Source organism: Temnothorax nylanderi, unplaced genomic scaffold (assembly GCF_030848795.1).
Source record: "Temnothorax nylanderi isolate EJ_2023f unplaced genomic scaffold, tnyl_v1.0 TNYL_tig0138_pilon, whole genome shotgun sequence".
NCBI classification, from domain to species: domain Eukaryota; kingdom Metazoa; phylum Arthropoda; class Insecta; order Hymenoptera; family Formicidae; genus Temnothorax; species Temnothorax nylanderi.
The window spans coordinates 60,476-132,564 of NW_027249200.1; the positions used below are offsets into that span (position 1 = coordinate 60,476).

At 41.0% G+C, this 72,089-nt stretch overlaps 4 protein-coding genes and 1 long non-coding RNA gene across 6 annotated transcripts in view; 2 read left to right on the forward strand and 3 right to left on the reverse strand.

The window, feature by feature from the left end:
• Positions 1–10,663: 10,663 nt before the first annotated feature.
• LOC139777086 (uncharacterized) lies at positions 10,664–39,885 on the forward strand. Its single transcript, XM_071714287.1, has 11 exons — positions 10,664–11,446; positions 15,737–16,234; positions 27,585–27,893; positions 28,322–28,543; positions 29,568–29,876; positions 30,358–30,657; positions 31,699–32,004; positions 32,139–32,441; positions 38,022–38,178; positions 38,259–38,419; positions 38,573–39,885. Exons 2-11 carry the CDS (start codon positions 16,162–16,164, stop codon positions 38,896–38,898), a joined length of 2,466 nt encoding a protein of 821 aa, XP_071570388.1. The 5' UTR covers positions 10,664–11,446; positions 15,737–16,161; the 3' UTR covers positions 38,899–39,885.
• LOC139777092 (uncharacterized) lies at positions 38,399–40,800 on the reverse strand. Its single transcript, XR_011719258.1, has 2 exons — positions 40,704–40,800; positions 38,399–38,875 (listed from the first exon to the last, which is right to left on the reverse strand). It is a non-coding gene; the product is annotated as an uncharacterized lncRNA (long non-coding RNA).
• Positions 40,801–41,996: 1,196 nt separating this feature from the next.
• Vlet (COMM domain containing 10 protein valette) lies at positions 41,997–43,837 on the reverse strand. Its single transcript, XM_071714294.1, has 3 exons — positions 43,557–43,837; positions 42,922–43,285; positions 41,997–42,363 (listed from the first exon to the last, which is right to left on the reverse strand). Exons 1-3 carry the CDS (start codon positions 43,604–43,606, stop codon positions 42,163–42,165), a joined length of 615 nt encoding a protein of 204 aa, XP_071570395.1. The 5' UTR covers positions 43,607–43,837; the 3' UTR covers positions 41,997–42,162.
• A 1,209-nt stretch (positions 43,838–45,046) lies between these two features.
• Positions 45,047–49,402, reverse strand: LOC139777091 (uncharacterized). Of its 2 annotated transcripts, none has more exons than XM_071714295.1 (3): positions 49,179–49,402; positions 46,811–46,998; positions 45,047–46,714 (listed from the first exon to the last, which is right to left on the reverse strand). In XM_071714295.1, exons 1-3 carry the CDS (start codon positions 49,196–49,198, stop codon positions 46,554–46,556), a joined length of 369 nt encoding a protein of 122 aa, XP_071570396.1. In that variant the 5' UTR covers positions 49,199–49,402; the 3' UTR covers positions 45,047–46,553. The 2 variants fall into 2 exon arrangements, with proteins under 2 accessions (XP_071570396.1, XP_071570397.1); XM_071714296.1 differs by lacking the exon at positions 49,179–49,402 and adding an exon at positions 47,448–47,466.
• Positions 49,403–56,414: 7,012 nt separating this feature from the next.
• Positions 56,415–72,089, forward strand: part of Pka-c1 (Protein kinase, cAMP-dependent, catalytic subunit 1) — a 25,303-nt gene continuing 9,628 nt past the window's right edge. The window contains exon 1 of the mRNA XM_071714291.1: positions 56,415–72,089. This exon is cut by the window's right edge and continues 9,628 nt beyond it. Coding sequence (XP_071570392.1) covers positions 58,653–59,714 — 1,062 coding nt within the window. The 5' untranslated portion in view covers positions 56,415–58,652 and the 3' untranslated portion in view covers positions 59,715–72,089.

Here is a 72,089-nt window from a genome sequence, read left to right on the forward strand (position 1 = left end):
TTGATGTAATCTTTGATACTTATATATAAGCATCTCATTTAAATAATTAAATTTATTGCGAAAAATATTACCTCAGCCAGGGTTCGAACCTGGAACCTCCCTCATTCCGCGATGGGTGCGTCGTACCAATTCGACCACTGAGGTATGTGGTAATATTTATCGCAATAACCTGTATTAAACTAAACAATATTATTCCAACCATAGTGACTGCGCGCCGACAAATCGTCAGACTTGACACACAATTTTGGTTGGCGTAAGTAAATTATTTTCTATCTGCCGATCCGAAACTTCATTTTTTTGGCAATAACTAAACAGAGAAACAACTATTCGTCAAAATCTTTTAAGGAGATGTTTTGACCAAGCAATAATTACCATAAACAATGAGCAAAATTGTTAGTTATAAAAGAAAGTTAAAAAGTTTAGTGCATACATGGGTCCGTGCGAGATCTAACTTGCTCGGCAACGATATATTAATTTTTCGTAACGGCTCTGAGCCCTTAAGTCCCTTCTCTCACCTACTTTTTTTCAGAGAAGGGAGCCGCCAGCCAAGTAGCTGCTAATTTTACAGTTACAAGCAGATATTATTTTGGCTCGAACGCCATAGACCCACGTATGAATACGGAGGGTTAATTTGTAGTTTGGCATTATTCAGACACTCCATAGAATCGAATTGTGAAAGGCTTCATAAAAAACGACATTGACTTTGTTAAGAATACAATTGAGTAGATGAAATGGACAAATGTTGATGATAAAATGGGAGAAATTTTAAGCTACAGCAATCATATTTAAACACAAACAAAGCTGTAATATGTATTAATTAGAAAATTATAAACATTGTTAGGCGTCATCAAGTAGTTTTATAGAATAAAGAATGCAACAATGAAATAATTAGTTTTAAAATATTAACTTTAAATTCCAATATTACTTCAAATTCCACTGCTGGATTTAAAATTGTAGAAATAAAGTTTCCAGATATCAATAAAGAAATTAAATTTTCTGAAAAATTAGCGGAAAGTTTGAATACTGAATGCTTCTTACATATTTTTTGTTATATTTATTTTTTGTTACATTTACGAATATAATAACTTAAAATTTTACTCCTTTCACTTTACCTGATAAAGAAGTAAAAAGGCGATGAATAAAGGCACACTGAAAAGAGCGAAGTAAAGGCACGTGGTTCTTCTTCTTCTTAATTTATGACACCTGGTTTCCTGCGTGGATCCACTATAATCAGCCTCTTTTTTTTAACTGAATAGAGCCAGTAAGCGTCTTGTGTAAATTGTGAATGAACGTGGTATATGCAGAATAAATCTAACACAATGATCTAACTGATTTTAGTTCTCAAACACTGAGATTATAAGAACTCTGAGTTCAAGCTGCGCACTTGCCGACTGCATTCAAAAGAATGAACTCAATGAACCTATGGTGGAAGCACAGAAATATAAAAGTGAAGCAATGCGCATGTGGTATTATGGGGGCAGAGTGGGAGGCAGAGCACCAATCAGAACTGCCCCTCACATATTGAATTCAAATGTGAACTGGATTTGTGGATTTTATGTTTAAAGCACTTCTGATTGGTTGACTGCTCCCCTCTACTTTTGAACGACTGCGCATCCATCGGATTGCTTCATCTAGTATATACTTCCACCATGAATGACCCCATGGAATGAGCAGAGTATAGAGTGGGGCCGGTATTCAGGGTGCGGTCACATGGACTGATATTTTCCGAAAATGCGAAACGCTTCTAATTGGTTACGCGTTACGCGGAAAATACATGCCATGTGACTTCAGCCTTAGAGCTCAGACACAATGAAAGGAATAAGGAACAAGGAATTAAACATAGAGAGAATCCCGTGTCTTGAAAAAAGAGAGAAGCTACACAGTTTAACTATAACCAGTTACGACAGTAAAGTCGGAGCCTTTGTTTGATGTTCTTGTTACCCAGTCACGTGACCATCCGCCATGTTTTCGATAGTAAAAAAGCGCGTTATTCGAAGGTGTAAAATAAAAAAAGATGACTTAAAAATTTCTTATGTATATTCGTAGACTTCTAATTGATGAAATAGGTAAATAGGTAAAAAAAATCACGGGAAAAGGTAGGAAAAATTGAATTATAAAATGAGGTTAAATAATAATAATTGAACACACACATTTTATGTTCTCGTTGAAATGAGCACTACAAACTCGATAATTTTTATACAGTTCTTCTGTTGTTCTATTTATCGTACGATTGCAAGCTTTGAGCCATAATCTAGACCTATGCAAAAAAGTAAATTACACAATTTTAATATCATTACATAAAACTACTAAATCAATCTGCATCATTATTTACAACAAATTTTAACTTACATTTCTGGATCTTTTGGAAAACGAAAAAACTTTATTCCTGCATTTCGTCCAGATATGTTTTTACACATGACGCAGGAAAATCCACCTTTTTTGCTCATTTATTACTGACTAGAAAATAAATGATATTAAAGAAAACGCACTAAAAATGATCTTTACTACTTAATAATATTTCCAAATTGCTTAATATTACTGGAAAATTAATCACACAAAAATATAACCTCTTTACACGCAGTTATTCTGTTTCTGGGCGCCGCCATACTTTGGATAGTAAAATTGACGCATGCATCTTGAAATATTATGCGAAAAATTTCGGTGACTGTCGTAATTGGTTATAGTTAAACTGTGGAAGCTATGTCTTGAAACAAGATGCGACTACTATGTTTAATTGGTAATTATGCAGTAATAGGGATCACCCTCCGATGATCTTGACCTTGACATATGTTGTCAAGGTCAACCTCCTGAGTGACCTTCGGAAGGTTTTAGCCGTCGCTCGTTATTCGTTAAAAAGTTATTAACAAAAAAAATTTGGAAAATATGGCAGTTATTTTAAGTATTGAGAGGCATAAACGACCAATATTACGTCTTTTTTGCTTCCTCATAGAGGAAGCTTTGTTTTCGTAAAAAAATTTTTTTTTATTTGTTTTTCTGAATGTGTTCAGAATGTTCTAAAACGTCGAAAAATTGTAATTTTAAAAAATGTCTGTATGTATGTATGTGTGTGTGTATGTGTGTATGTGTGTATGTGCCAAATTTACCGAAATTTCTATAATTCCAGAACTAATCAACCAAATCTTAACGAATTGTATATGAAATAGGGGTAGAATTTTCCGGGGAGTGCTATAGAATGTATAGTTTTTCGTTATCTATTTTCTGGAAACCGATTTTTAAAATTTTTTTACCCGTAAGAATTAGAAAAATTAAAAAATCGGTTTCCAGAACATCGGTAACGAAAAAAATACACACTCTATAGCACTCGCCGGAAAATTCTACCCCTATTTTATATGGTTTTAATACAAATTCGGTCCAATAGAAATCTGCACATTGTTTACTTATAGTTCTTAAGTGTGCAAGTAGAAACCTGCACATTAATTTAGTTTTTAAGTGGGCAAGTAGAAACTTTCTTAAAATTTTTAAGTATGTAAATTATAAATTTGCACATTGTTTCATAGTTTTTAAGTGTGCAAGTAGAAACCTTCGCTCACAAAGCTTCCTCTATGAGGAAGCCAAAACAAATAAATAAATACTAATAATTATGCATCGAATAAAATAAAAGCTTAAGAACTATAAGTAAACAATGTGCAGATTTCTACTTGCACACTTAAGAACTATGAGAAAGCAATGTGCAAGTTTCTACTTGCACCATTTCTACTTGTTTTTTTAAGTAGAGAATATCTCGTTTTGCGTGAAAGTTGCTGCTTTACCAAAACACAACATTTAAAGCAGTAAATTGTTGATAAATTGAAGTCTTTTTGTTAAAGCAGAGAATACTTTATTTCGCGTGAAAATCGCTACTTTACCAAAACACAACATTTAAAGCAGTAAATTGTTGATAAATTGAAGTATTTTTGTTAAAGCAGAAAATACTTTATTTCGCGAGAAAGTCGCTGCTTTACCAAAACACAACATTTAAAGCAGTAAATTGTTGATAAATTGAAGTTTTTTTGTTAAAGCAGAGAATATTTTATTTCGCGAGAAAATCGCTACTTTACCAAAACACAACATTTAAAGCAGTAAATTGTTGATAAATAGAAGTCTTTTTATTAAAGCAGAAAATACTTTATTTCGCGAGAAGTCGCTGCTTTACCAAAACACAACATTTAAAGCAGTAAATTGTTGATAAATTGTATATTGAATATATGTGAGTATTGGAAGGCATAAATGACTAATATATATGTCGAAATAGTTCACGCACATACTTTCCACGAGAGACGAGTTGTCACATGGGCTCGTGGCGTGCTTTACGAGCTCGTTTAAGTAGAGGTGGTATTAAACAAGATAAGTTAGTCGATCATCTGTGTGAATATTTGTGGCGATATACAATAAACGAGCTTGTAAAGCGCGCCACGAATCCATGTGACAACTCGTCTCGCGTGGAAAGTATATGCGTGAACTATTTCGACATATGTATATTAGTCATTTATGCCTTCCAATACTCACATATACTCAATATACAATTTACTGCTTTAAATGTTGTGTTTTGGTAAAGCAGCGACTTTTTTGCGAAATAAAGTATTCTCTGCTTTAACAAAAAGACTTCAATTTATCAACAATTTACTGCTTTAAATGTTGTGTTTTGGTAAAGCAGCAACTTTCACGCAAGACGAGATATTCTCTACTTAAAAAAAAAGACGTAATATTGGTCGTTTATGCCTCTCAATACTTAAAATAACTGCTATATTTTCCAAACTTTTTTTGTTAATAACTTTTTAACGAATAACGACCGCCGGCTAAAAACTTCTAAAGGTCACTCAGGAGGGTGACCTTGACAACATATGTCAAGGTCAAGGTCATCGGAGGGTGGTCCGTATTACTAAATAATTACCATTTTTTTTGCAGCGAGAGCTATAATTTAGCAATAGTAGCAAAACCTTTTGTTAAAGTTTTTGCTGTAAAAAGCTAATCTTTTTTTTCCGTGCGGCATATAAATAAAGTATCATACGACGGTAGTGATACATGAAAGAAAAGCCAAATGTTGATTACTCCTTCGACATAATTATAAACGCAGCAACAGGTATTTTTAGAAATACATAGATTCCATTTTCTCTTTCCGGATGTGGTAGCGGGTCACACATTTGTGAGTTTTCTCGAGTTGATCTTCAGGCTCCGCGAACGCGAGTTTCTCTCTCGGTGATTAAACGTGATTCACACTGCTCGAAAGAGAGCGAGCACGGGCACGTACCGAGTACCGCGGCCGCGTATAATCAATAAAACGCGAATTCTTTCGTCCGGATCGATCTATCGGGCGGTACACACTTGACGAGCGCTACAGCGCGCTCGGCGACTCGCGCTAATGCCAGAGCCAGAGGCAGCCGAGCATAGAGCCGCTTTGAAAGTGAGATTAATCGTGCGAGACCTATCCTTACGTCTGACTCACAAGGATCTCGCAATTATAACGTCATAAGTCATAATTGAATTACAAGGAAGGCGCCCGCGAGGGCGCACCCGGCCGCGCGTACACGCATGTGTGTGTACGCCGAAAGCGCGATTTATCATTCGTTCCGGCTCTGGAGCCGGTTCCGGGGCGCTCCGCTCCTTTGTCAAATACAATTATATTGAAGAGATTAGATCAAACGTTTTTTTTTTCCAAGAAACGAACTCTTCCGATATCGACTTAGGTTTTCCTCGTCAAAGATTAGATTTGCAACTCGATAATCAAGACGTTGCAAATTAGGCAGTGGCTATAAATAATAAATGATGTGACTCATAAATAATAAATTATAATCCAATAAAGTATCGTTAATCTTAATTATACATAATTGATTGACAGAGGAATATTCTGTACATTAATTGTTACATATTACCGCGCATATACGTTACATATCGTGTTATACGATGAGCAACTTTTCGCAGTATATCATTGTCGATTTTAATTACAACATCCGTATCGTACATCAATAAATCGCGACCTCTTGTAAAAATATTGATCGAGGTAATTTTGCGCACGTGACTGGCGCCGTGGCGTCAGCGTTAGCTTCTAATTCGCGCGAATTGTCCGCATAAGTCGCTTCTCAGACGGAAGATGCGAGTCAAATTCTTAGGATCGTAAAGTGTTCCCGATGGCTGTATTATTATTTTTTTTTCTTAACGTTACGTTACGCAACCGCAATTAAACCGGAATTAAACGGAGACAACTCGCGCGCGGGTTATTACGGCGAGACGGATTTACCGTGCAGATTCTAACAGGCGAGATGACTGGCGGACGCCGCAAGATGCGGCGGCACCTCTGCAATTTACCAATTATGACGGAGCGAAAGGTGACATTAAAGATGACTTTAATTGAGCCTCGAATGTCGCGGTGCCGAGTGATTCCCCTGGCTCAACCCCGGAACGTCGCGCGGTTGCATATGCGAGTGAGCGCTTGCGCAACCAATGCCCGGAAATACTTAATTGGATGTTTAATTATTGGCATTGTTGCCGCCAGTGGTAACATAACGGTCGTGAAAATGTCGCGAAAAAGTTCTAAATCGATTTTCCGAGGTATAAGGTGTCCTGTTTCGCGTACGCTTGTAAAGTCGCGTCGTTACGATATACGGTTATCACGAGCAGAACGGTCCGGCAAAATAATATTTGTTCCCGCGACGACGTTAATCGCTTTTGTGCTGCGGGCAGCGGACAAAAACTCGCAATGTTCAAGACGAAGCCGCGTTCCAACTCATCGTTTAATAATGCGTCATTATCGCGCCGCGAAGAAATACAATCTTACGTGGAATCGACAGCTTTATAGACGCAAATATTCTGCCCCGGCGTCAATTCGCAGATAAGCGACGACGAATAATAATTATTACTCATCTCGGATTGCGATTCGAGTTTCTTTCCTATACCGATACTTGCGTTCCCCGCAATTGCATCTCGTCAATTCGATGAAGGAAGTGAATTAAACGCGTATATCGATATGTTGCCTCAAACTACATAATTATGAGCGTAACCATTGCGGCTTCTATACCGCGATAATATCTAGATATAGTCTATTTATCTGTATATACAATATTTTTTTAACTATTATTTCTGTATACGTTATATATATTTTACTAAATAGTTTCAAATATAGTTTTTATGTTCAGAGAGATTTTTCAAAAAACCGCGAGAAAATGGATTTATCAATTTAAAAACGAAACATACAGATGCGGAAATTTTACATTCTCCTGCTCAAATCATGATAAATTTTATGGCAGTTTATTATCTTGATTTTATATTGAATTGTATGCGCTTATTGTTCGCGAAAAACTTTTCGTATCTATGTGGTTGTATAAATCGGTAAGATCCACCACCGTCTCTTGCAGGTTGCTAAAAGAAACCTATCCTTTAAATTATGCATAGAATATATCACTCTCTTTTAAATAACAATTATTTTATTTTATAACTTAATTTATAACTTGATAAAATTACGGCAAGCGAAAATTCACGAACTCGCACGATAGACAGAGGCTGTTTGTCGAAAACCGCATTTTATTTAGCCTCAAAGAGACTAATCTGCGACAATTCGGTCTGTCAATGTTTATCGGTGTTTGCGGAATGTTAAACGGCGAATCGTTAAACAGTGGGTTAAAATGGTACACGGTGGTACCACCGCGAAGGGTTTGGCCCGCATAATTACCAGCGACGATCGATACTCCCTGTTACCTTATCACGGTCATTGTACACGATGCTCCACTGGTTGCAACGTACGCGCGCCGGCCCGCGGCCTTCCGTTCCGTTCGGAATAAATTATAAAACAATCCGAATAACAAGCGGCATCAAATAGTTGCGTTATTACTAATGCGACACACTAAACATACCGTGATTACGCCTGCCTTGTTTATACACGACGAACGATTACGTGGAATTAGAAATATTCATGTTCCGGGTCGCGTATCCGCTGGACGATTAACAAGACACAAAAGCTTATTTTTTTTTCCACTGCGGCGATTAGCTCTCAGCCTTCGATTTGCACAGACTCTGTTCCACTTGTCATCATTATCAACGTGTTTGTGTGAAACGTGTGCTAAGAATAAACACGCACAGCTGTACATTCTTTTTTAAACATTTGGAACAATATTTATACATTTATAAATAATTCGATAAAATATTTTTTACGCTTTTTCACGTAATGGAACATCTCAAACTCAGGTAAGTACTCGCAACTAGTCGCGTCGCGTAAAAGATCCACGGTGCGATCTCGCTTCGCGTATACTTGACACGAGACACTACCGTGTCTCTTGTTTCTTCTTTTCTTCATTCAAATTATTATCTCGTGCAATATAAATGTAAATTAATAGTGAACGTATTTTTTATCTGGCGAGCATTCGTGTTGCAAGAGCATCACGTTTGAAAAGAAATAATTATTTTTCAGTAACAATATCAATTATTTCGTTATTAAATTTTCTTGGCGGCAAGGTTCGACGTGCTCACTCATATAGATCGATTTCAATAGTCGGTCCAACTTCTCAAGGATCCCTCCATCACGGAAGGTATTTTCTACCTGCGATCATGACAGAAAATTTGGGCGCCGCCGTGATTCACAGTCACGCCCGATGACTAATTCCGTTATTTCCATTGAGTAATTCCGGCAACCGAGCCGGGAAGGAGGGGTGGGGGGGGGAGGGGAACGAAGGAATTCTCTCTTTCTCGTCGAGAAACGCAGCGGAGGAGGATGCGAGAGAATGCGTCGGCTCTCTCGGGCCGAGCGCTATTAGGCCGATTGATTATATAGCGTCGATCGAGTCCCTCGGGAATACTTTGATGGGCGGGTGCACTTATGTCAGATCTCGTCCGAACACGACCGACAATGAGAAAGCCGCCGCACTTGCGCGACCATAATATCACGGCATTTGCACACTCGGTGACCTTGAGGGTATCCGTGCCGCCCCGGCGAGCCTTGAACTTGTACGCCGAAGAATTTCGTGCGAACTTGACGACGGTCCAAGTCGAGCTACTTAGGCTTAGGAGTCTGCGTCCCCGACGCTGATTAGAGAGACACGCGTTTCTCTTTTTTTCTACAATTTTTATTGGAGACCGCACCTGGCGTGTCCCACGTTTGACGTTAAAAATGGACGCCTACCGTTTACGATCGATCAAACATTCGGCGCGTTTATCGTCTCGATTGCCTAATCGTATAAAAATTATTAATAACGTACAATTTGATCAAGAGCGCCATTTACAATTCTTCCTTGATATGATGGACTGTTCAAATTACAGTTTTTTACTGTATAAGTTTAACAGCGACATTTATTAATGATCTTTCTGATCATCTCGCTCGTAATGTCTTTCGTTTCCGGTATCGAGTCGCTATTTCTCATCACGATAAAGACTCATTGTATAGGTCATCTAAAAATACTATCCGCAAGCAATTTTTGATGAGCCGATAAAAATCAAACGATTAAGTGAACGATTCGAGCGCATCGCGCATTTTCTTTCGAGATTGCGTTATTATTCGATCAGCACTCGCGCAACGTCGTAATAAAAGTTCCGTTACTGCCTCGACGATTCCGTAATGGCGAATGCACATTATTGTTTATCGTGCCTCGCGGGGATGAACATTATCGTCTCGCGGTAAGCAATGCCATATCGACGCTGTCCATTTCGATCGAGAGATATACGTGTCCGGACTCCGGCGCATCCTGTTATGCGCGATAGTTTTTTTTTTTTCACAGCCTTTCGCATGGTCGAAGGCAAGATCCGATCTATGTGCACGTTACCCGTTTCCGGGTGCGTGCCTCGGACTATTAGAACAAGCTAAATATCTCTGTCTCTTGAAACTGGTTGAGAAAAATCGCCTCGCGTATCTCAATGTTTTAATTAATTCCGGAAATTTTCATCAACACTCGGACAAAAATCATGGTCGCTAGCGTACAATAAAATACCTAGATGCATTTGAATATAAAATCAAGTGTCAGTTTAGTAATATTGAAATCATTCGATCATATATTAGAAATAAGAACAGAAAAATCAAACTAACTTTTGAATAGCTTCTTACCAAAGTAAAATTGGAATATGGGATTTCAGCTATTTTCAGAAATGTAACTTCTTTATTGTAAATATAAAAAATATAAATTTAATGGGGGTCTTATTTTTTATTTTCTCATTTATCCTTCTTCAAATATTATTTGTACTCTAACATTTAGTAAATTCTTTCATATCATAATTATTCTAATTATATTTTTATCGAATATTCTATTAAATCTTAATCGATATGTATCTACTATGTAAAACATTTATCTGTCCTTTTACTCCAATTTAGGCATTATCTTCTCTGGCTGTACGACATTTTTTTTCGAAACACACAATGAGCAAGTCGTTAAAGCAATCTGTCTCGAATACTCGTGTCTCGTAAAAACCGTTTAATGGATTGAAGAGAGGAGCATCGTGAACGGACTCCGCTTTAGGAATTCCTCACCGGACGGATATGCACCTTATCGCGGCTCGTCTTTCACGAGGAGGTATACCCTTCGGCGGAGGTTATCTGTGGGGGCCGTCAGGTGGGAGGTGGAGTCACGGGTGACGAGTCTCGGTAGGGCCCCCGTCGACGCCGTCAGCAGATAGGTAGGGGCCCCCCCTCGGGATCCCACGGCACGCACGTACCACCGGTGTAACGTTGGACCCCCACTTGCGGCCGGCCGGAGTCGCGCTGGTTGCGCGCGGTCGGCGATGACCGTCGTCGAGCCGCCTATACAGTTGTAGTCGGTGCACCACTCCGCGAGTATACGCGACAACACTCCGCGCGCGCGGCGGACACCCCGCGAGAAATAGCACCGGTATACTCCGATACCAGCGGACGAGCCGCGAGTCGTCCGCGGAAATCCCGGTGCCCGGAAAAATTTCGACGCGAAGCGGAAAAGCGGGCGAAACGCTTCGTGATCGCGACCGGGGTACGGCACGCACCCCCCCCCCCCCGCGAATACTTGTAAGCGTGTAGTGAATCGGGTGTCTCCGAGTACTCGAGTCTCTCCCGGGTAGGAAAGGGGTACCGTGCGTGACAAGGGGTACCTGGCACGAGGTCTACGTTTTACACGCGATCGCAGTGCGGACACTTTGCGTGACAGACGCACCGCGTCCAGTACCTGTATTCGGTAGTAGGACACTCGAGTTTTGGCGGGAGACGGACGCGTTTTCTAAGTTTTCTTTCATCTATAAAATCTAAAAATTTTGAAGTCGCGCCTGATGTGCTCATTGATGAGTAATTCGGATATCGACGGGATCGAGAGATCCACAATTGCATCGTTTGAAATCCGCATTCTGGCTGTTTGAACCGCGGAAGTGCTACGGATATTCTGCGAATACTAATATTCATTACCTGACAAAACGAATATTTCAATCTGAAGATTGGCAAAAAATCTTCACTTTTTAATCGATCGAAATCGAGGAAAGAAGAGGTACTTTCCAGGATCAGAGAGAAATACAAGTGAGTAATGTTGGAAACATAAAAAATACAACATTATACTTGAATAATGTGATATTGATTTCCAGTCAAATTGATTTGACGATTAATTAACGATGTAAAGAAAAATGAAAATAAAGTGAAAAAAGTTGAGAATACGGAGAGATTTCATAAAATTTTTAGAAGCGATATTTCGTAGTAATAATGTTTTGAAGAAAGTAGTGAAATCATGAAACTGTCACGATTGTCAGTTTATGGCCCTCTCTCTTTTTCTTTTTTGAGAGAGAGAGAGAAATTAAATATGGAGAAAGACTATCATAGATCTTATTGTTAGAAAAGTTTATTTGTGAAATAAAAGACATTTTGTAGCAATTTTTATAGAAATATTTTGGAACGGTCTTTAGGAAAGTATTTAAATATTAGGATTAATATTTAAAAGGACGTCTCAATAATTAATTAATTAATAATTTTGGTGGATAGAAAATCACGATTAATCGATTAAGGAATTTGAGACGGGACGTGATGTACATATTGAAAAGTGTAGAACATCTCTAAGGGACGGTTGTGATTAAGACGTTACGTTGATCATATTGATGAATTAATGATACGGCGTGGTAATATCGTAAACATTGCGACTGACGTCCACGAATTGAAAATTACGCGCGTGTTTACGCAGGAGATACTTTTGCGTCAAGTAGACTGAGGAAAACGCACGAACGGATGGCGTTTAAGGTAGTCGACTCGCTACGTGCTAGTCATGTGACTGTTTGTAGGTTTTCACGTTCAGAAATATATTTCAGGCAATTTTTGCTAAGGGAAAAATAATTTTATGAATTATGGTGTAAAATTTCATACGTGACAAAGTATGTTACTTTTTCCAAATTCTGTGATTTTTCTCATTTGACTCCGTTTTGATCAGCTGATCATGCGAGTCGTCGAGAAAGGTTACAAGTGAGAAAAATACTTGGCAACGTCGCATTTTACGTCAATTACTGAGAAAGGGTTTCAAAACGTATGACAGGGGTGTCAATCACTATCCAATTCGGCTAAGAAAGACGAGCCCCATAACCTGCAACTACAGTGATTAGCCAGCGGCGTTGCCAAGTCTTCCCAACCTAACCTCGACCAAAAAATGTCTGCTCGATTACCGCATTTTCACTAAAATAAACTAAAAAATTAGCAGCGAAATCTCCGGTAAACTATATATTTTATGGTTGCATCGGATTCTTCGAAATCTAATGTACAAAAAGCAATGTTTTTTCTCACTTCATCTAACCGAAAAATGCGAAAATATGTGATTGAAACCGTGATAGAGCCTTCTTTTTCTGGCCGTCTGGTATGAAGTAATGCAAAATTTGTGATTTTCGAGATCGATTTTCTAGAGTAAATAGTCGGTAAGGAGCCACAGAAAAAATCGACTGCAAAGCTGATCATATAATTTGATATAAAATCCAAAATCGAAAACTTTATCTAATACATGCCCTGACGAGGCGACTACCTTAATGCACGGTATTCGTATACGCGCACGCGATAATGGTGACAGTATTACGTTAATAGAGATGCGTGAGCGATCAGATGTATGCGCGTATCTCAAACGATCGTCACTTGAATGCAGTAGGATGAGTGAGAAAATACGAACGTCTTGTTAGAGAACTTGACTTCACAAAGAAAAAAAAAACTCATAAGTATCTACTGATGCTTAATTTTCTTTTTAATTTTCTTACGAGAAATTAAATTGTTTCCTTAAAAAAAAAACGCAGGTTATTATAAAACATACCGTTTATTCCCTTCTAGTTTTTGTTTTTGTTAATTTTTGTTTCAGTTATTAATTTTTAGAAATATTTATATTGCAAAGAAGTACTAATAATAATAAATATTTGAACATAATTTAACTATTATTTTATTATATTATTATTCAACAGTAAATAATAGTTTACATCAATATTGCAAATACTATTTCCCGGCAATTTCTGTATAAAAATTTTATTTTTATCTAAAAATTCGGATGACACGTTTGAGTTATGATCATTTGAGATCTTCGCATAATTCTGAAAGAACAAGAAAAGTAGAAAGCATGCATAAATCGATCTGATCTGAACTGAAGTAACGGCCGGTTTTAAAGGAATTCCACGGATATTTATGCAAACTGATATTCCACCCTCGCTCGTGAACTATCCATAATCCGATGAATCAGCCTGGTTAATTGGCATTCCGTTAGCCATGGAAAGTTCAAGGAAATACACTCGCAAGTGCGGCTTTATTTAAAACTGTTATATTTAGACGATTGCTTGTTTACGATCGCTTTGCGTTCCATTATATGCTAATTAGAAGCGCAACCCAGTAATTAGCCATGTTACTTTACGCTCGAGTAGATCCGCCCGTATTAAGAACGCGATTACTGCCGATACCCGTCGCGATCCCATTTGTCTAGAGATTTATCGGACGCGGTAGATATCGAGCGTATTTTCCGCCAGCAAAGATTGAAAAAATAACGAATTAAGAGCTCTCGATTAATTAAACGCTAATAAATAGACGATAAAATTGCGAATAATACTAGTCCTCATTTCGTCAGTAAAGTAGTTGAGAGAAATCGTACAAATTGTAAAGTATAATTAAGTCTATAATTTTTAAACTAATTTAAAAACATTGTTTCATTATTTTGTAACATGGAAGCGAATGAAAAATGCCACTTTAAATGATAAATAAAATTTGTAAATTTAATTGCAATTTAATTTTTGTTTTGATGGAATTTTATGAGTTTTATTACGATATGTAAATATTAACTTTTTTTATAGATAAGGTATCGTAGATAAAATATTAAATAAAATAACAGAAAGAATGTCAAGACTTATCACGATACATTATGACTAAAGAAAGATTTTCAGCTCCTTTTGCGATAAAGTGAAGTCATAGAACAAAGCAAAGGGGTTTAGAATAATTAATCTTGTTACGCACACAAAGGATTAGAGTATTCATTGTACAGTACTGACCCTCTTTCCATCGATCGCTCCATAAATCACCGCCATCACGCGAGTAAAAGTCTATTTCGACGGAACGATTTTAAAGCGTTATCATAGAACAGGCACTTGATACACAATTATTCGCATATAAAAGTTTATACACATAATTATCGTACAGATAGATCAAATAAAATTCTACATGAAGTACGCGAGAGATAAGGGAACGAAACGAAAACATTCTCGCCTTCTCTTTTGATAACAAACGCATAAGAATTTGTTATTTATACAGGCTGTCTCGAAATCTCCGATCTTAATTTTAACAATAAGCTGCTTTATTAATGTCTTTAATTAGTGAGTGTTGCTCCGGAATCCCACAATACTGGATTTAATCACTATCACATTTAATGTTAAATATTGAAGGTTCGAAACGAATAGACCGTTCGAGCTTCTTTTTAAGATACAGTTAACCTTCGTATCTATCGGAGAATCTACCATTAAAATTAAAGTTGGACATTTCAAAGCACTTTGCGTGCATGAAATATATACAACTTCAAGAATACTATAGAGATGTGCGAATCAAGGATTTTTGATGTTGAATCGAATCGAATCATTGAAATATAATTTTTAATTAACAATATAATTATTATTAGATTGAATTTTAACGCGTAGATAATAAGAGAATATTTTAATGTGGAAAAAGAATATTAATTATATAATATATATACGTAGAAAAAGAATATTAATTATATAATATATAAATTTTTAAGAAGCAAAAACATATTTAAATATATATAACGTAGAACTAATAAAATATACTTTTTTTAATGTCGCAGTAACTAAAACAATTAGGCGAAAAATCATAGATAAATTATCAAGATACTCTAATGTAGCATCCAGTAACATTATTCAATTACGTACATAGAAATTAAAATAAAATAATATGCACTTTATTTTATTATCAGTACTTTATAACTTTATAGCTTACTATTTTTTACATACGTTCAAACTTTTACTTACAATTGGATAGGGTCACACACCAAAAAAAAGAAATAAACTTTTTGACTACTATTTAGCCGCTCATTGAGCAGTTGTAATACTGAATGCACTCACTAAATGCACCTATTAACATGATCATGCTGTTTTGCTTATTAAAAAGAAATATGTTTTCTTAAAATTGCCAACAAATACATAATTCGTATTCAAACAAATTAGATCAAAATTCAAAATTTTCGAATAGTTCACATTCGAATTATAGAAATTCCAACTCAAATAGTTCGCACGTCTCTAAAGAATACTGTAGCAACATTGCATCAAAAAGATCCGAACGGAACTTAATGTTATCCATTCAATGCAGCCAATCGTTTAAACAACCACCGAAGACTCTTCGCGTCGTTCCGACGGTGATCTCGTTCCGCGAGATCGGCGATTGATTATCGGAGAACGGGAGCGTCGCGTACCGACCGACCGACCGGCGAAGTTGAGCGCCTGACAGGTCTTCAGGTAGCGAACCGGATAGAGATCCGAGTCACTGCGGAAGGCGGACACAGCTAGAGAACGCTCGTATCTCTCGTGAAGAGGGGGACGTTCTTACATGCGCCGTCGTCGCGCCGTCGCGAGTCGCGAGTACAAATCGCACGCGAGCAAACGCCTCGGCGGCAGTACACGTGCTCCACGACCTATAACGGCGTACGACGTCGCGACGGCCGACGCTTCCGTCCCGTCGTCGCCGCAGCTCGTCGCACCGCAACCGCAGTGATAAATGTGCCGCCGTTGTCAAGGATGACGTCCCGGGCATTCTCCAAAATGATGACCGCCTGGATCACCCTGCTGGCCCTCGGCACCGTTTGTCGCGGTAAGTACAATTTGCCGATTTTCCACCTGTCAGTCGCATAGAATTTAGATTAATCGTCGAGTTATCGTGCTAGATTAGTCGCGGGCTGCGGTTCGACAACTTAATCTTCGAAAAATAACGCAGGCGTCCGCGCAGTTTTATTAAAAATTACTTGAAAAAAAAAATAATCGACACTTATAAAGCATCTAAAATGGAGGGAACAGCAGGAATTGCTTATATCAAAAGCAAAAGCCGTCTGCCGTTTATTGCTTTAACATCTACGTCATGTCATTATTGCTATAATACATTCTCTTGTTTTTACTTAAAACTTTTTTCCATAATTTTCAATTTTCACCGTTTTTTTAAATTAATTTTCACAATTGTTGGGTATAAATTGAGTTTGGAAAATTAGTCAATTGAGTTAAAATTTGATTTCCTTTTAACTTGTTTTAATAGACTTCTATAGTTTTAATCGCGATCCTGTCAACGCTCGTTATCACCTGAAAATTACGAGCAGTTATTTGCATTCTAATTGGTGCTCTCAATATAGCTTCTAATAGCCGATCGAACCGTCTTAAAATAGAAAGCTAGATGATAGAACGATCGATACTTATTTCTAAACGCGCGGCTGTAAATTGACAATGCGACTCGTCGTCACACGTGCCACTTGGGTATGCATCGATCGTAGATATGTAATGACAGAAATTTGATGCATCGTCGATTGATCGCCTCGACGAAAATTACTTACGTAATTGAGCGATTACAGGGACTCACGATGGAGATTAATGCATTATGTAACGCAGGATGCGCTGTTCTTCGTTCGAGCGCGGAGTCCCTGAAAATTATTTCCTTTCCACTCGACAACGACAATTGTATTAGAACATTCGTCAAGCCGCAGCCACAATCTTTAAGATTAGTTTGTTCGCTTTAATGAATTATATATGTATGTCAAACCTTTTAAGAAAATTTTACAGTTATTTAGAAGAATCTTTCGTTTGTAGCAACTTTTTAATTTGTTTTATTACGATTAAGCTTTAAATCGAATTATTGTTAAAATAAAGATTAATTTAAGTTGCTCGATAAATTAAACTAGAAATTTAACTTGTGACAAAATTTAAAAATTTTTTTATATTGTTTGACATCACATTAATTAATTTCATAATTATCCGTTCTTTATGTAACGCTAATAAATTTTGAACTAGCAACGGTTTGCTCGATCCTTTGGCCTTTGGTAGTGAAATTACACGTGTCATAAACACAAGGAACAAAGGCAATAACATATCATACTTGTGATAAACACCTCTTGCTTGTCTCGCAATATTAGCAAAAATTGAAATGTTATTATTTGTCGACTGCTAATTATTCAACGACGAAGCGATTCGCGAAGAGCCTGGAATCTTTTATTAAAACTAATAATGACTTTTTTTATTCGACCCAACTGTGACTACTTTTATTAAATTCAGTTGTCACGACGTTTCGATCATTAATTTTGGTCCTTTTCAAATGTAAATATATAAATCATAAATTCAATAATAAAAAAGTATGTAAATTGAAACTCATACTGACAAGGAAACCTTATGATACAGTACAATAGAGAATATTTTTAGAAAAAAATAGCAGTGTCTTGAAAGCTCAGGTCTCCCGCGCCTGCAGTCGCTCAATCGCTCGCAATTTTGCCAATTGAACTTATCGCTCATCATCGCAAATTCCTTTCCGCGCTGTCGCTCTTTGTTCGAAAACATCTTCGAATATTCGATCGAGATGACAATTCGCGCTCGAAGACATTTTCTTCACAAGTGCAAATAAGTGTCACCTGTGTTTCTTGCTTTCGTGCACTAAAGACCGAAAAATCTTCTTCGTGGTCAGTGAAATCGGTTGGTTACACACTCTGCGTGTCGCGCTCTGAAGGATCTCATCCTCAGATTCCGGATGCCGGGCACACGTTTTACGCTCGTGCGTTTTGTGAAAATTTACTTAATTATTGTACATATATATATATATATATACATGTAAATAGTCGTTAAATTGAACAAAAAGTACTTTTATTATATTAAAGACAATCACAGTTTATAATAAAACTTGAGCTCATGTTGATTTTACCTGATGATCTCGCCCGCGTTCCCGCGCTCTATAATCATACAATTATCATTATTTAATAATGCTTGCATATAATGTCTGCAATAAAAGACGAAGCACGTATAAAAACTCGGTACAAGTCTTAAATAATATTCGGAATATAATCCAATTATCTTTGTAATTTAAACAGAAAGCATTTTATGTTAGTATAACATTTTCCCACACACACACACAGCTTCTCACAAGTAACCTTCCCATGTGATTATATAATTTCAATGTCCGCGCATAGGATCGCCTTGAACAATACTTTTTAAGCCGCTCACCTCTAATCAGCTATTATCTGCGATTGTTAACACGCACTAATAAACACTGTAAATAATGCGCCATGTTTAACACGGAATCAATATGCTGCGAACCACATCATCACTTTTACGACTCCAAAGACCTTAACCGCGACAAGGGCCACGCAATATTAAACCACGGTACAAGGGCTGCATTCGAAATCACTATTACGAGGGCATTTGGAGTTGGACCCACGATCTCGACACGATCGTAATTGCTCGATTCGCCTCGAACATTAGAATTCTCAGAAGCGGATCCGGAATTCAATTATTGTGCCGAAATTTATTCTATTCTATCTTATTCGACCTTTAGACGTGTATCTTATTATTCATTCTTTTTAAAGTCATAAAATTTTGAAAGATGCATTTGAAAGCTGAAGAAGCAATGCGAAACGTGAAAGATATGTTTGCGAATTTTTCGTATCTTCTTTTATTCTTCATACAATTATTCATTTCTGCAACACATTCTCGTTTCTGGTAGATATCTCAGCAATCGTGTAATTCGTATGGAAATTACAATTTTTCCTTCGATTACTGCAGTCTATTACTCATTATTCAAAATCGCATGTTACCTCGGTATATTGATGGTATCGTGTTTAGCAATGATAATATAATCACACATCTGTAAATCTATACGTCTATACAAGCCATATCTTGCGACGCGTAATAATTTTATTTATAAGGTTACATGTCTTTACAAAAAGAAAGATAATGGATTTGTTAAACTAAAATAATACATACACACATAAGTTTATTTTATAATATTTCTATTTTGGATATCATTAATATAATATATAAAATAAAAATATAAGCTACAGATTTTTATTTTACTTTTCATTACTGTTCACAATTTATCTTTTATAATTTAAAAATCCTGTGAAAGATCGTTTATTGAAAAATCTGCAGCAACGGAGAAAGCATTTCGATTCTCGACATCGCCTTTCCTAGCATTGAAGTCTATCTCTACCGTCTACGCGTCGCAAGTAGATCCACCTTGGCAGTGAAACCAGCTCGAGGCGATTCTCTCGCGCGCGCGTGATTTGTGTTTCGGGATCTCTTTTCTCCTTCTACGCTCGCCACGACGCGGCGATTGCGTTTCATTAACAAGTTCAGCACGTCATCGGAAGACGCACGTGCGACGCGGAGGCGGTGCGCCAACAGCCGCATGAAATTTAAAGGGCGATTTAGAAGGAATGCGTTGCGCTCAAAATTATTTCGTTCCTGCGAAGCGTTATCTTTCATTAACATCGCGACATAATCACTCTTACGTACATTTGTAGTGTTTCTCGCAATCTAGAAATGCATATCTGTCAGTACAAACTACAAATATTTATTCTACGGAGAGTACGTTGCCGTCGAAACTCGGCAATTGATAGTCGATTTATGTGTCAAAAGAATTATTCAAATAAAAAGCGTTAAACGACAAAGCATAAAAGTAAAACTCGAGAAATTTTTTATAATCAGTCATGTTTTAATGGAATTCTCGCGCGATTTGAAAATTGTTCCGTTTGAATAGGCCTTAGCCCCGACGCCGATCGATTCACTTTCGTCCCGCGCGTCGCCGGAATAACAAATCGATGGCGACCGTGCAGTTTTCGCCTGACGCTAAGGTGGCGACTAAGCGAAATCATACTGGGATCTTTCACGCGATCGGAATCAGAGCGAAACGCGGTACATCACGTGCTCCGTTCTCGCGGCGCTGCCCATCGCGATTTCTTCGTCTCGGCGAGCGCTTATTCGCAAAGATCAATCCGCGTAAGACGATCGCTGCCGATATGACGCGGATTCATTTGACGACAATGTGAGATAGCTTCAGCGCCCAGATTTTATTAACGAGACGAAACTACAAATTTATTATAAAATCATTATAAAATAACAAATTTGATATATAAAATAAAATTCCAAATGTAGTCTTAATGTTAGCTTAGAATGACGATTTTTAGGTCATTTTGCCATTATTTTGACGTCATTTTGACTTCATTGTGACTTGCTGTTCTAGCATTCCGCGCAATTACGTAAGACAAACGAATTCGCGTTCCGATACAGACGGAACATAACAGCCAGCAACTCAACTCGAGACACACGTACGTCCTACATCCTGCCTCATACAGCACGCAGCGGTATTCATATCGGGATATCCTAGGCGATCCTCATCCTCATAGGTCGGCCGGTGCATCACGCCACGCCGCGGCGCCGTACATAAAACACATCCCGCCGCCGCGCCGGGGAGGAATTCGTACGAATTCCGGCGCGCGCGGTTCTCCTCCCCTGTCTTCCCTTCCTTCTCCACCTGTCGGACGGCTCCCATGCACGCAGGCACATCCACCAACCCTCCCCCCTACCTACCACACACGTGTTTGCATTCCAGCGCGATGTTTCACTAAATGCACGCATTGCACCGGGTTTAACCACCCTCCCCGAGGGAGAACCAGTTCTTTCGGGGCCGGCAGCGCGCGGCGGCCGAGACAACGGCGTTGCGTGCTTTACGAGAAGAAGGAGGAAGAGGAGAATGAGGAGGATGAGAGGAGGAGGAAAAAGGAGCGACGCAAGAGAGCCCGCCGCCGCGCCGCCGCGCCGAAACTCGCGAAGAATAGGCTGCGATTATTATTCCACGCGATCGACGCGATTTCTCCCCGTTCCCTCCGGAGACATCCTATGTATAAAATAAAAAATGCGTTCGTGATACGCCAAAGATAATTGGGAAATATAGAATCTGTTTTCTATTGCTGAAACTGACTGCAAGTTTAGCAACAGAAAAACAGACCCATAGTCTGCGTCACGCTGCACTTCCGCTGTCTCGAATAAATGTGGTATGGTATTATTTATGCGAACCAGACAGAGCTATGCGCGCAAAAAATTGAATCGTATCGATAGTCATCGATACGAAAGAAATGGGAATATGCGAAGATAGAATTTAAAATGAGGCTGCAATAAAAACTGCAAGGTGAACGCTTTGCGGAATAGCGGCCGGCAGCGTGCGACATCAGCGATTCGTACACGCGCGAGGTTTCTGCGGAAAAAATTAGAGACGTTGCGGGATAATTAGGTAAATCACGGTTCATCCGATTTATAATTTGCCTGCGACTGTCCAACGGTCAGATGCGAGAGGCTTGAGCAACGCGTAACCTGGATGCTCGTCGGGAACGTGTAAGTAGTAAGCGCCGATTAGTCGAACGTCACGCATCAGTAGATCGAATCTCCATTGAACCGATCATCGCGCTTTACTATCAACGATATTATCAACGATACTACATCAACGATGCTGGTATGCAAGCTGCGTAACTTACATGAAATACGGTGACACATATATTATCTCTTGTTCACGTGGACTAACGCGCTTGAATTGTTGAAGCGTCAGTCAGATAATCGTCATTGACTTTAATATATCGCGTTTTATCCTTCTCTTTCTTCATGCTTTAATTCACATCACGGAGGTGCATTCGAAGCACCAGGATAGAATTGATTTCAGTTGCATTGATGAGGACGAAGAAGGTGACTTCCTCTTCTCGTGTTAGATAATCGTCGGTGACGAAGGTGAGGAGGCGTGATAAAAAGTAAATGAAACGCGGAATTATAGAAGTCCGATAATTCGTAGTAATATCTCCTCGAGAACGACCGCGCGCGATTAGCATAAGATAACAGCCGACGTCCTGCGGACGAAGGATGCACATTCCTGCATATCCTTGACACGATCCGCTCGGCTCCCGCGCTCGTCGGGCGTGCGTCTCGCCGTTTACGGAATTCTCAGGTTTCAAGGCGTCGACGTCGTCACCGTCGTGTGCAAATATAAAAAACGGACGTGCACATACCTCGACGCGAAGTCAGCCGTGCGTGAGAAGATAGACGGAGAGGGGGGACAGAAAGAAAGAGAGGCAGACAGATCGGTTAATTACTATCCTGCAACAAACGCCGCGCCGCCCAGGATATGCGCGAAGAAATACAAAACCTAACGTCGCAAAGTTCGACAATAGAATTATACGTAAAAAGCACAATACTACAATAATAATATCTATGTTAGAACGTTGAAAAAAATTAATTGGATTACGCCGATTAAGCCCAGGAAATGTAAAAATTCACATTTCCAGGGCTAATTCCGCCGAAATGAGAAAGTAATAAAGATCACGTGAATATAAACGATAAGCCAGAATTAATAATGATAACAAAGCTGATAAATATTAGTAACAAAAATGAAATAAATAAGAGAGCAACGTAGATAGCGGAAAGGAGAGAAAAGCTCGTTTCAAAAATTCTGCAGAATCGGTAGCAATCGATCATATCATAGAATGATTTACAACCGATAATGTCCGTGATTTAAATTCCCGCTGGATGGCATATATATGTTCAGTTGAATAGCAAGTGAAGAAATTGTGAATAGTATGCAAATTAATGTAACTAGCGAAAATGATCTCGTGAGCGGAAACGAATGTGACGGCGATGGATCTTCTGACCGGTAACGGCGATCGATTAATATTCGCGGTGAGTCGATCTATCGGCAGGAAACCGGAGGGCCGCGATCAGCCGCGCGCATTTCCGGGATTAATTACAGAGAAGAGAAACCAAATCGAAAGTCTATCCCGGTACTATTTTATGTTAAAATCGAAAGGACCGGAAAGAAAAAGAAGAGAGTCTCTTTCTCTCTCAAATCCTAATAAATTTAATAAAAAATGTATAATCGAGATCATTTTGCAAACAAGACATTCTAAATGTATTACTCATTAGTATTTTTATTACTCATTATTATTTTTAGTTTACGCTCATAATCAGAACGGCATAATAACGAGGATTTCTGTAATAGTCAATTAAAACCTGTTCGTGTCAGAGCAAGAGTGATGACGTCAAGGATTTTTCACTTCCCGCAAAAAGAGAACAGCTAATTTATATACTTCGGTTAAATAAATCTCGAGTAAAGTCTCTCGAGTTTGGACTAGGAACGCATTTCGTACGCTTCCAGGAAATTTGACGAACAGAATGCTTCCGCGAATAATTTCGTTTATAGTTAAACCAGTCGAAGGCCTCATCAGAAAGGTGCATTTATCTTGGTGGATAGACATGATGCAATGCGCTTGCAATAACGAGACGTTGAAATCTCGTTGGGAAGGAAAACTAAAAAGAATTCCGTCCCCGACACATTTTTAGTAAAAATTTCAATTTTTCTAGGCAATCGTCACGAGAATAATTTTGTATATAAGCTTAAATAATAGATTACTTTTTACAACAATTTTGATTGCCGTCTGCAAAGAGAATACCTGTAAAGTAACAATATCTTGCACACTTTCGTAACACACTTTTTATTTCAAATTATATCCTGTATCTCATATTCGATCATACATCCTGAATATTACACCGCTGTTTATTATCATAAATAAGGAAATAACGAGTGTTAGTTACATATATATGTTAATGCTACTGCGCATCCGTTGTAATGATTGATAATTTTCATAATTATCGCCAGTTAAATAACCGCATCGAACAATATCAAAGAGAATAATTTACGCATAGATAACTACTTAAAGCACGCACAATTCTGACTCATATAAGCTGATGATTTGCATTCGCAAACGATCTTCCGTATGGCGCAAGCATTTGAATTGGTAATTTTGGAAGGAATATTGTCTGTAGGAAAATTAACATCTCCTATACAGAAATCGAAAGTTATGTTTTGACGATTTTCTCCTTTGAAATAAAAGAAATATATAATTAGTACATTTTAATAATTATTAATTCAATTTTGATGATTTCTGTGCATAAAACACACACATACATACGCACTAGTTTAAAAATGAATAATTCAATTTTACAAGTGACCATTTTCAAGAAACTCAGAATTTCAGATCCAACATTTGTATCAGTCAAGGTGTCTTCAATTTACCTATATGTTTTTTAAATCAATTTCTCTGTGTGTTTCTTTATCAGTTTTATTTTGTAAGATTATAGTTATACCATTTGTGACTACGCTGTATGCCACAAAAAAAACAAAGCGAATTTGATTAAAGGAGATGAAATCAAACCGGTCTTAAAAGTTGTACTCTTCACTCGTAAGTTATCGAATGGATCAATGGGTCACTTACCCGCTTTTAATTACAGAATTATAGATTCATTATGACATTCTCGGATCTACATTCCTTCTTGCCGGATCGATCGATCCTGCCTGGCTACGCTTCTTATTTCATTTATTGTGGTCTCGAGATGAAATCCCATTATCGCGTCATTAGTCACGTTTTCCCGATTCTAGTCTCCTAAATAGCGCAAACCCCCCAAAAAGGAACATCGGGTTTTTAAAAAGGTCAAACGTGACCAATCTTTCGTCCGTAACATTTAAACCAATGTCCTCCTGCTTAGACACGCTTATTTATATCAAAGAAAGCGTAAGAAAGTTAGCAGTTAACTCGGTGGGATCTACACGCTTCCTCGGCCCGAAAATTCCTGGTCGGCTCCGCGCGCGGTGGCTAAATCGCGTTCTATAAAGCGAGCGTGAAAGTTAGATGTCAGCGAAGAATGTCGAGGCGAGGTGGAAAGCGCGTCCCAGGTAAAATTAGGAATTAATTTGGGAAGATTGATTTTAGGAATGATTGTGACGAGTTTAAAAATAGCATGAAACTGAAAATGCGAGAATCAAGTATCCTTTGAGCGGAAGTCAAATTGTCAAATCCGTAAGAACTTGCTTTATGATTTTCTTTGTTATGTTACAAACACATCATTAAATATTGTGTATATATAATGATCCTTTGTAATAATATATTTAGAATGATGTACTAAAAAAATATTTCATCTTGATCCGCTTGCGAATTTCCATTCGTGCCCGCCGAGAGTCCATTCAAGACGTAACATTGCACGGAATTACGACTGTTACGAAATTGGTGCAACGGCTGGTTGCGACAGAGGAATCCGCGCGGGGATTCCGACAGCCGATCAGGTCTAATCAGGTCGATCGGCACGTAGCGCTATAAAACCGTGCGCCGACGATCAGTGTGTCAATGTAAAGTGGAAACGACCTTCCAGTGTCAGCGACCAGCTCCGCTCGTCTTGAGGACGACGTCGTCGGTTTTAACGTAGCTGGGCGAACGTTACGCGACAATACCAAGGACCGACTTCGGGGCATTGTAATTGTGCACGCGCTACATACCCGCCATGTAGAAAGCGTGCAATCGGTCGCAGGGGCGCTCTTCTTTCGCCGGACGCCGCGCCGGTGAACGATCCAAAGGAGATTGTTAGTTGAGAGCTCGTTAGCTTGAAGAAACCCCCAAAAGATTTTAGCAGTTTGGATTAATTTGGAGTTTAGAAACACCAATTCGAGAGATTACTACTATTATTTTCTACTCTTACAAAAGTTTAGAGAATATGATTTAAAGAAATACGATTCAAGTTATATTATTAATTAGATCACTAATTGTTATATTTTATCAGAATTGTACGATATTAAAAATTTACCTATTTTATTATAAATTCGCAGGAGATTATGGAATTATTTAGATCTTATATATTAACATTTATACTTTTCTAAATTAGTCGATTTCAGAGGTTTGGCTACGCCGAACCTCTCTTTGTTATTACAAATCGTAATCAATTTAATTCACGTGATATTACACGTAAATACATGTCTACGAGCAGCTGCCTGCCTGCCTGCCTGCGCAATAGACACGACGCCTGCGTCAGCGATTCTTGCACAACGTAAAAGTTTCATCAGTTCCGCAAATAGTCACGCAAATACGGAAATGAAGCCGGCCGCTTTCGGAGGCACGAACGATTCCCAATCCCAAGTTGATCTATCGATCCGACCCTGATTCTCTATCTGCGCATGGTGACAGACGCGCGACGCAAGGCGATTGTCTACGTGACTGTCGTTAGCTTCCTGCCCGACGTGTCCCACATATATCCGCTCTTCCTCGCGCTTAACGTCTTCGCGTCCTCGCGATGTCGACTTTAGTCCGGTCAACTTAGCCCAAAAAATAGGGGTAAGGTTACAATAATTCCGATAGAGCTGAAAATTCGTACGAATGTTCGGAACACCATTATAAATGAACTGTGAAAAGTCCCCATACATCCCGTGCCTGGAAAAAATTTTATTCAAGGTCAAAGGTGGCAAAAATGGGTTTTTCGTGTTTTTCAGCCGAATGGTAAGTTTTATCATAAAAATAGCTTAGACAATAATTGTAGATCGTGCAATTATCTATAATAATTGTCTCTATACTTTTTTCTGTAAGAGTCACCGTTTCCGAGATATAATCATTCAAAAAGTTGAAAAAACGGTGTTCTTCATAATATGCATAAGTACGCCGCGTACATACATCACTGAAGAACACCGTTTTTTCAACTTTTTGAATGATTATATCTCGGAAACGGTGACTCTTACAGAAAAAAGTATAGAGACAATTATTATAGATAATTGCACGATCTACAATTATTGTCTAAGCTATTTTTATGATAAAACTTACCATTCGGCTGAAAAACACGAAAAACCCATTTTTGCCACCTTTGACCTTGAATAAAATTTTTTCCAGGCACGGGATGTATGGGGACTTTTCACAGTTCATTTATAATGGTGTTCCGAACATTCGTACAAATTTTCAGCTCTATCGGAATTATTGTAACCTTGAATGTCTACTTTGACCGGACTATTGCCCGCTCACGCTTTCGATTTTTCACGCAGGCTTGACCCGCGGGGACACAGTTTGCTCCATTAACACATTTAATGTCAATGATCTTTTTATTCGTCACTTTCACGAGAGTAGAAACACCTACGTTACGTTGCCGAGAATGGCATCAAATTTTTTTTGAAGCGTCAGAATGAGTTCTTTCTTTCAATCCCCGTTCTCTCTCGTAGCTACGTTGACTTCAGACGGAAATTAGATAGTATACATTATACATCGATAAATTATTTCTCATTATAGACAAAAATAAATTAAAATCCAAGCAAAACAAATTTATAATCACTGCTTTTTTCGCTTGATATCTAGGTGTTCCCATAGCCGACGAATCCGTTGAGACGACCACGATAGGAGATATCGGAAATGTCTCGGAGTCGACCGTCGTTCCCGAAGCGGAGGCCCAGTCCATGGACGACATACTGCCGGGAACGAAACCACCGCCGATCGCCGTGGTGTTCGTCGACATCCCGGAGCACACGGAAACGACACTGGGCTCGTCCGTGCTGTTGGCATGCCGGACCGCTAGTCCTGTGGCCGAGTGCCAATGGTCCTGGCAGCCATTACCACCGGTTCACCTGCCGCTTCCGGACGTCAGTGAAAGCCCATCGGTTTCTACGAGTAAGCGCGATATCGCATTGTTTTTTTTTTTTTTCGCATGGTTATTCCTTCCGTGGCGAAATCAATTCCTGATTTCGCGTAAGAATCAGCAAATAACAATGTTACAAATTCATGTAAATTATTTAACTGTAAAAAGTCCAACGCGTTTCGCAGCAGTCCATTGAAGTCGTTAGGAAAGTATCTCCGCTTTAAAATTTTATAGATTTTTTAATAGTTTAATGCAATCATAAATTCAACGCTGGGGTTAATCAAGTCACTTTTAAAATTCTTCTATGTTTTTTCTTATCGCCTTCCTCTAGTTCGCGTGATAACTACTCTTATGGACGGGCAACCTTATCTTTCTATGCTGGATATCGCTCATAATTCTGTAATCGCGCGCTGAATATTCATCGGTGCCGTTCGCTCGATCACCTCTCTGGTGATTTCAGCCACGACGAACCCGACGATCGCGACCACGGCAACTCCCACGACCCACCCATTGCCCGTACGACAGTTTCCCGCGTTCGGGAACAACAGCAACGATTGCTCCGTGAGATTCTCCAGCACCAAGCACGAGCAGATAGGATACTGGACCTGCGCGGCGAGAGCCTCGACGAGCGATCCTTTCACCAACACCGATCCTGCCAAGCTCAGCATCGTCAATGCTAACGGTAGGATGCTTAATCTTGTTAATTCTATCAATTTTGAAAATTTACTCCATCCTTTTAGGTAATATCTTGATACCTCAGACAAATTCAATCAAATTCAGCTTAAGCTCGTTTCGCTTTTTTTTTCGTAGAACATATTGATGTTCGTAACAGGAAAATACTTATTTTTAATAAGAATTTTTTTTAAATTAAAATTGAACATGTTTTTTTAGTGTTACAATGATAAAATTATTTTTCTTTTTTTTCGGTTCTTTTATTAATGTTATATCGATAAACCAATGATTAATTAAGCTTCGGAAATTCGATGAAACCATCATCCATCTTTTAAATCGTCCTATATGGTTTCTGGTATTTCGCGGGGAAAAGCTGCTTTAACCATAGTCCCGTTCTTCGATTACAATTTTAATCGCGTGAGCGCGATGTATTTACGCAGTTGCTTTCGGACGACCTCGAATTCTTGGTGACAAAACACGCTTGACATCGCTATTTGTCTTCACCAATTGTGTGCCGGTGGTCATATATATTTTTCATTAAAAACTTGGTGACACAAAATATCGTCGTTACACGTTGTGCTTCAATATTTGATCAAAAGTTAGTGCTAAATTATCAGTTATGTTTAATTTCCCTTGCTTATATTCTTATATTCAGGTAAATTGACATTCAGTTTTGATAACGATCCCTCGAATGAGTCATCCAAAAAGTGAAAGACACGTGAATCATGGAAACGTTCTTTCCATACGAATTTGGTTCACTTTGATAAGAATCGCGAATGAATCATGCAAACATATACATTTCCTTCTAGAAAAAGTAGATTTCGAATTAATTGAAGAATCTAAAAATAAAAGTGTCAGCGTACAAGGCGTCATGTTGAAAAGAATGAAGAGGGAGAGAAAGAGAGAATTAATTGCTTGCAACGAGTTTCATTTCTAATTCGTTTCCCGAGTTGATCAACTTTCGAATCCCCCGTTTTCAAGATTTATGTAAGAGATTATCCACGAGATGCAACTGGTGCGTTCGCACGTTTCAGAGATCGTCATCACGTTCGCGACGCACGAAAATGTCGTTGAGGTGCCGGCGGGATCCTCGGCGCAGATAATGTGCCAGACAAAGTTGCTGGTGCGCGAATGCCAGTGGTCCTGGCGGCAGTTGAACCAGTCGCAACCCTGGAACCTCGACGTGAAATCGTTCCCAGCCTTTGGTAATGACAGCAAGGAATGCAGCATCAAGTTCAAGAACGTCCTGCCGGAGCAGGAAGGCTACTGGACCTGCGGTGCGCGAATAGACCCGAATTCCTCCTTCACCCAGGCAACCCCCGTCCGTTTTCTCATATCGGAAGGTATTTAATTAATTATCCTGTCATTTACACATGTATCATTTTTATATTGGCGCAGATTGATTGATTGCGTGAATAGATTTACATAATACATAATCGAGAATACAGTTCGAGAAAATATAGGAATAATTATATTTTTATATTTCATATAATTGTCTGATGTTAATATTGTAGTTTGCGTTTAACAACGTAAGACAAAGCTTAGTGTTCTGCTATATTCTCACAAGTTAAATAATCGACACTCGAACATTTTATCAAATAATACAACTAATAGTCATCTCTCAGTGATATTAATGATGTTTCTTACATGACATGTATTTAAAATCAATCACTTTTGATCAATTCGTAATAATTGTCGAACATTGAAAAATATAATCACATTTATCTTGCATCACACCGTGACTTCGATCGATCTTGTGCCACGCGAGCCACGCGTTCCACGAATGAAGAAAACCATCGAAGAGCTTTCGTTTCCCTTTTATAGTCGAGTTCGTGCAGTTGTCGCGCGGCGTGCAGGTTGCGGCCGGCGAATCGGTCTTCCTACGGTGCCTGGCGAACAAGCCGGTGGTACAGTGCGAGTGGTCGTGGAGGGCGTCGAACTCGAGCAAGGAACCGCTGCTGGTGAAGAAGTTCAGTCCAAACAAGGACGCCGAACACGACTGTTCCGTGCGATTCAAGAACATACTGTACGAGGAGGAGGGTCTGTGGACCTGCGGGGTACGTTTGACGCCCGACGGTATCCTGCACACTGCGCCCGCGGCGACTGTCAGCCTCCTGCCCACAGGTACGCGCTACGCGACAGCTACGTTTAATTAAGAAATAAATTTGCCCAAACCCTACAACCGCGCGCGGCCCGATAACAACCCGTTATCGTGTCGTCCGATCCGATCCGCCATGCAATTACGAGCGCCTCGCTCCGTGCGAAAGAATACTCGCCTAATTACGAATGGATTGATGTCTTGACGTGAGATGATGAAAATTGATTGCTCGCACGCAGAAAAAAAATACTAAAACGGTGTTAGCGTTAAGAAATTCGAAGTATCATTGCGTAATAATGTCTGTTTCAAACATTTGCACATCTTTCTGCCTAATCGCATATTAAAAGGTCTTATTCAGAATCTAACTAATGGAAAAAAAGCGATTCAGTATGCTTTAAGACATCGATATCGGAATTCAGTATAAATTCGATTTCGCATAATTCGACTGCACTTTCCCTCCGTACATTTCACCTTTCTCTCGCGTTTCATGCCTAATTTATGTAGCACTTTACGCTAGACGAGAACTAATCGTAATACAATTGTAAATTGCAACCATATGGTGCAATAATGGTAATTGAATTCCATTTCATTTGATCTTCTCTCGGAAGAGCATTTTATTGACTGTAAAATGGAAAGCTGTCAAAATTAAGTTCAAGTATCAAAATTAAAAGTTTTACGTAAAAGATACGTAAGCATATAAATACTATTGCTTAATATCTCTGATTAGAATTTTTTACTTATCATAATATTGTTATTTCGATTAATTAGGCAATACGAGCCAAGCGTGGTTACAATCGCTAAAATTTATTACATGTCAATTGTCAACTATAATATTATTAATTTCAAAGGAAGAGCAGATATTTTTAGACTCCTATATCTCATTCCAAATTTTCAGCTTCAATATTATCTCTTTTTTTTCTTTTAATTGTGTAGCTGAGAATATCTAAAAAATTGTGGACAATCGTATTTTCTAGGTGCTTTCGGCAATGAAATAAAAATAGAACCCTCACGTCATTCACCCAAATCCACATTGTTTTTGCGTCTCTTATCGCAACGGCCGATTCCAGCTAAGGTGAGCTTCGTCGAGGTGCCGACCGACACGGCGGTGCCGGTAGGCGCGGAGGCCACGCTGAAGTGCGTCACCAGCAGCCGCGTGGAGAAATGCGTGTGGACCTGGAAGCCGTTACACAGCAGCGATCCGGAGATCGTCCTCGACCGATTCCCGAGCAACGGTGATCTCGGTCGCGACTGCTCGCTCCATCTTTCGCACGTGTACTCGGAGAAACAAGGTCACTGGAGCTGCCAGGTATCCATCGTGTCGCTCAACACCGTCCTGACGTCGCCGCCCGCGAAGCTCATGGTCTACGAGCAAGGTAAAAGAGATACTTCGTGACCTCCCATATTTTTATAGAGTCTTCTCTTTTCTTGTGACTTTTAATTTTTATTTTAATTTATATAACATTCTAATTGATTTTAATGTATCGCTAATATCTTCATCTCCTTCCAGAGGAGGTAAAGTTCTCGGAGCTGTCGCAGGATATCCAGATCTCCTCCGGCGGCAGCATTCTGCTGCGCTGCGTGACGTCCTCGGCGGTGGAGCAGTGCCGGTGGTCGCTCACCCCGGTCAATTCCAACACCACCGTGGTGGTGAAACAGTTCCCGGCGGCCGGGAACGAGGCCCGCGACTGCAGCGTCCGTCTGAGCCACGCTCTCGCCGAGCAGGAGGGCCTCTGGACCTGCGGCGCTAGGGTACACGGCCAGCAGAACTACACGGACGCGCCGCCCGCGAAGCTGACCCTCCTCGAGCCAGGTATCATCGAGACCTAAGACGGTCGGTTTTAGTGCCGCTTCTCCACCGCGCTACGGTGAAGGGTGGAAGCACCATTAATCGATCGTCGCGCGCGATTCCGGCGCGCTCGGCCTGGGCTAAATCATGCGCCGTAAATTGCTATTGAATATCGTAAATTGCAAGCGATCTAAATGTCCAGAGGGTACAGAGGACCTGAGAATACTGTGTTATTATAATCGGCGGTTGCCTACTTCCTTCTCAGACTGTGGACTCTTTTAGCTGAGTCTTTGAAGCGTACTGAGCTGGTCTCTTTGTTCCTTCTAGCACTTAGATCCTTTTTAATTTACAGTATTCGATTCTTGTAATAAATGTTCACGCATTCCACGCATCTTTAGTATTTAGATTCTCTCTTTTTTTTTAATTTACAGTATCCGACAATTGTAATACATGCAATCAAATTTCACAACTCAAAACACGAGGACTTTGACCCATCATTATGCAATCAAAATGAGATTTTAATTCTTACGACTTCATTTTGATCATGGATTTTTAATCAATCGACAGAAACGGACTGAATCGATGACACATTACACAACAAGTTTCAATTGTTTATTGGAAAAAGCTTTATCATGGAATGTACATATTCTACCCAAGGCGTCGCATTAGACTACAATAAATTTTGTCGGAGTGCCTCGCGTGAGAAGAATCTCGCGTGCAAGAAGCGCACATAAGGACCATGCATATGCGAGCTGTCAGGCGTAAAAGGACCTCTCGCGTGTGGAAGAACTTTGTTCCTTCGGTTGCACCGATCAGACGTCTGTTTCATGAAACTCGCACAAATTGACAGGCAACGTAACGAGACCTGTGATCACGATAACATAATGATTTAACAGATGTTACTGATGTTAAAACGACGCAAAATTTCTTCATCTCTCATCCTTAACTTTCAAGTTATCACCTTTACCATATTTTTCATGTTTTTAATCGTCACGTTCAGTTGAGTTTCATGAAATGCGCTCAAGACTTTCGTCCCAAAGCCCCGGCTAGAGTCGCGTCTTTGCGTTCGATCGATTAAAACAAAATCGTAGGACACATGTATTATATACGTGATATTTCAGGATCCGTGGCCTTGTCGCGACGACTGTCGCAACCAACCGCGATCGCGAGTGCATCGAGGAGAGCTGTGTCGTGAACTTTGCACGCGTCGCGGCGTATGCGTGTACATAAGTGTGTAGGCCATGGATCCTGACGCACGTCTTTGCAATCCGCAAGGTAGACGAAGCTTCTTCGGCACAAGCATCATTTGGACGGTCTCGTGTCGTAGCGAGCTAACAGTCGGAAAACGTTACTAGACGAAATTAGTAAGTTGCCATGGAATTGGCATATCTCCTCTGGCTTCAAGAAAATCGATTTTCCTACCAGAATTATTATAATTTTTATATTTGACATTGATAACAGATTGTGTAAAATTTCGCAAGGGATTTAATTTTACTGAACAAGCTGCTCTTGGTTCGTTTGCTTTCAAGCAATTCGATATCTCTCGTCGGAGTGATGAAGGTCAGTCTCAATATTTGCGAAGTTGGTTCGCGGCGATAACTCAGCCCTCGTTACGGCCACCCGGGGTCGTTCAATTGAAAGATAAACTGTGCATAACTCATCGTCCCACATTTGTGTGTGTCCTCCAAGTGGCGAGGATCCACGCTCGATAAACGTTGCGAGAGAGCAATCGACCGGGGGATTTGCGGCGATAGTGGAAGTGTCCCCGATCGATCGTGGATCCTCGAATGTCCTGAGAACTGTTGTGGGTGAAAGGTGACGGATCTGCATGTCGATGAAGCTTCATTTCATTAGATTAGATGTGGAAGCGCGAGTGTCTGCGAGTGTTGCCGGCCGCCGTTCGCTGCCCGTCGGCGACCGCCCACGTGTGTGCTAAAGAAATAATCGGCGACCGATTTTATTGTATCCGTAAGAGATGCCGTACGAGAACGATCTTACGGCCGTTCCGTCGATTAAGTTCTGTCACCTGTTTCGGCGTGCGGTGATCGCTGAAAGGATAGCCAAATCCTTTAGGACGTCTAAGATAGCAATTTTCGCGTTCTGTGTCTCGGGCAGTATTATATCTCATTAAGTGGAACGTAACAGCGTGATAAAGTTTAGAACCGCTAGTTTCGACGTGTATGATAAATTATTAATTATCAAGTATTGCCTATTTAAGAAAATAATTCAATTTGTTTGATTGTGCGTATTTCTTGAGCCTATAGGATTACACACATAAATCTGTAAAACTCTACAAAAAGTCTTTAGCATTCTCGGGAATTTTTCTTGAGAGTCCTTGCAAGTTTATCCTTTGTATCTTGCAATTCGATGAGAAAAGTTGCATTTTGATTTTATGAGATTTCGAATAGAAAAGTAAACCAAAATATAGCCAGTAACTGGACCTATAAGCAATCCAATTATTGGCTTTCTGATTTTCTACTCGGGATCTGTCTCGGGATTCTTCTGGAGAAAGGAGTTCGTTGAAAAACATGCATTTTTATTGAAGTTATGTACAAAAATATTCATATGTACAAAAAATATGTGCGTAGTCCTAAAATAGGATTAAATCGCGCTAAATCCTGTTGAACAGAACGTGAAAAGTAAACGCATTTTTCTAGTATGTTTATAGAGACAATCCAAGTAGATATTTTTTTTATATTATGCATATAAAAATCGCGAAATTATTATTCGATTACGTCAGAATCATCATTCTTTGCTTTACCGCGAAACGCAGTATCTATTTTCAATTTAATTACGTTGTCGTGCATTTGCATTTACTAGTGTTAGATCATTTTGCATTATCAAAAACGGTAGCGCCCATTACCGTTCATCACTCGCGATTCTCCGATAGACCGTGAGATTTATCGGCTCGTTGTGCGCCGTCTGGTAAACCACAAATTAACAATCCTGTCGGCTTTTCTTGTTATCCCCAGTGATTAAGGAGGCTACACACACGAGTCGTAATTAATTGCGATTTTTTCATGGCAATTCATCCACGTCATTATTACGCAGTGCATATCTTCAAATTAGTCTTTCTCATACCTAATATTACATGGCTGTATGTTAAAAACATTTTAAAAACATTTTAAAAAATTGAGCATATACAGATTTACTTTCGAATAAAATTGTAATTTTCTTTTATATTGCAATGCAATTTTTTCGATTTGTGATAAATATAACATATAATAAAAGAAGAAATTTTGGAACAAGAATAAAAAAGTTACATTACTGCAGTATTTAATGTAATATATAATAAAAGAAATGTTGAAATAGCCATCTTATAATAGCAAATTTAAACTAGCCATTAAAAAATAAGTTAAAGATGAAAAGCTGATTAAATTTCCTATTTTTCACATTTGTTCTCGATCGATACGTTCGACGAACTCATTAAGAATACTCATTATCAGCAATGCTATTCGCATATTTTCTTATTTATATTCTCAATGTCGAGACTGCGCTCAAATGAGATTTTGCATTTAATTAAAATGAGATTTTTTTGCATTTAGTTTAGCTAGAATAAACATTCTAGCTAAATAAACCACGGAATCGAACGTCTTAATAATCGTTTATATGAGAAAACAATTCAAACAAAAATTTCACACATAATACTTTACTTTACATGTTACATGTATTTACATAATGATTAAAAAATCGAGCAACTAATATATACTAAAACATAATTTTTTTCTTATTTCAATGCTGTTGTAATAATTTTAATAGAATAATGATTATGCTTACGTTATTTTCTCATTTTACTTTCCAAGACAGGATTTAGAACAACGTGCTCTTTTTAAAATGCATATATAAAAAATACTTGTATATATAAAAATAGTAGCATCAATAAATAGGTTACAAACTAATCATGCAAATGAGTATTAAACGATAGATAAGTCTACACGAGCATCTTTAATGTCACCGGATGCGTCCCACATTTCACATTATTTATTATAGAAAGTCATCATCCTTAAGTTAACATCGCGGGTTCTATCTTTCATCGTGGTTACTGCTTTATTCGTGGTCGACGATTTTGATATACGTCCGTTATACGATTCATAATTATTACATATGACTAGCCGTTAGTGCATTTAATACTAAGTAGACAATTTTTAGTGTTAAGGTTTTTAGCGTTCAGAAAATTCATGTTTGCGACGAGTAACGTTCGCTCGACTCGTTGTTGGTCGACAGTGCAAAAATGTCATCGTGTTATCAGGGTGCGTGTTTTAAGTTTCTAGTATCTTATAGCTAATTAAATTTCTTCTTGAACTGTAAATTTTAAACTTTACTTCGCGGAGCTTCAAGCAAATTCAATTTGAAGCCCGAAAAACTGGCGTAATTAGATAAAGGCAGTTTAATTCAGTAGCGAATGCATATATTATATTTTACGCGTTAGCGTGGTTACGCTTTGTAAATAATTGCGATGACGAAATATGCACGCGATCAGAGCAGAGCGATTCACTCGCAGAGCGTATGAATCTTCATGTGCCATTAAGTATCGTTAAGCACGGCGAGGTATTCGTGCATCTTCGAGCGCGTTTTGAGTCTCTGAGTTGCTGTAAACTGTTTTTTTTTCTTTCTCGTCTAAATAAATAGTAATGCGAAAACGTCACAGCGACCTTCTCATTTCCACATCATCCCGGTTACTAACTACTTTACAGCGAGCTGAACCCGGAGGAGCTCTCCCCGAGTTTGCGGCGGGCTGACACAATTTCAAGCTGACGCACAATGCAAATAGCGATAATTAGTCGAAGATATCCACGAGAAAATATTGCAGGCGCTAATTATTGAGAGAACTACGTAGAAATTACATAACCGCTATGTTTAATAAAATGGCTAGCGATTTCAAGCAACGTGAGTTGCGATTATAAATGATATTTTATAACGTAAAAATCAATACTTTTTAAGTATTATCTAATTTTTATTTTACAGTTTATTTGCGGTATTACATGTTTACATCTAACGTTAAAATAGCTGAGGATATGTTTGACATGGCGCCTGAAATATTTCTTCCGGGTTCCTTTAATTTCATTTACGCACGCGAGATCAGCGCTGCACAATCTAACGATTCAAACATTTATCAAGCCACGAAAGCCATCGATGCACAAACGAATGGTGGTTGGTGAGCAAGATGATTCACTCGTTGGATAGTCTGCACCCGGAGATTTAGCGGCTTTTGGTGAGTGGGACGAAAAATTTAAAAAGAACTTTCCTAATGACCTCAAAAAGAATCCACGTTGAAAGAGAATTTGCACTTTTAACAAGAGCAAAGTTAATAATGCAATTATACGAGAAATGAATGTTTTAAAAAATTTGGAAATCTTAGAAGAAAAGAGCAAAAATAAATTACTAATAATTTTACTTACTTAGCAAAAAAGTGCAATTACAAATATCTTATGATACTTTCAGCATTTAAAAATATTTCAGAGCTTACAAGATAAGCAAGATTATTCGATTTTAAATTTACTAATATACAAATAGTTTTGATAAATAACCGTGGATTTCGGTAGATCCTTGAGGCTGTAAGGATTAAAGGGAAATCCAATTTCAGGAGGTATCGATTGTTTTTAGAGCCCGTCACTATCGCGGTTTGGGCCGCGCCTCACAAAATGGTCACTCTTGCATGCAGAGTCGGGTCTTTGTCGTCGAAGGCCAGATGCCACTGGATCCACGCCCCAAAAGTTCACGTATATCAGAATTCCAGCAGGCAGCTTGCAAAAAAAACGAGGTAACACACCTTCCGCTATATATATATTATCCTTTTTATTACGTATCCGCATAATACACTTCTTTTATGCCGTAATGCAGGCACAGCGTGCAAATGGATTACACCACGGGTATATGCAAGCTGCTCTTCAAACCGGATCATTCCGATTTAGGACAATGGACCTGCAGATTTACCGTCAACAATGACGACGCCGACGTCGAGATAGGAAGCGCGACGCTCGTTTTGCTGAACACTTTAGCAGGTCTCTGCCAGCATTTTATTGAAATATTTCAGAAATCTATATTCATTCCTCATATTTATATTTCTTCTTAAATTACTTTACACAATTGTAATTTTTAATATATTTGTCGCCAACACGAGAGATAATTTTCCGTACGTCTTGTATTGCGCGCAGATGAGAAACTAGGATGGATCGTGGGAACTCTAACGGCCGTGATCCTCTTCCTGATGATAATAGTCGTGGTACTGGTGGTGTGCAAGGCGCGAATATTTATCCGTAAAACGCCCGAAATTTTGGAAACCTTACCTCCCGGCGAAAGGAAGCGGAACGCGAGATCAGGCAGCGAGAAATACACCGTGAATCAAGGGAAGATCAATTTTCAATTCGTCGAAGACAACAGTCACACCCCGAGCCTCGAAAATGTCTTGCCTGACAGAAGTCCGCGTGTGGAGAAGATTCATGGAGTACCGTCTAAAACTTACGAGAACGTTGGATTATAATAATACACCTGTGTAGTTATCAACATTTAGATGATTTAGAGAAAAGGACTATATTTTGTAAAAGTTACGAACGTATGAAAATTATAAACAAATGTCGATATTTTATACATGTACATATATAATCTCTTTAGCAACCTTAATAAATTTGCATAAATATAATTTTTCAATATATATAATTAGTACAAAGATTATGTATTCCTACAGCTTTTACTATATATTTATTAGTACAAAAGCGTTTAATTAGTAAGAAGTAAATAATTACATAAACACACACACACACACACACACACACACACACATCCCTTCTTTAAAAAGGTTGTAATAAATATAACGTAAAATCAATATTCGCATCTAATTGTTGCCTCTTTTTTGTGATAAAGAGACACGACAGTGCCTCGCGCCAAGTGTAAACACCCGCGACACGGGTAAGAATAAAAGAGATTTCAAAAATAAATAATTATATTAAGTAAAAGATCATTGTATTTTTAGTGGCAACTCACAAGCAAAATCTTCGACATTAGAATTCTGCATTGGCAGAAATAAATAATATTAAATAATTAATTAAATAAGACTTGAGTTTATTATTCATTATAAAGAGGTTTTGACATGTATCCTAAGTATTTTAATTAAAAAAAAGGTATTTTTATATAAATTTGATTGTTGAATAAAATCATTTTTTTTTTAATCTGACGGTCGAATTAGGGTAGACCGGGGACAAAAGTAACATTTTGAGTTTAAGATTTTATAACAGTTAAAATATAATATCTACGTAAAAAAGACCTGTACCTTTAGATGTAGAATTTATTTGACTACAAAATTATTTTGTGCTGATTTCAGTAATGTAACTAGGAAAAAAGTTATTATTGTTTAAAGACTATGAGGAATACTGTTACAACCGTCCCAACCCCCGGGACAATTGTAACAGCAGAGGGGGACGATTGTACCACATCATTTATAAACAAAATAAAGGTTATTTAGTAGGTTTAATTAATCAGTCTTACGAATTTAATGATAAAATAATTTGTTACATGACAATATCAGTATTTTTTTACATTGTAACAAACAAAAACAAATAATACTGTTCTCAACTGAAAGACTATTTATATAATCATATATATTTAAAAAATTAACCATAATAAAATGAAAAAAAAAAACAGAAAATAGCTCTCTCTCTCTCTCTCTCTCTCTCTCTCTCTCTGTCTGTCTTTCCTTATAATATAAACATAAAAAATGTATAATGTAAATATAAATTTAATATTAACATAAAAACTGAAAATAAAGAATCACGCAAATAAATCTATTTTTTTTGTTTTTTAGCGGTAGCACGGCTAGATTTCTTTGGTTCAGGTTTACTTTGCAAATTCGAAAGATTTTTTTACGAATGGATAACTGACCCTTCATAACCTCTTCAAACGCCTGTTCGTATAAATCTATTTCTTTCGTGCCCCGTTGCGTCTTGCGTTTTCTTGTTCGCGGCATTCTACGAAGAAAAATACAAATAACATTGTAAAAAACAACACTAAAATAAGACCAACCAAACGGGGTTAGGTTAAGTTGAAGTTGTCCCCGAGCAACGGGGACAATTGTAACGCTACAACTGTCCCCAGGCATTGATGTTACAATTGTCCCCTAATGATATTTTATGATTCGAAGTAAATTTTTTACATAAATATCTGGATGAAAGTCAATCGTATTATGCAAATCATCAACATAGATAATCACTAAAACATATAAAAATAAAACCTTATACCTTCGGCATAAAGAAAGAAAAATATTTCAGATTTTATGCACGTAAGAAAACTTACTTTAGGAAGGAAAAAAGTAACTTCTTCTCCTGCACACGTGCACGTTCCGCGAGAGGCGGCAATGAATTAAGAAACAAATGCCGCTCCATCTAGCGGATCTCGCCTCGCGGTCCCACATACGTATCTTTTATAATTTAAGAAATATTCACGATGTTACAACTGTACCCTGTTACTTTTGTCCCCGGTCGAATTATAGTCCATCCATATTTCTAAAGAAATATTTCTTATACTTATTATTGTATGTTACTTCGTACTGTGAGTGACTGTCAGTTCATGTATTAAATTTGTTAATAGCGCGTAAGTTTATCAATTACTATTCATTAATTATACATATAAATTATTTTCATAAAATTTTTCTTCAAAAAGTGGAGGAAAATTTTAATATTATCCCTTTTAAATGTTTAATTCAATACACCTGTTGTAAAGAGTATCGTGAACCGTTATAATAGTATGTTTTTACAATTCATATGTTGAAAGGATTAATATTACGCAAATCTATTAATAATACAGTGTTGACAGACAAAAGAATAATGGTTTTATCAATTTTTCGTAATCATAGTAGCATTGCCGACCTCTCCCTGTAGAAGAAAACGATGCCAGCGAATGGCAAGATTGCGACAGAACACGAACTGCACGGACATTCTCTTTGTTTCGTCACGCATGTGTTTGTTTGCCGGCAAAACAGGGCAGGTTGTGATCATTGTGAGCAATAGTATTGATAGCAATAAAAAATGCTACGAAAATGTGCAATATGTGATCGTGTGCTGATATGTATTTTATAAGTAATTGTATTCAGAAAACAAACTTTGTTGAAATCAAATATAATTTGTGCCTCACAATTCTGAAATCTATTAAATAAATAATTTCACGTTTTATAAGAATTTATAATATTTGAAATTGTTGTCAATTAATATTCATGTATTAAAAATCTTTACATTTGCGAACCTTAAAATTTGAATGTTTCTAATAAGCAGGTGAATAAAGTTTTTGTAACAATAAAAAGTTTATAGAACATTGAAGTAAAATAAAACATTATTAAATCGAAACTTCATTGAAATATAAAAAAATAATTATTTTAAACTTATTTCATTAAAGCGTGATTATCTTTATAAACAATTTGGCGAGAAAATAAAATTACATATTTAGCTAGAAGCTGCACTTTGATGCTTTATCATATAAAATTTATCAAATTTTTGTTTATTTTCATAGTATGATAAACAAAGATCAATGTAGAAAAAAAAGAAAAAAAACAGACGCGTATATGTAATATGTATGCATACAAATAAATAAATATAAAATTTTTGACTGTAATTTATTTAAAAAATATATAGTATAAGAAAATAACGCGTGCTTATAATGTTCAAGTATATGCGTAGAAAAGCATTAAAAAATATATTTTTACATGATAAATTTGTCAATTATTTATAGTATAGCAATATATGTATAAATATTAAACCTATTATTTAAGAGCATCTAGCTGACTTTGAATTTTCTCTAAATTGTAATACAGTTCTGTCAATTGCTTCTTATCAAACTCCGTTGTTAACGTAGATGTTTTATCACCAGTAAGACCTAGTTGGAGCAACGCTACAGGTCGTGCATCTTTGGAAATTGCAGAAGACGATGATTGCACATTTAGGCACCAGTTGATATCTTTCACCTTAAAAGAAAATAAAAAAGAAATATAGTTTAATATACATAAACAGTGATTTATATATAATATAGAATAAAAAAAGACATTGACATTTTTGGTCATTGAGCGATATCTTATGCCTAATATTAATTTTTTTATGAATTCCATACATTTTGCCTTTATGCTTTTGGATTTGCCCATTACTATTTGATCTTCAAATGTAGTTTTATACCAAAGATAAAAATAATTCATATTAAATAGATATGCAATTTAATATTATACTAATATTAAATGAGCATCTTATAAAGTTACAAGGAATTCATTTATAAATGAAAAATATCCCTTTAATCAGAGCTTGAACTTGGACTTTCTTCCTACTTTTTAACGAACATCTTGTCGATTCGAATACTAAGGTTTGTAATGATATTCATCTCATGGCCAAACAATAAATGCTAAAAAAAGTATTATTTTTCAATTGATGTAGAAATATAGTTCATTCCTTTCTCAACCACCATGATCATCAATGGATCATCATTAATTTTATAATTTATTAAACATCTTTCTTTCAACTCTATGTTAAAATACCTGAGTAGGAAAAATAGACTGTTGCCTAAGATTCTCCACAATTCCTTTTCCATAAGTCATCCAGGCATTTGTAAAGATCGATATTTTCTCTTCATCTAATTTGAAATTGTCTTTCATGACTGTTTCCATGACAGATGGTTTGACAACGTTACATGCAGCCTGCGTATAGATAGACGTAATAGTATCCAGCAGGACAGCCAATTCATCTTTCGCCAAATCTAAGGAAACTAGCAGCTTTTCCTCTTCCTCTTCACTAAACACCTTTGTGTCAATGCTGGTCTGTAGGGTCTGGCATATGCGGTTGACGAGAAGCCGGAATTTGCTATTATCCACTCGAGCCACTATCTTCAAACCTTGCTCCAGTCTGTTAAAACAAAAGTACAGATAAAAATTGCATGTTGCTGACAATGATAATTTATGATTAATCTAGCAGGAACGTTAAGTTATCACATCGGGGAAAGTAGTACAGCATAAAACATAAGAAAAATAATTTTTGGAGCTCGTAAGTTTGCTTTACTGGCATTATTTTTCACCTTTTAATTAACTTAAAAAGTCCGTATGCTAATAATGTTTATAAATAATGTTTAATTTTAATGTAATTAATGTTTACAAATTACAATAATAACTATATATACTTTGTAGTTATGTTGATCCAAGCAACCATCTTATAGGCATAGGGCGGCATAGGCGAGACGAATTCTTATATATCACTTTTCTCATAATATTTCAATTGTTGTGTCATAGCTTCGTTTCTCTCCAAAAAAAAGGCCTTGAAAAATGGATGAACTTCAGGCACGTGACGTTATGAATTCTTGACATTCCCAATTCACACTAAACACGCTCATTGATCATGCTTTAACCATAGATCATGTACGATTTAGATGCTTTCATCTCAACTTGGAAAGATACCACACAGGTTCTGCACGATTTGCACTCGATCACGATAGTGCAGACCTACCTGGTAGCCTCGGTTTTCCTGGGTTTTTTTGTTTCGGAGAAATATTTCAAGAAATTTTTTTACTTATCCTTTGTATAAGGGATAAGCTACTAGAACGTTCATATAGGACCGGATTGTATATTTTGACTCTTTTTGTAATAAATGAAAATATAAACCTTTAAGCAGAAAATATAAACCTTTAATATAATGCAGGTTTAGCACATTTTTATTTAAAATTTTTTAAATAAAAAGTTACTTTATACGATACCGAAAACGAATGTGATAATTCTAATGATTACAAATAATATGTAATTAAATTTTTTGCCATGATAAAAAAATGCAATTTGTAATTTACAGTTATTTCGAGATGCGTAGTCTCTTAATGCTAAAAAAATGCAATTATCTCATATGTTTATTTCTACCAATGTAGATTAAATTTAATCTCGGTTTAACATACTTTTTATCTTTTTCTAATTCTGAGAAAAACATAAAAAGTAAGTTAAACCGAGATTAAAGGTAATCTCCCAGGTAGCAAGATGACGTCTAAAAACGTCTTAATGACGTTAAAGGACGTTATTAAGACGGAATTAATACGTCATTTGACGTCACTCTTCTACCTGGGCTGCATTGATAGAAATGGACATAAATCTGTCAAAAACAAATTTTGCAAAGTGTTTCCTACAAATTTTGTCAACAGAGAAACAACAGGATTTGTTAACAGAAATATGATAATAAATTGCGAAAACCGAGAAGAATTTATTTCATAAATGTTAATATCCATTTTTATTCATGTTTAGCTTTAATCTCGGTTCAACTTATTTTTCATCTTTTATTTGTTTCTCTTTCTTAGAACTGTCTCTCGATCTCTTTAATTCTTAGAACTAGAGGAAGACAGTTCTAAGAATAGAAATAGATATTATATTTTACTTAAGAATTCCATTTTAGAATTTTTTAATAGACAAATATTTCTGTGATAGAAACAAAATTTTCAAAACATAAATTTAAATTCTAATGTAATTAGGGATAAACAGATCGCAATATTATATCCCTTACAGAGCAGATTCCAATCTTTCAGTGGAGATTTTACAAGGACTTAAAAAAATCTCTTTCTATTAAAAAAATAATTATAATGAAACCAAGAGGAAACTATGGCTCTCCCAGAGGGCCAAGAATCAACTTAAGCCATAATTCATTGAAGAATTATAGAGAACCATCTTTATTTGTATTAGCTGTTGAACACATTTTACCATTTTAAATCTTAAACATACATATGTTATTACCCTCACTGATCGACAGTTATGTTTATTACATACGAAGCAAAATAATGACATTGAAAATTATATCAACTATTGTCACATTGTCACCGAAATATAATAAGGTAATTGGCGCTTTTTGAAGCTAACGCGTTACAAACTAAGAGAAACGATGACTTACATCTGACAATTACTTAATAGTTTTGAATAACATGCAAATTAGTAATCAATTCGAGTTAATTACATCAAACGAAATTTCGAGATTTGTTAATTTTTGGCTTTTGTGTCAACTGCAGTGCTTTTATCGAATGACATACATTTTTACACATTAGCAAAATTCAAAACAAATCCTTTTCCACTCAACGTTTCTATACATACATAGGTACACCATGTGAAAACCGAGGTAAGATAAAATTATATGTATACTGTGCCTTCGTTATTATTAAAATAAAAATAATTTTATTTCAATTTTTAAAAAATCATGACCAATTTGACGAAATTGTATAATGGATTTATTCAGTGCTAAACATTGCTTTTTTCGAAAGTGTTCTCCATCGTTTGAAAAATAAAAATAAAAAAAAATATTTACTCAAACACATACTATGTGTTAGTAGAGCTTAACACGTTACAATTTATCTAAAGTAATAAAATAAACGATTCCGATTTCCTCACTTTCTGCAAAAGTTACAGTTTACATAAATAAAATATTGTGAAACACACGCAATGTTAGCTATATAAATGGCGCTCTTTTAAGGTTTTCCGTCGGCGAACAGTCATAACGTTACAAGTCAATCTATTTTTCGGGAATGTATTTTGATTCGCAGAAAAATATCCGTATTCTATCTCCGATGTATAATCCAAGGTGTGTATGTGTCTATAGGTATAAGATACAATGTGTGTCCGTGCGTCGGAAACAATGAGGACTAGCAAGTAGGTGGAGAAATATTATGTTGCACAAATGTACCCATTTTCCAGACACCGCACCGTCGTTTTTTTTTTGTTTTTTTGTTTTTGATGAATTAGAAATATATTATTTCTAAACGTTATCGGTATATTTCCTTACCTTAGGATTCTAACGCTAAGTGAATATATAATATGTATGCACGTGGATGCCAGTACAGAGAACACGTTTTGTTTATGCTTTACATTACATTAAATGTAATAATCGCGATATTTTCTCGAAAAATATCGGCCTCGTGTTGCTATTGCCAATTAACAATTGCAAGAAATACTATGGGAGACACACAATCATCCTGAACACAGAAAGTTCTTAATGCAATAAACGTCAAAATGTTCTTTTTGTTTTTTTTTCTTCTTTTTTTTCTTTTTATGCTCGCCATCTTCTCTCTGAAAATGCACAGATCTGCCCTGGCTTCACACTCGGTAGTTAAAATTGCATCTATAGATTAGGTCTGTCTGTCAATAATAAACATGAGAGAATATTAGGCCGTGGCCTCCTCCGCGTCGCCGTTATTCTCGGCCTCGGCGCACTTCTCCTCGAGTCTCGACTTCTTCTCGGGACTCGCGCCGTCCGCTGCATCCTCCACTGCATCGGCTGCGCCCGTTGATTTCCTCTTTACGCAGCAACTGTCGGCTGGAGCATCTGAAGTCGCAAGCAGAAAGATAGATACATTACTATACCGTGGAGCTCTTTCTTTTTTTTAAATGCAGGTATGACAAAAGTGTCCTTCAATAATACCTGTCGAGTCTCCATTTTCCGTAGATTCTGCCTCTTTCTCATCGGACTCCTTCTCCTCGCTCGAGCCATTCTCTTTGGTTTCCTTTGTATCCCCATTTTCAGATGCTTTCGAATCCTCGTCAATCTCCTCCTGCACCACCTTCTCCTCTTCCACTACCTTCTTCTGAGGAGTAGTGACTTTTGTTTCCCTGAAAATCACAATGTAGATATAGTATTCTGCTATACTATACTAAATAATGTATTAACCGCTCTATGTATAAATACAGACTATGTGTGTAACTAATCCTTTTGTTTCGTAAATTAAACATTGATTAGAAAAGCATATATTCTACAATCAAAGTAACTTTACTAATAATTAATAGGATCATTTTTCGTTTAAATTATCATGTAACTGTAACTTATTATTAATACAATATTGATACAAGAAATAATAAATCAGAATAATACAAGAATAAATCATGACAAATAAGTTATAATCGATCACAGATAAGCAAGATTCTCTAATAAACAAATTATTGGACTACGAAAACACGCAGCAAAATTAATTCTATCCCAACGAAGGCGATCGTCTTATAACACTAATGCCGAGAACCGTGACGGAACTGCGATAAAAACCGCGGGGATTCGCGCGATATACATTTCCCGTGTTTAAAATCCGTCGAAGCCGTCGCTGGCGCGCTTCAGCCTCGGTATTTGCTGCCGTTTCACATTGCTTGGCTGGCAACAAGGACGGCGGCGGCGAACCGAGAGAAATAGAGATAGGACGCCGCCAACGGTGGCGGCATCTAGCGAGTTTAATATTATACCCTCCCCCCGCGACCCGCCCGACCACCCGCCCGCCGCGGGTTCGCTCGCCCCTCGCGTCGCCGGCCGCCGCGACCGCCATTACTACCACCGTCGCACCGCGCTCGCCGCGATCTCCTCCAAGTCCACACCGACGAGGGCTTCAGCGTGGCGAATCGTTGGACGCTCGCGCTCGCGGTCGTAAACGCGGCGTATAATACGTAACGCGGCGATCTAACACGCGTCCTTTTACACGGCTCTCGACGTCGTGTAGGTACCTCACGCGAAGGATGCCGTTACTCCTAGAACGTCTTCACGGTCTCGCGACCGCGAGACGGGGAATCGGAAAACCGGTATATAATTTGAAAACCGATCGAGGGATAAATATAGAGACGGACGTCCCTCTTTCGCGCGTCTCTTATCATGTCGAGAAGTCTCTTCCGGAGATTATACCGGTTTTGCCCCGCGGAGGATTCCCCGTGGGCAAGCGATTCGCGCCGATAGAATCTCCGTCGTCGTCGTCGTCGTCATCGCCGGCTACGTCTAATCGACGCGAGCCGGCAGGATCGATAATACACGTCGTCGACCGCTTTCGGGCCGAAGCGCGGAGACGAAGGAAGGAAGGAAGGGACGGCAACGATTTCTCTCGTCGAGTGCGAGCGAGGGAGAAAGTCACGTGAGAGAGAAAGAGAGAGAGAGGAGCCGAGATGAAGGGATCGTCCTCGCACGTACTCGCTCGTCTTCGAGACCTCGAGAGGGTGGTTGCCGGGAAAAAAAAACGACGCGTGCGTTGCGCGTACGTGTTGTGTATACGCACGTACGTACGTACGCGCGCGCGTACATATACATAGACGACGTAAACAAACGAGCGAAGTGGTCGAGGGACAAAAGGAACACGAGGCCGCCGCCGCCATCGCCATCGCCGCCGATCGGCGGCGATGCGCTCGTCTTCGATCGTGCGCGGGCGTACGGTCGCGGGGAGGGTACGGGGAGTCGAGAGCAGAGAGAGAGAAAGAGAGATCCGGCGCGAGACGAGACGATGCCGCCATAAAACCGCCGCAAGTAGAGCACGCGTCGGATCGGGTCGGGTCGCGTCGCGTCGTCGTCGCGCGCACGGCGGCGGCGGCAAGGGCAGGCAGGTAATTTCCAGCGATCGTTAGGCGTACCGCGAATCGGCCCGAGAGTATTGTCGCGCGACGCGGCGAGAGATAGAGAGAGAAGGAGAGACGGAGAGGGGCATCGCTCGCTTATTCGTTCTCCCCCCCTGCGTGCCGACCGCACGCCACCCCTTCCTCTCTCCTCGTGGCTCGCCAACCTTTCTCGTCGTCGTCGTCGTCGTCGTCGTCTCCGCGATAATTCGAAAGCGATCGACCAAGGGCGACGAGGAAACGACGCCGACGACGACGTCGTCGTCGGCGACGGAGGACGCAGATCGCGACGATCGGCGAGAAACGGCTTGGCGCGCGGGCGAACGAACGCGAGGGGGAAACCGACGCCGTATATACGCGCGATTTTTCCGCCGTCGAATCGATAGCCGCCGTTTACCCCGCGTACTCTCACGCAGACCGGCATATATATTACTTACTTGACCTCCGTGTCCGCCATACCGATCGATTCTTGATCGTGAGAAATCCACGCACGTTACCGCACACGAACCCGTGTAGAGCACACCTCAACCGACACGGCGGTTACGCGTCTTCTACGCACCGGTAAGCACACGTCGAGAGATTCCGGTAACACCGCTGCCGCGTACCGACGCGCAAATGGCAGAGGGAAACGCGCACTGATTCGCCCGAGACCCGAGCGACTCCGGCCCGGCCGGCGGGCCGGCGGCCTTCAAACGCTTTTCTTTCCCGCTCGTTTACAGATGGCGCGCCGCGCGCCGTCGCCGGTCACACACGCGCGCGCGCCGCGCTAGAGTCTACAAGGGAAAACCGGGCACCGGGCCTCCGTTGGAAACGCAATAACGCAAAAGAGAGAAATATTAGAGACATCTGGCAAAATAATATCTAACATTCGCATGACGCGTAATGTCGTCGCATCAGCATATTTTTTTATTAAATATTTAATACACAGCGGGTATTATTTAATAATAATCGAAAATAAATAACGTTACGTCCATTCGTTCCGCGGTTTGCCAAGTACAATTTCAAATTAATTTTTTATGGGCAGAAAGGCGATTTTTCTCTATGTTTATAAAGATAATACTATACGGCCGTGACACGATACATTATTAATTCCGTATCCATAATGTGGCAAATTGAATCAACTCGAAGGTTGTATCCGTTGTATCGATCCCATTCCTCATTTCTATACATCAAAATACGTTTATTGCGGATGAACCGTTATATTTATTCCTTTGTTCCTCATGTCTTATTCAGTGTGCCTCGGTCTTTGCCACCGTTGTACGTATGTACGATTCTCGCGCGCGATATCTACGAAGCTGTCGTTCGCATTAAGCATGCCGACCCTGTCAAATCGTGCGCGCATTTTCGTGAATCCATCGGGAAGAATTATCCAGGGAACGTCAATCTCTTTGGATCTCGAGCGCGAATCGTGATCGGCAACGGTGAGTAGAAGTAGAGTCAACGATACTTCCGATCAGGTTAGACATCGGGGAGAGATCGCGTTCGAAAGCATCGACGGAAACACGCCCGATCGCCACCCACGCCGACGAGAGCGATCGAAAGCGAGCGAGAAAATAAGGGAAATTACGACGGTCGCGAACACGGCCATTCGATTATTCGCGGCACGAAGCCTCGGCACGGCGACGGCAGCGCCATCGTCGTCATCATCTCGATGTCTCCGCGTTCCCCCACTCCCCTCGCTCTCCTCCCCCCACCGCCGAACGGCCGTCTCTTCCTACCTCGGCGGCTCGTCCAATTAGATCCCACCTTGCGTCGAAAAATACGCGCGCGCTTCCGGCGGCGCGTCGGCCGGCTTATTTTACGCGGACGGATCGTGTTTCGCTTCGCGCGAAAAACATCCGACTTCGCGCCGCGTCGAGAATGACTCGCCGATATCGATTAGGTCGTGACTCTCGCGCTCGCGACCGTATGACACTCCGACGAGGGTCGCGGCGTCTCCCCGGGCGATAGCGCGACCGCGCGTAAAGCACGTTCGTGCGCGCGCGACGCGCTTGGGAAAGTTCTAGAAGTTTCGCGGTATGGCAGCGCTTCCGGTGTGCGGGAAAGGTGCGCGACGGAGCGGCTTGGCGGCTTGGCGCATCGCTGCCCGCCCCGCGTCCATGTTACAGGTTGCCCCTCGGCCGCTCTCGATAAAACGCGAGATTTCCCTCGTGGCAACACGACGCTGCAATAACCGTCGGAACCGTCCACCGCCGCCGCCGCCGCCGCCGCCGCCGCCGCCGCCGCCGCTCGCCGGAGAAATCGGCTGCCCCCTCAAGCGGAGACCGTTCGATCTCTTTTTAGGAACAGGTTCCGTTTACGTTGTCCCTAGGCTTCCGCTTTCTTCGAGTATTTCGTATCACGACGAGGGAGGGAAGAGGGAGGGGGGAAGGGTCATCACACGAGGAAATGTATAAAACTATTTCCCTAGAGACCTGACTGTCTGACATTCAATTCAGGACGTGGTTATTTTGTCGCGATAATCGTGCTTTGTGAGGCGTAGTCGCATTAATTTCGCTAATTTCATAGCCGAATGCCTTTACGGTAAATATGAAAGCCGAGTAACAAATCCCTCTACAATTTCCTATTTTATTCCTCGCGAAGAACGCGATGAAAATATTAATAGGAAACGCGTATTCCGAAAATAATAATGTATTTTTCCGAGAAACGCCCCTCGAAAGAAATCCAACGGCATACTCGAGATAATTTATTATTAATCGCGTTGTCGCGCGGAGCGCGAGCGCATGTATTTGGCCACGCTTGCGGCAACGTGCCGCCGCCACACCGCCCGTTCCGTAAATATATTTTTTGTTCTGGCACACGTGCCGGCGGGTTCACGTAAGCACGAAGATAACCGGAGCGAGCGAGCAGCTGCCGTGCACCGTGCGCAGGTGAGGCGAGACGGCCAGATGCCTCCTTCCCGAGTATCTTTTGGACGAAACCGACTCCGGTCCGGGTGTACATCTACACTCCATAACTGTACGGAGTTTTCGACGGGACTTTCACAGGGGAAAGCAACGCGCGGCATATAATACGCGTGCGCCCGCAGCGAGAGGGGAATATTCTCCTTCTCGCTCTCCCTTTCTCTCCCTCCTTCTCCCCCCTCTCTCTCTTTCTCTTTCTGTTGCTCCCTTCTCTTCGCTCTCTCTTTCTCCGGCTGTCTCCCACGCGCTTCCGTCGAGGCTGAAATTCGCGGCGGTTGCTCGCGACTCGTCTCCCTTCTTCCTTTCGGCGTCTTTACGTAACATAAGCGCCCGTCGTAATAAATTAACGATATTTGCTTTGTCGATCGTAATGAGGATTATCCGCCTGTCCGATATAACCGTTCCAGCGGCGGATCGACGGACCACCTCGAAAACTAGGTGGCCCGATAAGGGCCGTGCCCCCCGCGTTTTCCCACGCGCCCCGCGCCCCGCGACCGCGATCTATTCCGACGGCAGTAACCTATATTCGCCGGTGGCAACACTTTTGCCACCACTGTGTCGGGGCTGCTAAAAATAGTCGACGCGCGCATCTAAATTTTCATTTCGCTGGACTGAATTCCGCTTCGCGACCGGTGTGTCGCTCTTATTAAGGTGCACTTCACCGTGCACTTTCGGGTCTAGGTTCCCGAGTACGCGGTAACTCGTCGCGCTCACGTTCTCTCGCGAGAACGTAACAAAGAGCGAGAAAGAGAGAGAGAGCGTTAGGGAGGGCAGGGGGAGAGGGGAGGAATCAGAATTAGAAGTGGAAATACACTTGGGTGGCGGTCGACATGTATTTCCAGTAGGAGCCTACATACGAATACGCAAAGATATATTTATTAATAGCGCCCCGAATAAATACCGCCCCAAGGATACGCGCGGAGTAGGTACCTATATTGCGTTTTCGCGCGACGGTCGCAAAGTCTCCGCGCGTGAAAGCGCGCGCGTAGCGTAAAGAAACCTATCAAAGAAATCTGCATAATGAAGCCGGTATATATTGAGATCTCGGGGGCAGATATATATTCCCTCGGCTTGAGACGACAGATCCCGTCGTCGTGGATTACACGTTGATATATGTATATCGAGATGACGAAAGGGAATGGATTATCGATTACGTGGCTGACATTAAAATGGTGGAAAAGCGCCACGCGATTCACATCTGTGGGATCCCGAAGTAACTAAAAATCCACGTCGGGAGAGGCTCCTCGCGTGTACCTTTGGTGAATAATGTATGAGTCTCGGTCTCGGAAGATTTCGAGACTGATTTCCCAATTGTACTCGCGTAGATTCGACGAGGATCGAGGAATGCTCGTTTTATTCGGGATCCCATCTTTTTCCCAGACGAGACGTTTCCACGTAAGGAAAGGCGCGCTTTCCTTCGACAAATTGGCTCGCCGCTTCGAGTCATGGAATCAATAGAGAGCGGGTGGACGCGCGCATCCCATAGGGTAGAATCAAACCGAGCTTAACCCTAAACAGTATGGACGAGCTCTCCTACCGGCCCCTTTGTGTATGTCCGACGGTATTGGAACACGCAAACAAGAGTGGTATACATGCAAATTGTATGGATCATCTTCGTGATACGGGGCACGTGGCATGGAACACAAACAATGCGCACATATAAACCCAAGAACCCATAAAGAAGGCTCGAAGTCGCAATAAATGTCTGCGTTGCATGTCTGCGTACTTTAATATATTTATGAAATTGTTGTTTAATATAAAAAGTAATAAAGGTGATAAAAGGGGCTAATGAACCAAGCTGGATGTACATGCTAAAAATGTATTATATTGTTATAATTTAGATAAACAGTGTAACATACGTTTCGATCTGAAATAAGGCCATCTTCAGTGCGTTATAAGTTATAATAAAAACCGTCAATTACAAAATAAGTCGATAAATCGATAAATATCTAGTCGTAATTATAAAAAACTTTGTCTATCATTTAATGCGGAATTAATATCATCAGATATATGTCGAAAAGTATTAACAATTTTCAAGATATTTATACGTGGCTGAAAACTACGACCCTAATTGTTAAAATATTCTTATCTTCACGTAATATCTTATTTGCTTCCCGTTCATTTTCAAGATATTGGCGTACACCATTGCTCGACCGGTTCGTCTCGACCCGATATCTATCGTGATTTGGCGCGATTAATCAGTCGATTCGGCGGTATAAATTTCTCGGGTGTAGCCGTAAAACTTGCGCGCCTGGCTACCTCTTTTCTTCTCTTCTCTTTATCCAGGCCTTTATCCGTGACGTTCAGAACGCGGCGGTACTACATACGAAAATGCCGCCGTGTATTCGAGCTGGTCTGACCCGGTCGCACCTTTTTGACTCGCGAGCAACCGGTTCGCGATCGTTCCGTCTTCCTCTTTCGCCCATCCTCGCCCCCATCCCTCAGCCTCTCTCTGTCTCTTTCTCTCTCCCTAGCACTCGATACCTCTCTTCCTCTCTCTCTTTTTCTCTCTCCCGCCTGCCTGGCGCTTTCCCGTCGGTCGACCGTTCTAAAACCGCGCCGCCTCTGTCTACAGTTGGGAACTAATCGGCAAAGGATTATCACAGGTCAGCGGGTGTTCAACCTTCCGTACACCTACCTACCACGGTTCGATACCGCGATACTCAGTATCCGATCATTATTAATAGCCTGACGCCGTTGCCGCGCTCTCGACGCCGCCATTACCGTCGCCATCATCGCCACCAATCGCCACCGCCGTCGAAACCCTCGGAAACGCTGCGACGATCATCCTCGCCGCGGAGTCTATTCGAACGAACGCCGGGCCGCCTTTCCGAGCTTTCGAACCGGTTCCCTCGTTGACGTGACTGACAGCAACAAGTCACGTCTGTTATCCTCCGACCGCGGTGTTCCGCGTCGCGCGATGGCGACACGACATTTGTAGGGCCCGCACGTAAAGCCGACCGATTTATTCGGCGCGCTCGCTTTTAATATGTATTCCCACCGAAAACAATCGGACGAGGTATTTTGGACGATTGTAGCGTTCCCACGGAATATATATATATATATATATATAATGAAAGAGAGTTACGCTCTTACGTAACACTCTCGAAGCCTACTCTCGTCTAATAATTTCGCGTGTGTATCGGATTAGAACGGTCGATTTCACTCGTACAATAGTCGGTCTGTTTTATCTTCGAGCACCGCGGCCGCGATGAAACCTCTCGCGTGCGGCGGTACGCGTCGTTCGCAAAATTATTGTACGCGAAGTGCTCTGCCTCGGTGCTCGTTTCAATATTGCTCGTATTCATGGATGTGACTCGCCGACCTCTCTCCCAATTCGATAATCCTGAGATAAGAAATACTATTATGATAGAGCGCGCGCGGACTGTTTTTCTCGATCCCCACGGAGAGCTCGGTTTCTCAACACAAACTGTAGCCGGCTGAAGGAGATATCTCTCAAAGAAATTAAATTAAAGAGATGAGTGAAGAGGTAGACGAGCCGCGAAATAGAATTATGGATGAACGTCGGTGTTGTCGAGAGAAAAAGGACTTGGAGCGATCGAAAGGGACTTGTCGACGAAAATATTCAGTTTAAACTGTCATATTGTTTAACAGAATTTATAATGTTTAGATTATATCTCATTTATAGATTGTCATGCATTATCTATCTTAGCAACTTTTTTGCGTACAATGATTTTTTGGCGTTTAGCTAGAACACTAGAACGCATCTAAATTCGCCTATCAGTTTTCGGATCTAGAATGCAAACACAAAGTACGGCGACACAACTGAGAAGCACAGTGAAGAAGCAAGTATATAACGCCGGAGAAAGAATTCGCTCAGACGCTCGCGATATCTCGGAAAGAAAGAGGAGAGAGAAAGAAAGAGAATTTTTTTATCGCGATATATGTCGGGCGCGGCGTTAGATTGCCGGCGATAATTCTCGCGGTTACGCGTGTGTCTGCGCTTTTCGAGAGTGCGTTTCCCGAGCGATAAGTCGCGCCCGGGAATCCGACGTGACGTTATCCGCGAAGGAGATAAAAGCGCGGTCGCGCCGCCGAGAGTGCGTGCGTTCGCGCGCGCGCGCGTATGGTTTTCAGCGGTTCCAAAATTTCAAAAGCAACCTTGACGGCGGAGCGAACATAAGTTTTTCGGTCGGCTGACTCAGAGAGCTGCCATTCTCGTTGTCGAGGAACGTGACACAATCGTCTTCTCGGAGCGCTCGTTGCGCGATCAGGGCCGGCTCGTGGCACGTCCGGGGCCCCGAACGGTCCCCGGGTTTCGGAAAGAGAGACTCGGGAATGTCGACGAAATGGGGTCATGACTGTTTCCAAACTCGAGCGTATTTCGAAAGAACGGTCCTCTCCAAGAAAAGTCTCTTTAGTGTGGAAATAACATTCTCCGATAACAAATTCTCCGACAAAAGCATTGTCGGAACGATTAGGTAATAAGTATGACTAATACTAATTTTTATGTATAACCTGCTATTTTAACAAGGATGTTGGAGTAAAATAGAAGAAACAGCAGTATTAGTGATCACATATATCTTTCATTAATTTCTACTTAATTAAATAAGTAAAATACGATCCATATAATATAAAATCAATTAGGAACACAACGCCGTTTTACATAAAATTCACACGAACAACATTATTAGATAACGAAGATCCAGTCCTGACTGTAAAGTGGGATTTTTCCTCTAACACTAAGAGTCTATATTTAAATATTCATATATAATGCAACATCGTTGTTTTCCCGATCTTTTTAAGATTACCTTCGATTACGATTCAGCATCAATTTAATCGCGTAAATTTGTATTCAAATTATCAGAATATTGGCGCGACGCAAGTTATTTCAGTTTTGATAATAACGTTCACGTCGAGGAGTCGTGCGGTCTAAATGGCTCCTCGGGTCGGGAGAAGCCAGCGGCGTTCCGCTTCTGTACGCGCGTATCGCGTGACGTTGCGCGCGGACGTCGCCGGTCGCGGGTCGCCGAGATGGCGGCCGTTCGGCCGAGCTCGGGTCGGCTCGGCTCGGCCGCGGCCTCGGTTCCGGGCGGCGCCGCGCGTCGGCAGCACCGGCCGACTCCGCGCGCCGCCCGTACGACGCTACATCTCTCGGCGGCGCGTTGAAGCAACAGCTGACCCGCGGCGCACAGTAGCTCTCTCGCCTCCTGGAGCGGCACCTCGTCACTTTCGCACTCGTGCGAAAAACCCCCCCGAACGTACGAGCGGTGGAGGAGTCGCGTCGCCATCTTTAGGCACGGTTGTATCCCATCGGCCCGCCGTGTCTCCGTCGACGTCATCGCCGTCGCCGTCGCCGTCGCCGTCGCTGGGCCGTCGACGGCACACAATCGTGCACGTTACTTTGGAGCGCCGTGTGCGCCTCCGTGGACACGCGACCGCGACGCGACGCCGGGAAAAAAACGCGAGAGCGAGTCTCCGAGATATAAGTATATCGACTGTGCCGCCCCGTTCGCCGTCGCGCTTCGATTTACATTAAACGTGCCGGGGCGCGAGAAAGAGACGAGAAGGTGCGCGGATCGCTCTGTCCTCTCCGTTTTTTTCGCTACTCGCCTCGCGAACGTCACGAGGAAGGACACACGACCGCGGTTGAGAGACGAGGACTGGCGAGAGTGGTGAGTACGAGCGGAGCGAGCGGTTCGGTCGGTCAGGACGTCGCCGTCGCCGTCGTCGGAGCGCCGTTCGGCCGCCTGCAATTTCGCCGCCTTCGTTCCCTGCCTGCGTGTCGTTTCGCGTGCAAAAAGCTCGAGCTTCGCCGCCGCCGGGCTCTGCGCGCGCGACCATCACACAGTGAAACTCGGTGCTGGGTGACTGCTCCGCTCGCGTCGGCCAGCACGGGCCACGGGACACACGGGAGCGGGTGGGCGAGAGATACCTGAGATCGCGGTGCCCGGAACGGAGCGGGCCGGATAGGAGAGACGGACACTCGTGCCGTGCCCGACGGACGGACCGCCGTGTTATCCGCGGGCGGAAGGGCGAGGGAAGGAGAGAGAAACGGCATCCCGCCGCCGTCGCCGCCGCCGAGCAACGACGACGGACTGGTACAATTGACAGAGAAGATGGCGCGAGCCGTGGACGAGGATCGCTGCTGACCCATTTTTTTCCGACGCGCCAAATCACCGGGAGTCGGGGGCCCCCTCGCCGAAGGACGACGACGGAGGAGGAGGAGGAGTCTCTCCCTCGCCTCCCTCCCCCCTCTCTCTGGCTCTCACTCGCACTCGCACTTTGATGTGGGCGAGCGCCGTTCGCGGTGCGTGGTGACGTTCGCCGGGAGGAATACACTCGGCGACAGCGGGGAAGGAAGCCGTAGGAGTGAGAGAGAGAGTGAGAGAGAGAGAGGAAAGAGCCTAGAGGCGCGCGGAGTCCGGAGTTGCGCCGGGCCGGGAGGGTGCCGCTCTCTCGCGCTCGCGCTCGCGCTCGCGCGCGCGCTTCTACTTCGCCCTCCCCCCTTGCGTGTGTGTGTTGTGTGTGGCCTGTTTTTTCTACCGTGTGAATAATACTCGCGCGAGTGTACGTGTTTAACCCGTCTGTCCGGCTCTCTTTCCCCCCTCGCCGCCCACCCCCCCGTGTACTACGAGATCTCCGGGGGTCCACCTGTCCGACGGCGGCGGTGCCCCGCGTGCCGCGTCGCGTTTACCCGATCTCTGGGTACGTGGACGATATCTCACGAGGGGATAAGGACGATAAGGGAGACCCTCGTCTTCGTAAGTTGTCGTAAGTTGTCATTATTGTTGGTGCGCGGGCGTTTCGCGTTGACCCGCCGCGAAGAGAACGACGCTACGAAGGGAGGACGTCGTGGGGCCGATCGGCAGCGCGTGTTAGAAGGTGGCAAAAATTCTGAGAAGATCGGAGCTCGGCGGAGCCCTGGCAGGCTCATCGGCGGCTGCGGACGCGGACGTACGCCGACGAAGACGTAGCAGTCCTCTGGATTACCTCAAGTCCCGTGGTGCTGCTCTGGCAGACGCGGGCATCAGCGCGGCAGCTAAGATGGGCAACAATGCCGCGACCGCCAACAAGAAGGTCGACGCCGCCGAGAGCGTCAAGGAGTTCCTCGACAAGGCGAAGAAGGAGTTCGAGGATAAGTGGAAGAAGAACCCGACCAACACCGCCGGGCTGGACGACTTCGAGCGGATCAAGACCCTGGGCACCGGCTCGTTCGGCCGCGTAATGATCGTCCAGCACAAGCCCACCAAGGAGTACTACGCCATGAAGATACTCGACAAGCAGAAGGTCGTCAAGCTGAAGCAGGTCGAGCACACGCTCAACGAGAAGAGGATACTGCAGGCGATCAGTTTTCCGTTCCTCGTATCGTTGCGCTTTCACTTCAAGGACAACTCTTACCTGTACATGGTGCTCGAGTACGTGCCCGGCGGCGAGATGTTCAGCCACCTGCGCAAGGTCGGCCGCTTCTCGGAGCCGCACTCGCGCTTCTACGCGGCCCAGATCGTCCTCGCGTTCGAGTACCTGCACTACCTCGACCTCATCTACCGAGATCTCAAGCCGGAGAATCTGCTCATCGACTCGCAGGGCTATCTCAAGGTCACCGATTTCGGCTTCGCCAAGAGAGTGCAGGGACGGACGTGGACTCTGTGCGGCACGCCCGAGTACCTCGCCCCCGAGATCATCCTCAGCAAGGGCTACAACAAGGCGGTGGACTGGTGGGCGCTGGGCGTGCTGGTCTACGAGATGGCCGCTGGCTATCCGCCATTCTTCGCCGACCAGCCGATCCAGATCTACGAGAAGATCGTGAGCGGCAAGCCGCGCTTCCCGTCCCACTTCGGTTCCGACCTCAAGGACCTGCTGCGCAATCTGCTCCAGGTCGACCTCACCAAGAGGTACGGCAACCTCAAGGCGGGCGTCAACGACATCAAGGGCCACAAGTGGTTCGCCAGCACCGACTGGATAGCCGTCTTCCAGAAGCGAATAGAGGCGCCGTTCATACCGCGCTGCAAGGGACCAGGCGACACCAGCAATTTCGACGACTACGAGGAGGAGACCCTGAGGATCTCGCTGACGGAGAAGTGCGCCAAGGAGTTCGCCGAGTTTTGAACGCTGCGCCGGCTCGGCAAATTATTGCTCGCAACAGCAGGTGGATACGCAACGTCGTGGTCGCGTCTCATCGTCGCAGAGCCGACGCGGCACGGCGCTCCTTCGTCATCGCCGTCGTCACGTTGGTGATTCGCTTTTTTTGCGAAAAAAAGAGAGAAAGAGAGCGAGCGAAAGAGAGAGAGAGAGAGAGAGAGTTAAAGAACGGAAGAGAAAGAGTGAAAGAGCGAAGGGTGCATCTGTGTGTCAGCGCGCGCGCGCGCGCGCGCGCGCGTATCTGCGTGTAACGAAAGCTCTCGAAAGCCAGGCGAATCGGAGTGAGTTTTTTTTTAGGGGTCGAAGTTTTTCGCGAGCGATCCTGGAAGGAAGAGGGGGAGAGGGAGAGATAGAGAGGGAGAGAAAGAGCACGTGGCAATTCGCGCGTTTCATTGCGACCGAACTCGCTAGACATGAGAGAGAAGGGAGATAGAAACGCGAAAACGGTTGATACGGGACGTTTACACGCTGGCGTTCAAACGTCCAAAAATTGTATACACACATAATTTTTGGTTGTTACATATATAGTAGACGTCACACGCCAGCATCACTTTTTACATGAAGAAATCTCTTTTTTTAGCCGGTTAATCGATTCATTAACGTAATGTAAGAACTGTATACTATATATATACATATATATATATATATATATATACATATATATATGTGTGTATCCGTTCGCCACTCTCGTATTCCTCTATGCCCCCTCGCCCTCCCCCGCGCCCCCTGCCATCCATTGACGATAGCTTTATGATCCGGTTTACGGAGGAGGCCGTGTGTAAAGTTTGTTCCCAATGATTAACTGTTATCAGCGTCGGAAATGTCACCGTACCGAAGTTACCTTGTACATATAGTCTCTCGTTGTCTTTGCGAACGACGTTTCCTATCTCCTCCGTTCCTTCGCCCGTCCCCCTGCCCCTGCCTCTCCCTGTCCCTCATCACGCGCAGCGTCGTCTCTCCGGTGTCTTCTCCAACTCTTCGGTAAGCACCCCCTCTCCCTCCCCATCACTTGTTCACCCCCTCGGTTTTCTCTTGCATTACACACACACACACACACACACACACACACACACACACACACATCGAGAAGGAGGTATCGTACCGCACTGCGAAGCGAGTCATATCGTGCATCGTTTGTTATCTATTTGTCTCTATCTTCTTTATTCGTCGTGAGAGATCCATTGAGAGAGATTGTGTGTGAGAGAGAGAGAGAGAGAGAGGGGGGGGAGAGAGAGAAAGTACGACGCGCGTACTCATCGTGAGTATGATCCACATTTGTACAACTAGTCGTCACATACATACACACACATACGCATACACATTCATAACACGCATACATAAACACAGACACAAAATAAACATAAATACGATAATCTGAAATAATGTTTATATATGAAACACGTTTTCTATCAATCGCCGATGACGGGCCAATTGGAGGAGACACGTGGCTTCTTTATACCCGCGGGCAAAATTCACGCGAGGAACATTTCTGTACACGCAAGACAGGCCGGATATCCATATGTATGCTCGTCATCGTCGAAACACTAGGTGCATCCGCACGCTGCGCATGGAACGGTTTTAATCCCTCGCATCGTCCCGACGTATTTCTTGTTATCTGCGCTATACACCGAAAGATTAAGCATCTAATTCTCCAACGTAGACCAAGTACGAAACATACAGGGATACTCTCGCCATCGCGAATCGTTGTGTACAGGAGAAAGGGGGACTCGCGGGGCGACCGGTATCTATCATATTCCAAGTTTTACCGCGGGCATAAGGATATCTTTATTACAACACCAATATTAGAAGGAATGAGGCTATTAAAGCTGCGAATATACAGTTTAGGTTGCTAACAGTTTTCTCGTAAAACCGAGCTTCAACGTGTAACGCAAGTGTTACGACGGTATCGTCGACATCGTAATGTAGATGTCTTTGAGAATTCTTAAAGACTCGTCACAACGCGTAAAATGAAAGGAAAACAAGCAAGAAACCCTGACTAATGATCTCAACTCGGCAAGAAACGTGATAGAACGAGACGGAAGAGCGCAGGGGAGAATATAGAACGTGGTAAAAACGTACTAAACCGGAAGCGAATAAATAAGCATCGCGGTAACGAAGCACATTGACGTAAAAAGATCGGGAGCTAATTGGGAAACTTGGTGGCCGCGATTACGCGATCGGAGATCGCGTTGGGCCACGCGCAAAACTGTCATATCTCTCTCTCTCTTTCGAACCGGGGGCGAAATCAGCTTTCGAGACCAAAAGATCTTCGCGCGTTTGACGTCAACATCGCCGGTAGACGAAGTTTCGTTAATGAGTAAAACGGTCGTTCAGAATTGGATTGGGCACACGCCAGAAGCGCGACGTGACTGGCCGGGTATCGATTCACAGCGGCGATGGGCTAACACGCGCGCGGACAATGCGGAGGAAATGCGGCACGTAAGTTGACGTTACGAAACTTTTATATCCTTTTAGCATTCGTGATGAGCCGAGTATGAAGTTTATCGCGCGTCTATGCCGATGCAAGTTTTCAAAGTTTAGTTCGGTCGAACGAACGTACCGATTCTGGCGGACGACGCAATCGACGCAACGTGTTATTTTTTGCGTTATATACTGAAAGAACTATAATACTATGAATTTTTATGTCCGGAACATATTATCCGATCGAAGTACGACTTTGAAGACTTGCGTTGCATTCAATTCAATGCGAATATCGATGTTGCCCTTCCGCGCGTTAAACGAGATCGGAATTCTGCCGGGAAATTATTAGGTCATGAGAGCGATCAGCTGATCGACGCGATGGGGTACACATCGTGAATCTTTGTGCAATCTCCAGTTGATAGGCGATGCGGAATACAGAAAGACGGACGGCGCGCATTCGTTGCACGTAATAGGAGTGTAATTTCGCGAGTGACGATAGATCAAAGAGGGGGATCCGTCATCTCCTCCCCTCGCTTGTACCACACGGGACGTATATATCTTCCTTCCTACCTTTATACGCGAATGCACACGCCGTTCGTTCGTTTGCACACGCCGTGATGTTACGGAGGAATTGGAATGAGGGGAGGAGGTACGGGGCGGTAGCGGTTTTGTGCGACTCGCAGCAAAATAAGCAAAGTACTTGGCGCGGCTTCGTGACGAGATTTTGGGATAACGAGATCTTGGCCGACGCGGTATGCAATTGCGCTCGCATATACGCATGTATGTATTGTACATACATGTATGTGTGTATTATACATACGTATGTGCGCGTATGGCGAAGAAATTGAAGCACTATTAAGCACAACAGAGGCTAAGCCACTTGAGACAAGATTGCATTGATATAATTGTTCTACGAAATAGCATTGCTGGCTACATCTGCAGTTATTATTCGAGCAGTGTAACGGCTGCGACAAATGGATACAAATTATTTGCTTCAATAGCAGGCTTCTCAAGTCGTTTTTCGCACTTTTTCCTTTTTTTCCCGTTTTCTAGCTCAGAGAGATCCATGTTATTCTCGGTTCTTCAATCCCGAGTAATATCACGAGATCTCGTTTGCTCTAATTACATAAATTTGCGACGATCGTATTATAGAATTTTTGACACATCTTTTAATGTTTGAATTTTAGTCTAAATTTGGTCTAAACGGATTATACATTATATTCTGATTACTGATGATGTGAAACTATTTATTTCGCGAGAGATTATGAATATGTGAGTCCATATCTAAAAAATATTACAAAATTGGAACGGATTTGATATCCAGATTTGACGCCTTCAAATTAAGAACAGTTCCTGTTTATTTTCTGATTCAGAAGGACAACTGATCTATATCTGAACGTATGACATTTCCTCAAAGAGAACTCTGTGCTTTGCTAATTCGATTCGAGCATTTCCTATTTTTTTTTCAATATCGATTATCCTCCGACAGCCGTCGAGAATGCTTGTATTATCAAGATAATCAATCCGTCAATAACAATCTCAGGAATCTTCAGTTAACTCGCATTCCTATGTTGCTCTCTAATGCAACCATTACTTATCTCGCCTATCGAAATCTAGTGAAAATTTAGATTTTTTTCACATAACACGAAATAGAGATTAATATATTTCAAGTACCGCTGTTAATTTAACTTTCGTTCTCCGCGATAAACTTCTCGTTCTCTTTCTTTACCCGATTTAGATAATATGGTATTTTTGCTAACTTTTGACCTCTTTCCGACGATTAATTCAAGTTCAATATTGATATTCTAAATTAAAGTGGCTATCCATTTCTTTCTCAACAGATATGATTATCGTGCGTAATTTTCTATCTTTAATCTATCTTTAAATTTGATAAAACGTGTAAAGCAGGAGATGAGACGTCGAGATATTCTTTAATAACGTCATGCGAAGCTGCGCCGCGAATAACTTCGCCGAAGTTTAGATGCCATATGTGGAAGGTAGACCTAATGTTGCCGTAAAATCCGTGATTACACGGATTTCGGAACAGGGAATGTACACGAGCGAATGCTGTTTGAGTTGCACAAACATCGCCGCAAATAATCTCCGCAATTTTCGTCGGAAACCCGGTTACTACCTCGCGCGCGTGTATGCGTGATAACCGTTATCAGTCATCATTTGCTATCAGTTCTTATTATAGAAGACGAGTCGCTATTGCCGGAGATGCAGAGAAGATAACCATCAAGAGTATCGATTAGAATTATTTGAATCGTATCGTTCAAAAAGAGATTTATCTTGCGAACGCGTCGATGAAAAAAAATAATAATCGAGTACCCATATGTCCTTCATCTATCGCCTTTTGACGACAAATATTCTCGGAAGAATTTCATTATCAGTATATCGGTATCTTTTTTTCTTTGTAATCCGAATAACGGTATTTCTCTGAAACATTTCTTATTGTCAGGATTAGCTGGTATTTAACGCCACGACGCGCAAGAATTTTGATTAACGAGACACTCAAATCGCCGTCTAGGTGAAAATAACTGTCGGAAGAGTTACGGTTGTCGGTATTTTAGTCGCGAAGCGAGCAATAATAATTTTTATCGGATGATTACGATCACAATCGTGTTAATGTTTTATTGTCGACATCACAGACTGGATGATACGACAGGGCGAATTATCGTCGCTTGTATTATTGATAAGGACCTTCGTTGTTCTTTCCTGGCAAGGTATCTCGGCCATTTGTTACCGGATAGATAATACAATATCGATCGGCGGCTCGCGATATTAAGGGCTATGTCAGTAGCAGCGTAGGCATGTCAGGCGGGTTACAACGTGATAAAAAGGAGGTGTCCACTTCTCATGTAAAAATAATTTTATCGCGATCGCGCGAACTTGGCCTTACGTGGATCGCGCAGCGTATGGAGTACATGGCGTCGGTGTTTTGAAAATTGAAGGGGGGGGATATCGTTCCCTATATATATATATATATATATGAGCTGCAACTGTAATTCTATATTTAATTTAATAGACGATACAGGCAAGTTTTATACATTCTCGTATCTTCCAATACACATGTTTGTGCGTGATCCAAGAACACGTTTAGTTTATCTCGTCGTAATAAGGAACGAAGCTATAATATATTCCTCAATAACATATCACTGTGTGTACAGGTGTACTCCGTGCATGAAGTAAATAATTCTGAAATAACTTTAATTCAAATAACTTTAATTCCGCATAATAAAATGATGCAGCAGAACGCAGCTGCATAATAATTTCTTGCCTTTACGTTTACGTCGCGCATAAAATTTTTCGCGCTGCATTGAACAATCGAAAACCTGTCGCGATGCGCCCGCGGTTTTGCAATATGTTTCACTGCGTCCAACTTTAATCGGCCAAGCGCTTGTTTCCCGTTTCCCAATTGGCCCCCGACGGCAGAAGGTTTGTTGCACCTGCGGGAAGCTTTAATCGACGTATATGCGGCTCGCGCGAGCTTGCGCGAGCGCAAGCGTTTCGTGTAAATATTAGCGATAGGTAACAGTAATAGTTCGTATATCGTCGTGTTCACTGCGGTGTGATTCCTTTAGAGCGATTCTTCCCTGAATATCTTCGCGTTTCTAGCTTAAGCCCGATGTTGCACCGACGGCGACTTCTATTTATCTCAGAGACCCGGTTTCGACCAACCTTGCGTTAATGCTGTTTCAACAAATCCTTTGTGTCTTTTTTTTTTATAGAAATAACAATTCGTATCCTCGTCGCGCTTTTAACACGAAACGCGACACCTCAGTTTCTAAGCGTCGTTTGTGTCTAATATATGGAGAAGGTTTGATGTGTTGATGTTGAGACGAGGATGACAGAGGCTCCGTTTAGTGTTAAACGCGTGATGTGAATACGTGCACCGAGCCAATAACACAGAACTTGCGATTAGAGTTAACTGAGGTTGTTGAAACCGCTGGTCATCTCCTTCTCTGTCTCCCCTTTCTCTCTTTCTCTGTCTATATCATAGCTATGACTTTAATCCGGAAAAAAGGGACGACTAATTGACGTTCGGTTAATCGTCGTAGGACGTAGGACGAACCGGCTGCCCGTCGGTGCAAACTCGGCGCTTAATCGTCTTTATAATCGCCCAAAGAGCGTATACGCGTGTACGTCGGCACGCACCGAGGAACACGAAGGTAGGCATACAGGGACAGCACACACGTGTACCTGCGAATTTTCCCCCGGCCCCCGTTGTATATTATCCCCGCAATTACTTTTAATTCAGTGTTCTTCGTATCACACACAGATGTACAAGTGTCGTCCTATTTATATACGTAGTTTATTCCTCGATCCTAGCGATCGCTCGTTACGCCATCGTCGCACGCACGCACGCATACGTATACATGCATACACGAGCGCGCGTACACACGTACGTACGCACAACGCGCGTGTCCATGCAGATATTCGCCAGTTATCGAAACGTCTCGTTGAACGTTCGCCCGCCGTTCTAAATTGCATCCGGCACATGCGCCGGCATGTGGCGCCTGTATTATACTTCGGTCCCTTTGTCACTTTATTGCGTCTCTCCGTATCTCTGGTCGTCGCGGCTCGTGGAGACATTGAGCGCTTTCTTACATTGTGTGGCACTGAGAATGATAGACGCGAAACACAATTTATGACAAGACCGAGCTCCACAATCCTTAAATCGAAACATTAGCCTCTGCTAAAAGTTTGTAAACTATTGTACGTAATAAAAATATATTATTATTATATGTATTATAATTAGCATATTTTTTAAATTTATAAATTATTAGCGGATATCAACTAGTTAACAAAAAAATTTTTTACATCTTATATTTTGAAGAATAATAATAAAATGTACGAGAAATCTCAGAGGCTAATCATTTTTTGCATGTTTCGGTTTAAGAGTTAATACGGGAGATTACATCTCAACGTCCTTAGGTACTTTCTCTATGAGTCCACAAGGAACATTTTCATGTAACATTGCTTTCCAAATTTCTTTCAATTTCACGTTACTTAATTCTAGCACGGAGCGATCATTCGACACACGGTATCGCGACGAACGAGTTAATTTAAGTGATTTCCTCAAATTACGGTATTTGTCGAATGTTCGCGTTCCTCGAGAATTTTTTCTCGTCGTGACTTGATTCCGTATCGGATCCATATTCGTTCTAAAAAGGAAAAAAGAAATGAAAGGAAAATGCAGCGAAGGTCTTGTATGCGTGTCGTCACGCGACTCCACGACGCTGATTATTAAAGAGCGACGTTCATGAGAAATGCGGCTTGGTGAACCGCGGATTTCGCGTCGCCGCTTTATGCTACGTCGCCGTCGTCCGAGTTCGAAAACGCCTCTCTTCCGCATTGATCTGTTCAATCTCGCTCACCCCGTCTTCTCTCGCCGCGCTCGGATTAAATTGCGCGAGTGGAAAAGTGTTTCCTCCCACCGTTTCGCGCGGGTTCTTCGTTCTTCGTAATTTCTTTTCGCTCTTACGCGAGAACCTTTTCGTAAATACAATCGATCCGCGTCCTGCTATAAGCACTTCGTCATTCTTGGAGTCCTTGAGGCTGCGTATTAATTGTTTGCTAAAAAAGTTGTGTCGCTCTTGTGCCCGCGGAAAAACTTATCCACAAAGACATAAATCACAGCGGATTAATACATTAATATAGCGGCTTGCCTATATTAATGTATCAATAGAGATCGATACAAGAGGAATTGTTACATATGACGGAGTGCAAGTGACCTTCCTTCGTATTTTGGCAAAATTTTGGCAAAGCAACAATAAGCGAGGCCACACGAGGAAAAACACTGTGCGAACACATCGCACATAATTCATAGCTGCACATTTACTTAAATCTAGTAACAACAACGGAGATTTTTGAAGTCTTTCCAAGGGCGAAAAGAAAGTCTTTCGAAATTGAAGAACCTTTATTTGTGCGAGTCCTTGCGCTCAATCTTATTGCGATCTACTTTCTCTTTATTTTCAGTTATGAATTTTCTGAGAAATTCATCATGTCGGTCATTACTCCAAATTCGTCATTAGCACGGAGCGGTTGACAACGCCTCGGGAAACTGACGTAACTCGATACGTAATTAATATTACGCGATGGAACTCGCGCTATTTAGACCTCACTTCATTTCCATCCGGATCTCTCTCCTCGTTTCTCTCGTTGCCGCGCGACGAAGTTGCGCTCGCTTGCGTAATCGCCTCGTCTCGTAATAAGTCTCTCTTCTCCGTCGCGATCCAATCCCGGGCCCCTGACGCCGAAGGCGCGTATAAATACGTCGCCTCGAAAATTCGCGCATCTGCCTTTGCGCATTTAAGGCACGAGGCAATCCTCAGATGCGTCTCGTGCCTACAACGTGAAATCGTTTGAGATGAACAGTTGTCCGAGACAATTCGAGAAGTAGATTAATGTTGAATTTTCGTTTCGGCATTATCGATGCTCAGCGCGGAATTATCACAAATCGTCATAATCTATAGCATGTTGAAGAGAGGATTGATAAAAGTAATTTGTATAGAACGATTATTCGGAATTTTGAACGTTTGCGAAAATATTTATATAAGTCTTTTTGTTTTTTTGTTTATTAATGAATTATCTCGACTTACGTATTTATTCTGACCTCGAATTATTTATTCTGCTAATAATCTTGTCTCGCGATGATCGATGATATTTTTTTCAAAAGAAAGACGAGAGAGGGATTAAATTCGCCTGATTAATGAGAGAACGTCGACGGTTTTTACTCATTAAAATTAAATATCAATTTTTTCCGTTTCCTTCATTCTCTCAATTATTTATTCGAGAGGGCCGAAATTAAAATTGAACTGTGTTTAATCTAATTGCGAGGGAAGCGCAGACGCGAGCAAGTTTGATTTTCAAACCGGCGTCTGCAATTATCCGGGGGAGTTCGGATTCTCCTTTCTCCTTTCAGAGAAAAACCATGCACCGCTTCTTTCAGATTTTTTTATATTAACGCGCGATTCCTAGATACACGTCGCGTATTTATTGGAGTCCCGTCGACATTTTCCGGACAACGGAAGTTTAATGGGTCAGCGCTTTCTTCCCTATGTTATGCTTTGCGTCACGTAACTCTCGTTCCTCCTCGTCGACGTCCTCCGTGCTCGGATATCGCTTTCTTCTCGCCACACAAGAAAGAACCTGACGTTAACAAAATAATACTCGACTGCGACAGATAAATAAACCGAGAAGACTCGGTAAATGTTAATTTTCTTACGATTTTCTAATCGTTGGAACGAGAATTAAGAAGTACTTTTTCTAATAATTCCTAAAGTCCGAAAGATCTAAAGAGTCATATAAGAATCACTGTGAATAATGGAAATGTATGTATTACGAATCTGATTGTAATTTTAAGATTAGATTAGGTAATTAGATATCAGACGAATCTCTTTCACATATAATTATTATTATTATTTGTGTTATTAATTATTATTATTTATGTTATTAATATATATTATTTTTATAGATTTATTATAAATATATTATCTGTTATTAAATTGGTTATTATTGATTAATATTATTTACCTCTAATTAATAGACCAGACCTATTTACTTCTCTGCCATACTTCAATCTGATTTCTTTTCCATGGCGTAAAAATGTGCTGGCGACCGTGTTGCGTTCCCCACGTCCTTACTGAAGATTTACACGCCGCTCGCGTTACGTACAGTTACGTGAGAAATGTAGACGCGAAAGGGAAATGATTTTATAACGAGACTTTCACACGTAAATCTCTCGCCGATCGGCACGCATAATATCGCGTTGTTGTCGAGCACGAGCGCCTTTTGTACTTTTATACTACGTCAGCATTACCATTCAACAGTATCTGCTATTCAGTTTAGGACGGGTTTATGCTATTTTAAAAGATTGACTATTTGATTTTTTAAATAGTATTTCCGTATTATCCACTCTGATGGTTCAGGTTTTAGTTTCTCTGCCACTCAATTTTTACATGTTGATTAGAAGTATATGTTGAATCATGTTCGACAAAGCTAATACAAAGAAATGGGGCTGTTGCGTAATGTATATATTAACTTTGAGTAATCTTGTCAAAATAATAATCGTTAAGATAATAAGGGATGGCTGGGAATAATAATTTCTGTATGTTTTATCAATTGTATTTCTAAACGATTTAAGATAGGAATGAATTAATGGATGAATAATACAAGAGAAAGAGTTCTTCCTCTTAAAATAATTTATTAAATTTCTCTTTTCTTAGTCTGCGTATATTGAGACTAATCTTACACATAAATATAATTATAATAAATAGGTGTAATTACAGTATGAAACATCCCTTTTGATATAAATTTAATTACATTTGCTCTATCAACAATAGCTCGCTGTTCTTATTTGCGATTTACGAGAAAAAAAAAAACTCTTTCAATAGGTCTGTTTTCTGTTGCTGCACTGCTAAACCAGTGCACACTGGTGCAATAAGTTAGAATGGGACAGGTATATTTTGTTTTACTTTAACTCACTGCACCAGTGTGCACTAGTTCAGCAGTGCAGCAACAGAAAAGAGACCTAATGTAATGGTAAAAATTCTTCGTCGAGCATGTATGACAATAGAATGTTTTAATATCTAACTTCTTAAACATCGGATTATTTCGAAAAAGGGTTATTTTGTTACTTCGTTTTGTTTTTACACCAGAATATCTTCCATGTTCAGATGTAGCAACGGTTGGACTTTGAATGTTTTCTTCGCAAACCTCTCGATGATAAGAAAAGATGAAAAAATTTTTTTTTTTAATTCTTAAAGAAATTTTCTAAAGAAATAGCAACCGGAATCATTGCTTGATCAATCGGTCTTTAGTCTGTTTATCATCCATAGTTTCTCTTTTGCCAGAATCAATAAAAATTAAGTTTAACATAGACTAAATTTGTGCTAGTCGTTCGTGTAATGGGGTTTTGCAGTGATTAGTCGAGTCTCCAGGGACGAGAAATGGATCGTTTCGCTGATTCAGAGCTCTGGTTATAGGGGAAAATGCAATTTTTTTTAGTACGATGGCTCTTTTAGGTTCCATAGTGCGCGAAATTTCATTTTTATAATACTTTTTTCGAGAATTCGTCAAAAAATTTATGACAACCGGTCGGATAAAATACTCGTTATTCTTGTCCAACTGACCTCGACTTCGCGAATAAACGTTTACGACTTTCTAACGATTTGGCGTAAAGGGCAGGCGTGAGAGAGGATAAGGAGCGCGTGCGCGATTATACAGAGGGTTTCAAAATTATTTTATGTTCTTTCTATGACAGATGTTGATAAATGAATCAAGAAAATCGGTGCGTATTTGGCGTTAAAAATGAAAAAAGTTTCAATGACTCAAGCTTCAAGGATCTAAACGGAACCTTGTCACGCAATTTATTTTAATCGTGGACTTTAGTACGATATAAATTTAATCTAAGGACATTTAACAAGGACATTTTACACCGAAGATAATAAATTCGCAAATGACCTAGCTTATTTTTTTAACGACGGCACTTTTCGGCCCGTAATATGCGAAACTTCGCTTCTGCAACGCTTTTTCCGAAGAAGAATACAAAAATTCAATTTCGTCACACAGAATTGGAAGCCAGGAGAATGCTCGATATGTGATTTCGACCTATAATAAGTCCGGATACAATTGTAGATAGCATGGAAATTTACCCGTCTGTCGTGTCTTTCGTTGTCGAGCGTAGCCGCAATTTGAATTACCTTTGTCCTTTTCTTCTCACAGAAAGCTCCATCGATAATCAATGGGCGCGCGCCGTTAGCTTCGCCAAACAGCCCGAAGCGTTCGCGCTATAATAAAGAAGCGGCGTGACATTTTTGTGCCGCGTAAAATTTGTCTGTCGCCCACGTTTCTCTTGCTTCGCGTATTCCCCCCGGATCCGCTTTTGATCGTACCATATCATTTCTATATCTCGAT

Bases quoted from the DNA above. Each gene is read 5' to 3' on its own strand.
- LOC139777086 (XM_071714287.1), top strand. From the start codon at position 16,162: ATGACGTCCCGGGCATTCTCCAAAATGATGACCGCCTGGATCACCCTG. The intron at 32,005-32,138 runs GTAAAAGAGATA...ATCTCCTTCCAG, and splicing joins GCTCATGGTCTACGAGCAAG to AGGAGGTAAAGTTCTCGGAG. The intron at 38,420-38,572 runs GTCTCTGCCAGC...TATTGCGCGCAG, and splicing joins TTTGCTGAACACTTTAGCAG to ATGAGAAACTAGGATGGATC.
- Vlet (XM_071714294.1), bottom strand. From the start codon at position 43,606: ATGCCGCCCTATGCCTATAAGATGGTTGCTTGGATCAACATAACTACA. The intron at 43,286-43,556 runs GTATATATAGTT...TTGTTTTAACAG, and splicing joins TGGATCAACATAACTACAAA to ACTGGAGCAAGGTTTGAAGA. The intron at 42,364-42,921 runs GTATTTTAACAT...TTTTCTTTTAAG, and splicing joins AGTCTATTTTTCCTACTCAG to GTGAAAGATATCAACTGGTG.
- LOC139777091 (XM_071714295.1), bottom strand. From the start codon at position 49,198: ATGGCGGACACGGAGGTCAA. The intron at 46,999-49,178 runs GTAAGTAATATA...TGTGATTTTCAG, and splicing joins ATGGCGGACACGGAGGTCAA to GGAAACAAAAGTCACTACTC. The intron at 46,715-46,810 runs GTATTATTGAAG...TTGCGACTTCAG, and splicing joins GGAAAATGGAGACTCGACAG to ATGCTCCAGCCGACAGTTGC.